Raw genomic sequence first — 71214 nt, 5'->3', positions numbered from 1 at the left:
GAGGGTTTTGGAGGATGCTGAGATTGCAGAAAAATGTGGAATGGGCTTACACACTAAAGAGAGGGTAAAAGAGCAGTGGTGAGGCTCCTTCTGCCTATGTGGTAAAGTGAGCAGCGGAGGTGGGATTGGAATCCGGCTCTACAAGCTCGACAGCTCTCTGCAAGCATCACTAGTCCACATTCTCTGTCCCTAAAAATAAAAACCTCACCAAACAAAAATTAGCCAAGAATTTTGGTTCTGAAATGCTGCCTCCCTGGATCCCCTTTTCTAGGTTCGGTGACCCTTTCAGCAGAGCGCCCTCCTCTCGATGCCCTGCGCATGAGTCCCATTAGATGCTTTCGATGTGCGGCTGTCGGTGCGTCCCAGTGCCCCCCACTCACTGGGAAGCGGGAGATTCCACGGGGGAGTCCCCGCAGTGTTTGCGTACTGAAGACAGCCTGGCCTGTGGGATGGTGCTGGGGGCTCGTTTACCAATCACACTGTCATAGGGGTTCACTTTAGATCACCCTTCCAAAAGATTAAATCCCACTCCTGTCATTTAAAAAAAAGTGCCGACCCCTCTCTTCCCGTTCCTTGGGGTTTGCCTGGGACGGGGAGAAACAACAGGAGGGGAGGGAGGGCTGGACTGCGGAGCAGAGGGAGCGGGGCCTCAGCCCTTCCCTTCCTGCTCCCTCTGCTGAATGAGATTTTATGCACCAGCCCCGTGCGCCAGTGCCAACAGGAGGAGAGCACTGGGGCCAGGGAGGGAGGAAGGACAGTGGTGGATGTGACCCGCTGGCTGACCCTCGGCACTGGCACAGCTGAGGGGTGGTCCCCATCCAAAATGTCTGTCTGTCTGGGAAGGTGGCCCTGGGGGGCATCAGCCGACGGGGCCGTGCAGGAGCACCCCCCCCCCCTCCCGTGCTGGGACAAATGCCCAGCGGCAGGGTGGCTCCCCCTCAGCCTGGTGTCCTGGGGTCACCCCTGGAGGGTGTGGGGGGAGATAGCGAGTGCTGGAAGGTGAGGGGATGCACACCACCATCACCTCTCTATTTCCCCTTCTACCCCCTGCTCATGCACTCAGTGACCCCAATCCAAAACGCTCCCAGGATCAGGAACATTAGAAAACATTTCTTCGTATTCAAAGGGCAGCGGGAGGGAGGAAAAGCAGCAGCTTTCGAGGAAACGAGGGATAAGCAGAGGGGATCCTTAGGAAGGGGAAGGTGGAGATCAGCTGGAGGTCTCTGGCATTACACCAGTTAAGTAAACTGGGCAGACTGGATGGGCCTTGTCTGCCTGCAAGAGCCTCAGAGCCAGCAGCAGCAGAAGGGGCTTGGAGGCCACCCTGATGTCACAGGCTCTTGGCGCCACCTTGTGGCAAAACGGCCCCACAGTAACCGCAGCTCTCAAAGGCTGCCGAGAGCAAACATCTCCGTCTGTTTGCCTATTCATAGTCTTCCCTTATCCGGAAACCTGTTTACAGCAGCCACGCCGCCGAATATCCCGGACACGTTAGCCGGAATCGTTTACGTGGCCAACCTGCTCTCTTAAAGCCTTTCAGTTGAGCCCCTCAAGCCCCCGGTGCTGCAGGCGGTGCCTGGCGAGAGCTGAATCCCTCCAGGAGCCTCCTCCCCATCCTCTGGTAGCTCTGGCTTTTGAACTGATGTAAAGTGTCTCCTCGGGGTGACCTCCCTGACGGAGGGTTTGATTAGCTTACAGAGGGACTGTTACAAGCTGGGCGCACGGCTTTGCCTACGGCTGTGCGCACAACTTTTGTGTGCAAATGTTACGCCCGAGGCAGTGAGGAGTTCCGCTTACAAAAAAAAAAACCGGGCATGTAAAACTGCGCACACCGCTTAGCAGCCCTGGCACGGAAATCTCACGCACGACGAAGGCATCAACCGTTACCCCGCAATGCAGGGAGGAGCGCGGGCTTAACTCAGCCCTGGGTTTCTGTTATCAACCAGTTAGGGGCAGCAGCAGGGCCGGCGCGTCCCGAGAGGCAAACTAGGTGGTCACCTAGGGCGCGGCAAAGAGCGGCCATGTGGGGCCACGAGCACAGCCCGTCCCACTCACGGCCACGAGCAGTGCTTCTGTCTGGGAGTGTGTGCGTGAGTCAGAGGGATTGTGCGTGTACGAGAGAGCAATGGTGTGCGTGAGTCAGAGGGATTGTGCGTGTACGAGAGAGCAATGGTGTGCGTGAGTCAGAGGGATTGTGCGTGTACGAGAGAGCAATGGTGTGTGTGAGTGAGATGGATTGTGCGTGTACGAGAGAGCAATGGTGTGTGTGAGTGAGAGGGATTGCGCGTGTACGAGAGAGCAATGGTGTGTGTGAGTGAGAGGGATTGTGCGTGTACGAGAGAGCAATGGTGTGTGTGAGTGAGAGGGATTGTGCATGTATGAGAGAGCAATGGTGTGAGTGAGAGGGATTGTGCGTGTACGAGAGAGCAATGGTGTTCGTGAGAGACAGGGAGGGAGCCTGTGTAAGGGTGCGAGTGAGAATGAGGCAAGGAAACCTATGTGTGTGGAAGAGAGGGGGCCTGTCTGAGCGAATGAGGTCAGTGCCGGAGCCTGGACCAGGGAGGGGGGCACAGGAGGGTAGGGCGCAAGGAGAAGGTTTGCCTAGGGCACCTAATAGCTTTGCACTGGCCCTGGGCAGCAGGCTGCTAAGATTTGCTGTCCCCCAGGAAGTGGGGGGCGTGAAAGAACCAAAAGGGCCCCAACAGTAGCAAAATCCTAAATCTGCCCCTGGCTATACTCAGGTTTTCTTAACCCTAGGCAGAGGCGGAGGAAAGTTTCCAGCGCGTGCCTAAGTCTATGGGCAGAAGCTGAAATCCTGATTTGCACGCACAAAGCAGGTGTTCTGTGCATAAACACATTGTATGCACGCAAAAAATGCTCTCTGTGCTAGAAACATTTTTGTGCACACAAATCAAATTTGTGTTGCGTTCCTGGCTGCTGTGCAGCCTCCCCTCCACCAGAGGACCCTGAGGAGCCTGGCTCTGAACTACCAACTCATCCTTGGTCCCTGGTCTCTGCCTGCCGACCTCCACCAGCTCTTGCCCCTGGCTGGCCAAGCCCCTCTCTTCCACCTGCACCAGACCCAGATTCAGCATGGAGTTCCCCTGGGCTCCTTAGTCTTCCCAGGCCATTCTCTGTATTTCCTCGTGCCCTCCGGGCCTTCTCACTCTTGCTTCCTTCAGCCTTGTTCCTTGGCCTTGGCCTTCATAAGAACATAAGAAATTGCCATGCTGGGTCAGACCAAGGGTCCATCAAGCCCAGCATCCTGTTTCCAACAGAGGCCAAACCAGGCCACAAGAACCTGGCAATTACCCAAACACTAAGAAGATCCCATGCTACTGATGCAATTAATAGCAGTGGCTATTCCCTAAGTAAACTTGATTAATAGCAGTTAATAGACTTCACCTCCAAGAACTTATCCAAACCTTTTTTTAAACCCAACTACACTAACTGCACTAACCACATCCTCTGGCAACAAATTCCAGAGCTTTATTGTGCATTGAGTGAAAAAGAATTTTCTCCGATTAGTCTTAAATGTGCTACTTGCTAACTTCATGGAATGCCCCCTCATTCTTCTATTATCTGAAAGAGTAAATAACCGAGTCACATCTACCCGTTCTAGACCTCTCATGATCTTAAAGACCTCTATCATATCCCCCCTCAGCCGTCTCTTCTCCAAGCTGAAAAGTCCTAACCTCTTCAGCCTTTCCTCATAGGGGAGCTGTTCCATCCCCTTATCATTTTGGTTGCCCTTCTCTGTACCTTCTCCATCGCAACTATATCTTTTTTGAGATGCGGCGACCAGAATTGTACACAGTATTCAAGGTGCAGTCTCACCATAGAGCGATACAGAGGCATTATGACATTTTCCGTTCTATTAACCATTCCCTTCCTAATAATTCCTAACATTCTCTTTGCTTTTTTGACTGCTGCAGCACACTGAGCCGACGATCTTAAAGTATCATTTTCTTCGGCCTTCTGTTTCCTGATTTCCTTGTATGTCCTGTGGCCCCCGGCCTTCTGTCTTGACAGGTCTCTTGAGACTCGCAGGTCTTTTCTGTTTCCAGGCCTCTATTTCCTTTGCCCCTAGGGGCTCTCCTTGCCAATGCTTCCTTTGGGCATTCGAACTCCATGTTCTTTGTAGTCCTTGTCCTGTTTTGTCCTGTATTGCCCCAGTCCCAGCTCCATCTGTTCCTGTGTTCCAGTTCCAGCCTTACCTGCACCCAGCTCCATCTGTTCCTGTGTTCCAGTTCCACTCTTACCTGCACCCAGCTCCATCTGTTCCTGTGTTCCAGTTCCACTCCTACCTGCACCCAGCTCCATCTGTTCCTGTGTTCCAGTTCCACTCTTACCTGCATCCAGCTCCATCTGTTCCTGTGTTCCAGTTCCACTCCTACCTGCATCCAGCTCCATCTATTCCTGTATTCCAGTTCCACTCTTACCTGCATCCAGCTCCATCTATTCCTGTGTTCCAGTTCCACGCTTACCTGCACCCAGCTCCATCTGTTCCTGTATTCCAGTTCCACTCTTACCTGCATCCAGCTCCATCTATTCCTGTGTTCCAGTTCCACGCTTACCTGCACCCAGCTCCATCTGTTCCTGTATTCCAGTTCCACTCTTACCTGCATCCAGCTCCATCTATTCCTGTGTTCCAGTTCCATGCTTACCTGCACCCAGCTCCATCTGTTCCTGTATTCCAGTTCCACTCTTACCTGCATCCAGCTCCATCTATTCCTGTGTTCCAGTTCCACCCTTACCTGCACCCAGCTCCATCTGTTCCTGTGTTCCAGTTCCACCCTTACCTGCACCCAGCTCCATCTGTTCCTGTATTCCAGCTCCATCTATTCCTGTGTTCCAGTTCCACCCTTACCTGCACCCAGCTCCATCTGTTCCTGTGTTCCAGTTCCACTCTTACCTGCACCCAGCTCCATCTGTTCCTGTATTCCAGTTCCACTCCTACCTGCATCCAGCTCCATCTATTCCTGTATTCCAGTTCCACTCTTACCTGCATCCAGCTCCATCTATTCCTGTGTTCCAGTTCCATGCTTACCTGCACCCAGCTCCATCTGTTCCTGTGTTCCAGTTCCACTCTTACCTGCACCCAGCTCCATCTGTTCCTGTATTCCAGTTCCACTCCTACCTGCATCCAGCTCCATCTATTCCTGTATTCCAGTTCCACTCTTAACTGCATCCAGCTCCATCTATTCCTGTGTTCCAGTTCCATGCTTACCTGCACCCAGCTCCATCTGTTCCTGTATTCCAGTTCCACTCTTACCTGCATCCAGCTCCATCTATTCCTGTGTTCCAGTTCCATGCTTACCTGCACCCAGCTCCATCTGTTCCTGTATTCCAGTTCCACTCTTACCTGCATCCAGCTCCATCTATTCCTGTGTTCCAGTTCCACCCTTACCTGCACCCAGCTCCATCTGTTCCTGTGTTCCAGTTCCACCCTTACCTGCACCCAGCTCCATCTGTTCCTGTGTTCCAGTTCCACCCTTACCTGCACCCAGCTCCATCTGTTCCTGTGTTCCAGTTCCACTCTTACCTGCACCCAGCTCCATCTGTTCCTGTATTCCAGTTCCACTCCTACCTGCATCCAGCTCCATCTATTCCTGTATTCCAGTTCCACTCTTACCTGCATCCAGCTCCATCTATTCCTGTGTTCCAGGTCCATGCTTACCTGCACCCAGCTCCATCTGTTCCTGTATTCCAGTTCCACTCTTACCTGCATCCAGCTCCATCTATTCCTGTGTTCCAGTTCCACGCTTACCTGCACCCAGCTCCATCTGTTCCTGTATTCAAGTTCCACTCTTACCTGCATCCAGCTCCATCTATTCCTGTGTTCCAGTTCCATGCTTACCTGCACCCAGCTCCATCTGTTCCTGTATTCCAGTTCCACTCTTACCTGCATCCAGCTCCATCTATTCCTGTGTTCCAGTTCCACCCTTACCTGCACCCAGCTCCATCTATTCCTGTGTTCCAGTTCCACCCTTACCTGCACCCAGCTCCATCTCTTCCTGTGTTCCAGTTCCACCCTTACCTGCACCCAGCTCCATCTCTTCCTGTGTTCCAGTTCCACCCTTACCTGCACCCAGCTCCATCTGTTCCTGTGTTCCAGTTCCACTCTTACCTGCACCCAGCTCCATCTGTTCCTGTATTCCAGTTCCACTCCTACCTGCATCCAGCTCCATCTATTCCTGTATTCCAGTTCCACTCTTACCTGCATCCAGCTCCATCTATTCCTGTGTTCCAGTTCCATGCTTACCTGCACCCAGCTCCATCTGTTCCTGTATTCCAGTTCCACTCTTATCTGCATCCAGCTCCATCTATTCCTGTGTTCCAGTTCCATGCTTACCTGCACCCAGCTCCATCTGTTCCTGTATTCCAGTTCCACTCTTACCTGCATCCAGCTCCATCTATTCCTGTGTTCCAGTTCCACCCTTACCTGCACCCAGCTCCATCTATTCCTGTGTTCCAGTTCCACCCTTACCTGCACCCAGCTCCATCTGTTCCTGTGTTCCAGTTCCACCCTTACCTGCACCCAGCTCCATCTCTTCCTGTGTTCCAGTTCCACCCTTACCTGCACCCAGCTCCATCTCTTCCTGTGTTCCAGTTCCAGCCTTACCTGCACCCAGCTCCATCTGTTCCTGTGTTCCAGTTCCAGCCTTACCTGCACCCAGCTCCATCTCTTCCTGTGTTCCAGTTCCAGCCTTACCTGCACCCAGCTCCATCTCTTCCTGTGTTCCAGTTCCAGCCTTACCTGCACCCAGCTCCATCTCTTCCTGTGTTCCAGTTCCAGCCTTACCTGCACCCAGCTCCATCTCTTCCTGTGTTCCAGTTCCACCCTTACCTGCATCCAGCTCCATCATGTCCTGTGTTCCAGTTCCACCCTTACCTGCACCCAGCTCCATCTCTTCCTGTGTTCCAGTTCCAGCCTTACCTGCACCCAGCTCCATCTCTTCCTGTGTTCCAGTTCCAGCCTTACCTGCATCCAGCTCCATCATGTCCTGTTTTCCAGTTCCACCGTTACCTGCACCCAGCTCCATCTCTTCCTGTGTTCCAGTTCCACCCTTACCTGCACCCAGCTCCATCTCTTCCTGTGTTCCAGTTCCACCCTTACCTGCATCCAGCTCCATCTGTTCCTGTGTTCCAGTTCCACCCTTACCTGCACCCAGCTCCATCTCTTCCTGTGTTCCAGTTCCACTCTTACCTGCACCCAGCTCCATCTCTTCCTGTGTTCCAGTTCCACCCTTACCTGCATCCAGCTCCATCTGTTCCTGTGTTCCAGTTCCACCCTTACCTGCACCCAACTCCATCTGTTCCTGTGTTCCAGTTCCACCCTTACCTGCACCCAGCTCCATCTGTTCCTGTGTTCCAGTTCCAGCCTTACCTGCACCCAGCTCCATCTCTTCCTGTGTTCCAGTTCCAGCCTTACCTGCACCCAGCTCCATCTCTTCCTGTGTTCCAGTTCCAGCCTTACCTGCACCCAGCTCCATCTCTTCCTGTGTTCCAGTTCCACCCTTACCTGCACCCAGCTCCATCTCTTCCTGTGTTCCAGTTCCAGCCTTACCTGCACCCAGCTCCATCTCTTCCTGTGTTCCAGTTCCACCCTTACCTGCACCCAGCTCCATCATGTCCTGTGTTCCAGTTCCACCCTTACCTGCACCCAGCTCCATCTCTTCCTGTGTTCCAGTTCCAGCCTTACCTGCACCCAGCTCCATCTCTTCCTGTGTTCCAGTTCCAGCCTAACCTGCATCCTGCTCCATCATGTCCTGTGTTCCAGTTCCACCCTTACCTGCACCCAGCTCCATCTCTTCCTGTGTTCCAGTTCCACCCTTACCTGCACCCAGCTCCATCTCTTCCTGTGTTCCAGTTCCACCCTTACCTGCATCCAGCTCCATCTGTTCCTTTGTTCCAGTTCCACCCTTACCTGCACCCAGCTCCATCTCTTCCTGTGTTCCAGTTCCACCCTTACCTGCACCCAGCTCCATCTCTTCCTGTGTTCCAGTTTCACCCTTACCTGCATCCAGCTCCATCTCTTCCTGTGTTCCAGTTCCACCCTTACCTGCACCCAGCTCCATCTCTTCCTGTGTTCCAGTTCCACCCTTACCTGCACCAGCTCCCATCTCTCCTGTGTTCCAGTTCCAGCCTTACCTGCATCCAGCTCCATCATGTCCTGTGTTCCAGTTCCACCCTTACCTGCACCCAGCTCCATCTCTTCCTGTGTTCCAGTTCCACCCTTACCTGCATCCAGCTCCATCATGTCCTGTGTTCCAGTTCTACCCTTACCTGCACCCAGCTCCATCTCTTCCTGTGTTCCAGTTCCACCTTACCTGACATCCAGCTCATCATGTCCTGTGTTTCCAGTTTCCACCCTTACCTGCACCCAGCTCCATCTTTCCTGCTGTTCCAGTTAAACCTTACCTGCCACCCAGCTCCATCTCTTCCTGGTGTTCCAGTTCCACCCTTACCTGCACCCAGCTCCATCTCTTCCTGTGTTCCAGTTCCAGCCCTTACCTGCACCCAGCTCCATCTCTTCCTGTGTTCCAGTTCCAGCCTTACCTGCACCCAGCTCCATCTCTTCCTGTGTTCCAGTTCCAGCCTTACCTGCACCCAGCTCCATCTCTTCCTGTGTTCCAGTTCCACCCTTACCTGCACCCAGCTCCATCTCTTCCTGTGTTCCAGTTCCACCCTTACCTGCACCCAGCTCCATCTCTTCCTGTGTTCCAGTTCCACCCTTACCTGCACCCAGCTCCATCTCTTCCTGTGTTCCACTTCCACCCTTACCTGCATCCAGCTCCATCTCTTCCTGTGTTCCAGCTCCACGCTTACCTGCACCCAGCTCCATCTGCTCCTGTGTTCCAGGTCCACCCTTACCTGCACCCAGCTCCATCTCTTCCTGTGTTCCACTTCCACCCTTACCTGCATCCAGCTCCATCTCTTCCTGTGTTCCAGCTCCACCCTTACCTGCATCCAGCTCCATCTGCTCCTGTGTTCCAGGTCCACCCTTACCTGCATCCAGCTCCATCTGCTCCTGTGTTCCAGGTCCACCCTTACCTGCACCCAGCTCCATCTCTTCCTGTGTTCCAGTTCCACTCCTTCCTGCATGCAGTTCCAGTGTTTGAGCTCCAGTCAGCCTGCATCTCGCTCCAGAGCTCTATTCCAGCTTCACCTTGTCACTGAGCTCCAGCAGTCTGCGCTTCTTCCTGTTCCAGCCTCACCAGACCACCCACACTTAGCTCCAACCTTGCCCTCCTGCGCCACTCCTGCAGGTGGTGTACAACACTACACCCTGGCTGCAGCCCAAACCCACAACAATTTTGTCATGTTTTGTGTGCATAAATCACCTTTCCCCCAGGCATCGGCCTGTGTCGAGCGCACATTTTATCTTGGATCTATGCACCTGGTGCACATTTTTTTAAACCCCCGACGTATCTGCACACCATTAGCTCACTGCACTGGGAGTTAACTGTTTTTGCAGCCTGCGTGTTATGAAGCTGAACGTGTGCCTGTTTCAGTGCAGTTTTAACCCTCTCCTTATTACTTGGGCCCAGATGGGGGTCTACGTTCAAGCTTCCATACGTAAAGAACTTTATAAACCCAAACGTGTATCGGTAGATTTGCTGCCCGAGTCAGATCACACAGAAATCCAGTCCCAGATTTGCCTCCATGGCCTTAGTTATTTATTTCCAGCAGTTCTAGGCGATTGGCAGTCCATACGTGCCCCCACGCACCGTTGCTTCTACCTCCGGGCTGGCCCGGGTTGCGGCAGGATATGCCGCCAGAACACGTGGCATGCCGATTGCCATTCCTTGCCACGGTAAGATGCCGCTGATGATTCCCGCGCAGCACGCCCGCTGTAGGCGTACGCGTGCATCCGCTTCTCCTTCCTTAAAAGGACCGCGGTGGGAAAGTCCCCGTGGCCCCTAGAGATGACGCCATTGATGCTGCCCTATAAAAGGGGCAGCCTTCCAACAGTAGCTTGCCTCTGTAGCAGGTCTGTAGTGCTCGGAGGTGCGAGTTGCCCGGCCTTCCTCATCTGCGCTTCCAGTGGGCCTCATCTCCAGGTCTTCAGTTCTTCTTCGTCTCCTCGTCTGCCCGCCTGTCTTCCTCCTCGCCTTCCTGCCCTGCCTATCTGCCCCGCCTTTCCTTCGGACGGACTCCCGGTATCGCCCATAACCTGCCTCCTGCGTATTCCAAACGCCGCTTGCCAGAGACCCCCCCTGCCTGCCGGCCCAGCAACCTCAGCCGACCTCCCGACCACCTGCAGAGGCCCCCACCTAAGACCCCGTGGGTGGCATAGGCGAAGCTGCAGCTGGACCTCTGCCTCAGTGGGCACCTGCAGGGCTTCTCCTCCTCCTCCTCCTTGCAGGTTGCGCCAAACCCCAGCTCAGCCGAAGGGTCCACGACTCCCATCTCGGACAAAAGTCAGACAGAAGCTCTTTAAAACAAATCTCAACATGGACATTTTAGAAGAGACAAACGCAACCGTTAAGAAACAAATACTTTTTAATTGAGTTCATTTTGATTCGTACGTCACTTAGGGCGAGATTCATTACGGCTTTTCTCCCATTTTGTGTGAATCAGGTACTTAGTGCTATGACTTCTAAGCAATTAAATACAGATCAATTGCTTAGATAAATAGCAAAATTCACAGCGTCACCCAGACAGTCAAACGAAAGCCTTCCCGGAATAAATACGCCGTTAGCGAGGGTTTGACACGTGTCAAGACTGCGGTCGACCGGATCCCGTCAGGTAACGAGCTCCGAACGCCGAAAAATCCCCTCTCCCTCCCTTCAGCGGGACGAGCCACGGCCGAGCCGCAGGCCCACCCAGCAGCCCACGCCGCGATGAACGAAGCGAGACCGCCCAGGATCGAGCAAGGAGCGCTCCCAAACCCAGCAGTTCACGCTGCGGTTTTGTATTTAAGCCGCCAGCGCGGATCAGAAAAAGGCCGGCTCCCTGGCAGGCGTCTGGGGGCGCTCTCAGCGCATCGGCAGGCACCAGTGGGCCCACGCGGGCTGAGCCACAGTAAATCCCAGAGAGGACGTGTCGAGGCTTGCGCAGCAGGTGGAAGCTGAAAGAAGCCGGCTCTTGCCACTGACCTCGCCTGAGGGTTTCAGGGAGACGACCTGAAATGGGGAAAACCGGGACAGGACCAGGCGGTAATCCCGTGCGTTGTTTGGCGGGGAAGGGTTTCTGCCTTAGATGCACCTCTTACACCAACATTAAGTGGTACCGCAAAAAGGGGGGGCCTGGCAGCAGCTGGAGGCTGTCAGAGGTGGGGAAGCTTCGTGGAGGGAGGGAGGGAGGAGGGGACTGGTCCCCGCCTGGTTAAATTCCAGCTGTCAAAGGCTGCGCTGACAGCTGGATGTGGACAGGCTGGGGCCGCTCCTCTCGCCCCGGGCGTGCAGTAGCTTCCTCTTTCGCTTTGCAGGTCCCGAGGAGCTGAGGTGCGGTCTGCAGACCTGGAAGGTAGGGGGGGGGGGGGGCGGCTTCTGTTCCCCGGGGGCCCCCGGTGGGTGATCAGGGCGGGGGTCGGAAGGTTTGCTGTCCTATTTCTGCCTCGGCTTTCCTTCTACTTAAAGGCTTTCCTTTGCTTTTTCTGGGATCACAGGGATATTTCTAAGAGCGCGGAAGCTGCAAGCCCCTGCCTTTCCTGCACGGCTCAGAAAGAGAAGCAACTTTTGCCCGAGGATTTCGTTTCCTGGAAGGGCAAACGTTTCACAGAAGACATTGTGCAAGCAAAACCACAGGGCAAACACCTCCCGGAGACCTAGGTGAGCCGGGGTGGGTGGGGGTCCTCAGGCAGAGCGTTAACCCATTATGTGCAAGGGTCCTTCTTAACATATTTGGGACTTAATGGGATAAAGAATCGGAAAGAGGCACAAAGAAAGCCAGGGATGAAATCTGACAGCACAGCAGAGCCCAAGAGCACCTGAAGCCGGGTGTTAGCTCAGAAAAACCGGGCTGAGGAGAGAGGAAGAAACCTTTTACAAGGAGGCAGATGGCAGTAAAGGGCGGGAACCGGCTTCTCTGCGCGCTTTCTGCACGCCCGTGTAAATGACGGCAGAAAAGGACCACATGGCCCATCCAGTCTGCCCGCACCGCGCAGGTTACCCCCCCCCCCCCCCCCCAAGACCATCAACAGCTTCCTCCAGGCATAACGTGGCCCAGCTAAGACCGGAGACGTTCAGGACACGCCAGGGGACCTTTAGCAGCCTTAATTCGGGCTTCCTGGAGCCCATACCTTCCCCCGTCCCTACCTCCAGGGCTGCTAGGGGGCATTCCATGAAGTTAGCAAGTAGCACATTTAAGACTAATCGGAGAAAATTCTTTTTCACTCAACGCACAATAAAGCTCTGGAATTTGTTGCCAGAGGATGTGGTTAGTGCAGTTAGTGTAACTGGGTTCAAAAAAGGTTTGGATAAGTTCTTGGAGGAGAAGTCCATTAACGGCTATTAATCAAGTTTACTTAGGGAATAGCCACTGCTATTAATTGCATCAGTAGCATGGGATCTTCTTAGTGTTTGGGTACTTGCCAGGTTCATTGTGAAGAATTAAAGGATTGCAGCCTTCATTTGGGTGAACATGAGCTCTACATACATACCTGATCGCTTTGTATAGGCTTACGTTTTGTCATATATGTAATGAATTGTAGGGTTCTCTGCAGGTTAATCATTTGCAAGATACTTTATGTCTCATTTCAGAACCATATGAGTTTACCACAGGATGGCGGGCAATGGAGAACTTTTTCCAGTTATCAAGGACCTGAAAAGTAGGTATTTTTAAATCCCATAAAGATCACACACCTTCACCCCATAGAGTGATTAAGATCTCTGCATGAAAATAAATGTAAGCTAATGGCTTATTAAATTGTTCTTTTTCCTGCCTGGCTAGAGTAAATTAAATTACAAAGGAGATAACCCCTGGCCACTTTCTTCTAAACTCAGGAAATGCCCAATAGTAACTTGATGGAATTCCTTGAAATATTTCTTTTGTCATTTACAGAGGAAGGCAAATGCAAATTGTGCCATTTGAAAGTCAAGGAAGGGTCATTAACACTTTCTTGTGATGGTTATTACCTTCATTTGATGTCAGCAGGGGGGGCCCTTTGGCTGATCAGTGCTGAATTATTTGCTAGGACAACAGTGACACTAAGTGGACAATACTGGAAAAGGAGATACTAGAATTTATTATAATTAGGCCCGATTTAAAAGCCCTATTCTCGTAAATCCAGTGGATGTACGTGCATAGGTGGTCTTACGCACACAGAGCCTATTTTAAAAAGGCCCGGCCACGTGTGTAAAGCCCTGGGATGCGCGTAGGTCCCAGAGCCATAGAAAAGGGGTGGGGCGGTCTGGGGGCGGGGCAGGGTGGGGTCAGAGTCTCCTGTCACAGCGGACATTTGCCGCTGTGCTGGGGGATCGCGTGCCGGTAAGGTGCCGACACGCACAACCTGCGCCTGCCCCGAGGCAGGTGCAAGAGGTAAGATAACTTTTTTTGGGGGGGGGTTAGGATAGGGCTAGGGGGCAGGAAGGTTAGGGGAAGGGGTAGGAAGGATAGATTAGGGGGTAGGGAAGTTCCCTCCCAGGCAGATCCTAAATTGGAGCAGCCTGGGAGGGAACGGGGGAAGGCCGCGGGCCTCGGCACGCTCAAGTTGCACAATTGTGCACCCCCCTTGCGTGTGCCGACCCCTGATTTTATAACATGCGTGCACCGGTGCGCGCATGTTATAAAATCAGGCATCCATGTGTATGTGAGCTCGCAAGTTTATAAAATTTACCCCTTAACCAATTTCATTCAGTCTGTAAAATACTGGTTATATTTGAAATGACAAATGTTAAGCAACACATTACTTATTCCTTCCTTCCCAATAGCTAATAAAAAGCAATGGATTGAATACTAATGAGCCTTTTTAATTAAGTATAAAAGGTTAGGATGCTTTTGTTTAAAGAGAGAAATGGGACGAGATACAGGGATACAGCCATGAGGTGAAAGGCTTATCTCTGGCAGCAGGAACAAGCAGAGCCTTTTATTGTGGGTTTTTTTTAGCAAGACATTCAGTGATGTTTTTTGATACATTTTGTTTTATAATTTTTCCAGTTAGCTTCACCATCCTAAAATAGATGCTGAATGTGGCCAAATATAAAACAGCACCACTTAGTGGATAAGTCCAAATGTATCCAGCTAAGTGGCATTGAATATCGGCCTTTGTGTGTTTATTTTATTTTATGTCAGTTTTCTTTTTTGCTCCAGGTTTTCCTCCCCACGCCTAGGAGATCTTTTAGTTGTGTGGGCATTGCACAACTGAGAGATGGAATTATTTATCTGGCTCCTTCCATAGGTGGGATTTACATAGATAATTCTTGGAATGGAAAAAATAACAATATTAGGTGAATTTTTGGATGAGTGCTTTTCAATATATTTATAAATGATCTGGAAAGGAATACGACGAGTGAGATAATCAAATTTGCAGATGACACAAAATTATTCAGAGTAGTTAAATCACAAGCAGATTGTGATAAATTGCAGGAAGACCTTGTGAGACTGGAAGATTGGGCATCCAAATGGCAGATGAAATTTAATGTGGATAAGTGCAAGGTGTTGCATTTAGGGAAAAATAACCCATGCTGTAGTTTTTTGCTTGAGCGCCGATGGACTGTTTGGTTGTTTCCTCCTTCTTGCTTGCTGGAATAACTTTGTGCTACGTCGCAAAAATATTTGTATTCTTCTGTTAGACTTTACCAGCTTTTAAGGAGCGGGGGAGACCATCTCTCTATTGTTCTTTTATTTTCTTGGCCATCGCCGTGCACGCTATAGGTGCCTATTATGGTGAGGTAGCTTTCCTCTCTCTGATTTATTTCTCTTCTTTCTGGGGGCAGATCTTGGAAATGGGTAGTGTTGGTATCGGTCTGCACGGTAGATAGGATTTTATGACTAAATTCTCCAGACAGGGATGGTTTTTGGGGTTTGGTTAGGTGGCAGTCAGGGCATGCAGAGGAGGAGATGGGGGTTAGGAGAAGAAAGGGGGACTGGAGAGGGAAACAGGAGGGGGAAACAGGAGGGGGGATGATAGAGACAGAAGTTTGGGATAGGGAGAGGGAAAGCATCGACCATTTTGGTTTGGCCGATTAATCTGGAATACGGTTATTGGAGGTGAGGATCCAGGCTGGGGGGGCCCTTGCCTGTGATTTTCCTCAAAGAATACCGAGTCTTGCATTACATTTCAAGCTTCTTATCGGGGATTATGGATAATGGTTCTGTTAAAATTGTTTCCTGGAACATATGCGGTAATACTTCTGCTATTAAACAACAAAAATGTTATCTGCACTAAATAGGAAAAAAGTACACATTGCACTATTACAAGAACCCCCCCCCCCCCCTTAATGATGTTGATGTAGAGCATAGTAGATTGCAGCGCTGGGGGGTAGGCAATGTCTGGTAATCATCTGCATGAAATAGGAAGGCTGGTGTAGCAATTTTGGTGCACGAGACTTGTGCCTTCGCAGTAAAGCAGGTGCATAAGGACCTGGGAGGGCTTTTTCTCATACTGGAAGCTGATTTATTTGGGCAGCCCATCATTCTTTGCAACCTTTGTGCACCCAATAATTATGGTCATGCATTTTTTTCAGGAATTTCACGAAAACTATCTGGATATGATACTGGGGCTATTTTCATTGGGGATGACTTTAATTGTGTCCATGATCCTGCATTAGATAAGTCTGTAGGATCGCCAGGTGCTCAGTTGAATCCTCGGAAAGGAATCCCTTTCATAAATGACCAATTGCAGACACTAGGTGCATGGCGGGTTCTTCACCCATTTGAGTGGGATTATACCCATCTTTCCGGGGCACATATAACTTTTTCTACAATTGATTATTTGTTGGTGCCTCGTTCTTTTTTCTCCAGGGTGTCTGTCTCGGGCATTGATGTAATTGAAATCTTGGATCAATCACCGATGTGGTTGACATTGCAAATGCCAAACACTCAGAGAATCTTGCAATTCCCAATTTATTTGGCGCATGACATTGTCTTTCAGGAATTTCTTAAATGTAAGTGGGACTTATTTCTGGAACATAATCAGGAACGTATTGTGAACCCTTTTGGAAAACTGCAAAGGTAGTGTTACGAAGGAATATAATAGCATTCTCTATTAAGTGGCGGAAAGATATCGATACTGCCTTATTGAGATTGGAGAAGCAACTTAGGGAGCTAAAAGAGATTTGGCAAGTTCAAAAACCAAGGAAATAGGGAACATTATATTACTACACAAACTACCATTAACACTGATACATCACAGGGCGAAAAAAGGGTTTTTTTAAAATTATAAATACAAGATGTTTCATTATGGAGAGAAATGTGGCAAGTTGATGGCAAATTTGATATGATCTAGTGTGGGCCCTAGATATATAGCAATGTTAAGGAATAGCCAGGGGTCTATGTCCAACAGAAATCAGGAAATTCTTGCTATATTAGAATCCTTCTATACAAATCTTTATTCTTCTCAGGAATGTAATCTGCATCAAGCCAGGGAATTCTTAAATAAAATAATTCTCCCCAAATTTAGCTCTGAACACTTGAATAGGATAAATGTGCCATTGTCGCAAACAAAGATACTTAATGGACTCATGCAGGCTAGTTTATGTAAGACCCCAGGACCAGATGGCTTCAAGAGTTGAATGTTATAGAATTTTGGTGGATAAGTTAGTTGATCCCATGAAGTTTATTATGAAGCTCATATTCAAGCAGGGAGATTCCCAATGGCGGCCAATTTAGCTTCGATTATAGTAATCCCTAAACAGGGGAAGGATCCTTCATTTCCTGAGTCTTATCGCCTAATTTTGTTGTTAAATGTGGATATCAAATTATTGGCCAAAATACTGGCTGCTAGGCTTGCTTTACTCCTTCCCAATTCTATTTCAGTCAGCCAGGATGGATTTGTAAGGGGACGATAAGTACTACTAATGTCCGACTTATTTTAGCCTCCTTGGAAATGCTTAGGAGGCATAATAGTCCCTCTCTGCTGATTAGTTTTGATGCAGAGAAAGCATTTGATTGTGTGCAGTGGGAATATTTGTTTTTCATCTTAACAGAAATGGGACTGACTGGTTCCTTTTTACAAAGTCTTAAGATTCTATAGGTCTGCAGAATTTACACTTGGCCGTGGTACTAGACAGGGTTGCCCTCTCTCCCCATTGTTATTTTTACTTTCTCTGGAGGCGTTAATTCAAGTCATACGAGAAACTGAGGGGATTGCGGCTATTCCTTTGGGTTCTGATATTTTCAAGATTGCTGCTTTTGCAGATGATTTATTGGTTTTCATTGCACATCCCAAATCCTCACTGGGTTATTTGAGAGACGTTTTTGACCAATTTGGGAAATTTTAAGGCTTTTAAGTTGAATATCTCCAAGTCTGAGGCTTTGGCTTTTCCAAAAACAATAGGGACCTGGTGGGGAGAAGATTTCCCCTTCACATGGGCTTCTGGCTCTTTTAAGTACTTGGGTATTTATTTGCTAGAGGAATTGAACTTCCTTTATAACATCAATGTCTCTCCGTTGCTAGAATATTTGAAGCTTAAATTCTAACAATGGCAAAATCTACCTCTTTCTTTCGGTTGGACATATAAAATGTACATAAACTGTGATTTTTCCTAGGTGGCTATATGTCCTTCAAACTCTCCCACTTCGACTATTGCAAAAAGATATTAAGAAATTAGATCCTTTGCTATTAAAGTTTCGATGGAAAGGAGCCCTTCCGAATTTGAAAATATATAGTGAAGCCTGCCTGGCCAGAATCCTGAGGGCTTGGTTGTTTTCTGCCTCTTGTTATGTCAATACTAGGACAGAGTCAGCCAAAACCTCCCTTCTCTCGTATATGTTACATGCCGACAGCAGCAAACTGGCTAAAGAAGTTAGGGGAAGAGTTCTAATAGCTCCAGATACGTAGTCTGTGGAAAACATAGTCAAGAGGTTGAAAGATAAAATCATGAGAGGTCTAGAACGGGTAGATGTGAATCGTTTATTTACTCTTTCGCTTTATAGCAAGACTAGGGGGCACTCCATGAAGTTAGCATGGGGCACATTTAAAACTAATCGGAGAAAGTTCTTTTTTACTCAACGCACAATTAAACTCTGGAATTTGTTGCCAGAGGATGTGGTTAGTGCAGTTAGTATAGCTGTGTTTAAAAAAGGATTGGATAAGTTCTTGGAGGAGGAGTCCATTACCTGCTATTAAGTTCACTTAGAGAATAGCCACTGCCATTAGCAATGGTTACATGGAATAGACTTAGTTTTTGGGTACTTGCCAGGTTCTTATGGCCTGGATTGGCCTCTGTTGGAAACAGGATCCTGGGCTTGATGGACCCTTGGTCTGACCTAGTATGGCATGTTCTTATGTACAAATGATGTGCGCACAAAATAGTAGGGATGTGCAATCATTTTTCCCGAATTAGGACATTTCAACAAAATTGCCTAATTCGGAATGTTTCAGGAGAACCGAAAAATAATTGAATTTTTTCCGAAATTTCGGAAAAAATTCATTTTTGAGTTAGCGCGCGCTAACTCCTGTCAGGTTGGTGCGCACTATCGGAAGTTAGCGCGCACTAACTCCTGATATTTCGCATTAACCCTAAAATTGGGGCTCCCGAAAAAAATACCCCGAACCATGGGAAAAACGAAATTTCCACGGGGGGTCCCCGAAACGAAGGCCGACATGAAACTTTTACCCGAAGCACATCTCGACAAAGTAGCACAGATGCAAATACATGCATTTCCAAAACCACAACATAGGCGCGTAAATTGGAGTCCACGAGTGACTGCTCGTGTAAAAAAAAGGGGCGGGTCAGGGGCGTTGGTGGGCGGGGACAACATTTACGTGCAGAAGTTGCTATTTTAAAACCTGCCAAAGCGACACGCGTAAGTCTTTTACGCACGTATATTTACTCCTCCTCAATATCTGGTGCAAATGATCATGAAACTGAACGAGTGAGCGGGCAGGAGGTCTGGGGGCAACGGGAGCACTTCAGGCTGAAGAGATGGACTGGGCAAACTGGTAGAGTAATTGGTAAGACTGGTTGTTTCATTGCCTTTATAAAATTCCCGGCTTAAGCGTGTTAAAAGCATCAAATTTAACGTGAGTAAAATCTACTCGCGTATCCTTTTAAAACTGAAAGTACAAACATGCGGGGAAATCTTTTGCCCTCACCTAGCCAGCTAATTTCCAATTTATTTGGCTACGTAGCGCCTTTCCTGCTACTTAAGACTGACAAATTTGAACTTACCTGGATAAGTAGCGGCATTATATCGGCTAGGCCTACATAGCCAGATGAGTCTGAAAAGTGGTACCATCTAAGTAGTGGTTTTTGGACTTTTCTGGCTACCGGCCACCACTTAGCCGGATAAAACCGGCATTTATCTGGATGTCCGAACTTTCTCGTGGTTTTGCGCACAAATATGTGCTCATATTTCATAACCTGTGCACATCATTTCGGCGCAGGTTATAAAACACAGTAGCACGCATAAGTGGGCGCACGCAAGCAGTTCTGAAAGTTACCCTCTTTGTGAATATTCCAATGGAGGAGCTTCAGACTCGGGAACCTTTAGAAAGAGACTTTTGGGGCACGAGGAGAAGGAAGGAGGTTGAAGACCTCCCAGCCATTCCCTCTCTTTTTAAGTAATTCTTCCCCGCTTTATTTATTTATTCTTACTTTACGGTATAACGGGCTCCTCCAAGGCACGGAGCGGGGTCTGGACTCCTAATCCCGAGAGGATTTTAGGTTGCCCTTTGTAAGTGGCGCTGCTGCCTTGCTCCTGAGGAAATGCGAGTCCTGGCTCTTACATCCGTCCTGGACAGAAAGGGGGATCCTGCACGGGGTCGTGATACCTTAAAGTGGAACAACGGGAGAATTCTCCGAAACTGAGACCGCATGGGCGTCTTCTTCAGCTGCAACGTCAGCTTTGGATCATTCTTCCTCTCTCGTTTATTTCTAGCCACTTTAGATTTTAAAGAGCTGAAAGGAGAAAGGGCTGAGCTTTGTGGTTAGACTGATGGCTGGGAAGCAGCAGACTGGGGCTGAGGTCCTGCGTCTGCCACTGGCACTTGCTGTGACCTTGGGCATTGTCACTTTATCTCCAGGGGCCTCAGCTACTCAATTAGATTGTAAGCTCTACAGGGCAGGGACTCTTTGCAGCTGAATGTAATTTGCTGTGCAGCAGTCTGGTTTAGGGCCGCATGTCAATACAAAATAAATGAAGTAAAACCATCCGGCTTGTGGGTTGGCTGAAGCCCTGGGTAGATCACTTGACGTGGTTCTTATTTCTTCCCATCTAGACACCATTGCCGAGATTCACCGCGAGTACAGAGACAAGAGCCTCCCGGTGACTGATGGCAGCCCCCAGCTGCACAGGCTCTGCGCCAGGCTGGAGCAGCTGCTGCAGGTATGGCAGTGATTCAGATTCACATCACTTCGCTGGCATGACGGTTTCACATGTGCCGAAGCAGGGAGGGGCGAACTATGGCCCGTGGGCCACATCAGGCCCACAAACTGATTATTATTCGGCCCAGCGAATGTTTTATAATTAGCATTAGTTGCATCCTGCGACGTTTGCCGAGGACAGACCTCATCGGCAAAGGCCCGTGCAGTCCTCTCTGCATGACGCTGGGACCCGGCCTTTGCCGATGACGTTGGCACCTGACGGCAGGCAGGCGGTTTTGCACGTGGCCAAACACTTTTTCTCTCCACGAGGCCGGGCGGGCAGATAAGCGTCTGTGCCGCGCAGAATCCTGAATAAACGTGCGATAGGCTTGCTGTAAGGCTCACCTGCATGCCCGCCTTTCCCCTGTATCACTGTTCCGATTGGCTCTTACATTTTCTGTAAGAGCCAATCGCAGCACTTATACGGGGAGAGGAGAGACCTGGTGCGTCGGCGCCTGCGGGGTTAACAAGCCCCACCAGCGAAGAGAGACCCAGTGATTTGGGGGAAACGTTTAAAGTTTTTTTATCCTTATTCTTAATTATTAGGTGATGTTCTGTTTGCCATCTGTTTTGAAATGTGCTTTTTATTAGTACGGTTTCCTCACTGTTATGACTGAGTTATATTTCTTGATTTTGTTTTATGAGGAATGGGGATGTTTCTGTTTTTGCATTAATGCACTGCGTATGAGTTTGGCTTTTAGTGGTTCCCAGCCCACGTTTTTGCCTGCACCTTATTATTTGTACTTTATGGCCTGCATTTATGACTGAAGTGAGGTCTGCGAGCTGGGAAAACTCTTTGGACCTGTTGGGTTGGAGGTTTTTCTGATGTTGGTGGAGGCTGGGGATCCATGATTGAAGGAGCTCCTCGGGTGCTAAAATTGATGGCGCTTAAGCCTGCTGGATACTGAAATGTCCGCAGCAAGTGGTGGGGATTTGATTGCAGTGTCGAGGACCCGCCCCGCCCTCCGGCTCTCGTTGTGCTCGATAACGTGTAATGTGGCCCCTCCCCCGCACAAAAACGTTTGCCCACCCCTGAGCTAAAGTCATAGACAGCCTGATTAAAATAAAAAGGAAGAAAAAGAAGGAAAACATTACAAAGTGATATTAAGCCAAGTAAAGGACCAGTAAAGCAGTAGAGCATCAGGGACACATCTTAGGTTCTGGTGCTGGTCCGGCTTGTCCCTGCTCAGGCTTCATTTCTGGCCTGCTAGCAGGGTACCACAGATTTCCCTGCTGTGGCCTCTGTTTCCGCTCTTGCTGACAGGATAAAGCGGGAAGTTTCCTCTGTCAGCTGTGGGACGCGTGCGTCTTTTACCTTTCTGTATTTTGCATAGCGGAAGAGGAAGTGCCTGCCCTGCTCACTAATGGCAATAAATGCGTTTCCGGGTCACTGTCTGAAAGGGCGTGGTTATATATTCCACTAACATATTCCACTAACCATGGAATATGACTTTCATTGGTTTAATTGCTTTTGTTCTTAACTAGTTCTTAACTGATTTATATTATGTTGATTGTTCTTAAATTGTTCTTAAATGATTTATATTTTTTTTCCACCTTAATTTCATATTGTCTGTAAAGCCTGTTGCTGATTTATTGATTTACTGTAAACCGAGGTGATGTTTCTTACGTGCCGCGGTATATAGAAAATTACTAAATAAATAAATAAATAAAAGTCGCACCGTTCCTACACCTGTCAGCTAAGCCAAATCCTCTCCGTTCAATTCACAATTCTGGGGCCAGTCGCCCAGACTCAGTCTCTTAAGAGCGTAAGAGGTGTTTGCATGGCACCGCACGCTACCAGCAAGCCCCGGGGGAGTCCTAGCTTTTAGCTAGAGCAGTGCGGGCCTGTAAGGGGGAGGGTACCATTCAGACGCAGCCCCTCTCTTTGGGGGGGGGGGTGTCTGGAATGGCCGTCCCCCTCGGGGGGAGTCTGTGAGCAGTCCTGTATGGGTTTGGTGAAGTTACCAGGTAGCTGAGTTGTATTTTTCAGGCCCGGTCGGGGGGAATCGGGTTAACCCTGCCTGTGGAAGCTGACCAGGCTCGGGAGGGTTTCCGGGCTAATCCCTCGGGGTATATTTTCAGGGGTTTTACAATTTCCTTGCTAGGAGGCCCGGTGAAACCCTGTGCACCACCTGGACTCGGGGGTTGGGGATCCCTAGTTTTGGCACCGCTCGGGTTGGAGAAGGCCCGCCCCCTCTACACCTCATCGAGGACGGAGGAGGAGGCGGTGACCCGGTGTCAGGACCCTCCCGGGGGAGGTAATTTGATTTACAAGGGAGGAAAGATCATTTTGAGGCCCAGGCGGAAGTGTTTGGCTGCCCCTTCCCACCTGAAGCTGCTGTTCCCCAGGGATTCCTCCTATCAGGGGTCCAGGTAGAAGGAAACCAAACCAAGGGACTTGACTTAAAGCCGCGAGTTAGAACTTTTCTGACATCTCTGAGGACGCCCACCCGCAGCCTTCGCGCCTGGGGAGAGAGAGAGACTCTCTGTGCCGCCACTGTTTTGTCCCTTTTTACCCTGCCACTCAACAAAAGCGGGTACCTTTCCCACCCGGGGCCTGCACGCCCCCGCTCCCTGGGACCCTGTGAGGGACCCTCCTGCACAGATTGAGAGAAGGAGCTGTAAATCAAGTGGCTCAGCTGTCAGGCTGAGGACGGAATCATTTCTGCCTCATCCAACTCCTTATCTGCCAGTAAACTCTGGTTTGGACACCCCACGGAGTCCGGAAGGGGTTTGTATTGGCACCGATTGCCCTCAGAGGGACTCTGGGATATACAGATCTGCACAACACCCCTAGCACTGGGGGGTCCTGAAAGAAAACTTCCCCCCACCCATAAAGAACTCAAGCCTGTGTCCAACTAGCCAGGGTTCCTGCCCCGAAGAGACAACAGAAATTCTTTCATGGCCCCACCGGGGTGGGGTCACACAGATTTATAATTATAATAATAATAATAATGCAGTATTTTCTATTCCTGAGGCAGGAGCTCTCAGCACTAGGGGCACGGCAAGAATATAAACTCCCCCCTGAGGTCACTCGCGCTTACGGTGGCTGGACACAGGTTTTCTCCATCGTTAAAACCGTCGCTGTCCTAAATTTACAAAGTTATAACATAAGTCTTGCTCGTTTAAAAGAAGAACAATTTTATATGATGCATCATGGTGTTGCCTCGTGGGAAACAGAAATCGGGAGTCTGCATGCAGGCCTGACAGAGCAGACAAGGGACGGGATGCACACAAAGGCATTACCTGATACAATACAAAACACTGTGCACCATACATAAAAATTAATACACAACGAAAACGCAGACTGGCTAAACACAGCCCTTCGCGTACACATCCCCAACAGAAATCTAAGATCAGCCAACAAAGCTCTTCTAACTATTCCATCAGTCAAGACAGCAAGACTAACCCAGGTAAGAGAAAGGGTCTTATCCTTGGCAGGACCCGTACTGTGGAACTCCATGCCCTTGGAGCTAAGGTTACAAAGAGACAGCAAAGCCTTTAGAAAAAATTTAAAAATCCGGCTCTTTAAACAAGCTTTTCAAAAAGAGTGGGGAGAATAGAAGCCAGGGAAGTGCAAGGTACGAACAATTGAACACCCACACACACTACAGCAATCACTGAGTGTGGAGTTTTAAATAGATAAGCTCATCACTAAAGGAGAAGTTACAATTATAAAGTTAGTGTTACACTCAAAACTGATATAGAGAGACCTGGACATGATTTATCACATTTATCAATTAATATTGATTACAAACTATGTTACCGAACCTTATGGCACCTGTGTAAACTGACAGATTTTAGTATCATTACTTTTTATGTGCCTTACTGTAAACCATTGTGACGGTACCCACCTTAACGACGGTATAGAAAAAGATTTAAATACATAAATACATAAATAAATAAACATGATCTCTTTTCAACTACACAACTAACAGCGCAAAAACGGCGGCCACGCATACAACAGGAACTTGCCCTCTCTTGGGCCTTTTTTTTTTCCTCCCCGGATGGGGTTTCGGGTCCTCTCAGCGCGTAATGAGAACGGCGGGAGAGCAGAGAGGAGAAAGCCAGGAAAGCGGAGGCGAGACATGCCAAGCGGGCCCTGGCACGCGGGACGCGCCGTCACGGGAAGACGAGGGAACCTGTGAAGGGGTACAGGCGGGTGGCGGGGCGCAGGCGGGAAGGGTTTGTCACGAGATGCAGAGGCGGAGGTTACAGCGTGGAACCACGGGACAGCTGTGCTGACCAGGAGAGCGCGAGGGGCAGGAGGGAAGGCCGGTCATGGTTAGGGGCAGGTAATTGGGGGACAGGGGCAACTGCAGGACCTTGTTTCTCTCCTTGGGTTCCAGTTAATCGCAGCATGAAATGTCGGCGAGGCAAGATAAATTAGCCTGGCAGTGAGCAGAGGACAGGGAGGGGCTTAGGACAGGGTACCAGAAGCCACACGGGGACATTAGGAGAGCCAAGGGAAGATAGAAGTGGGCCCAGAGCTAAACCTTGAGAGTCACGAAGTGAGAGAGCGAGAGAGTGCACTCTAGAAAAGGTGCATGAGAGCTGCACTCAGGATGGGCTCTCGGGGGTGGGGGGGGGTGCACTATTACCGCTGAAGGCAGACGGGTCGTGCCCGTCTCATCCGCTGACTTCTTTCTTACATTTCGCTCTGTCAGTTTGACCAGAAGGAGAGGAGAAATCTGATTGGGAACCGGAAGGACTACTGGGACTTCTTCTGCCACTCCCTGAGCGAGATGAAAGGTGGACCCGAGGGCATCGCGTTCGTGGGCTCCATCCCCGAGGTAGGAGCTCACACTGGAAGTGCAAAGCCTGCCCCACCCTTGCCATGGTCCCTTGGGTACTGGGCAGTGAAGCCGGTGGGCAGGGTCCCAACATCTGTGCTTAATCCTGATATCTGGAAATGGAAGGTCGATCTGCTTAGGCTTTACGTCTCACCCCCCTCATCCTTTAATCTCTCGCTCCTCGCTTTTTTTCCTTTAACGTACCGGATGCCAGCACTCCTGAGGCTGGGGGCCACATCAGTAGAGAGCACATTGCCTGCCTTCACATAGGGCGCAGGAGGGGGGTCGTCAGAGGTGCGAGGGACACGGACACCCGCAGCCCACCCCCGCCACACCTGCACAGCTCCTCCCCCTCTCACCTCAGAGCCGCGGTGCTCGCCCTGCGGTAACGGCTGCTCCTTACAGAAAATTCAGCGCAAGGCCTGGGAGCCCGCTGGCAGGCTCCGCAGTGGCCCCCATCCCCTCTTCCCACACCAGGCTACTACGGAGACCTGCCCGAGGGGCTGCCGCGGGGCCTGTCAGTGCCGTTCTACAGGATGTACTGCAGTCTGCACCTGTGGCGGGGGCAGGCCCAAATGGCAGTGTGACACCAGCAGCTCTCCGGCCCCCACGAACGTTTACAATGGAAGGCAGTTTCCTACATTGTTTGTCTAAATCCTAGCCTGGGGGTCGGGGGGAAGGGAGGGGCAGTGTAAGCAGGGCACCTGTCCTGGGCTTCATGCCGTAAGGAGTAACATGAGGTTTCCTGTGAGGCCACAGCTGAAGAATCAACACTGGAAGAGAAATTCAGCAGAGGCCAGTTAGACTGATGCACGCTCTCACAACATCCCACACCTTGCATTGCACGCTCTCCCAGCATCCCACCCCTTGCACTTTACGCTCTCACAGCATTCTACGCCTTGCACTTCATGCTCTCACAGCATTCCACCCCTGGCACTGCACGTTCTCACATCATCCCACCCCTTGCACTACACGCTCTCACAGCATCCCACCCCTTTCATCTCATGCTCTCACAGCATCCCACCCCTTTCATCTCATGCTCTCACATCATCCCACCCCTTGCACTGCATGCTCTTACAGCATCCCACCTCTTTCATCTCATGCTCTCACAGCATTCCACCCCTGGCACTGCACGTTCTCACATCATCCCACCCCTTGCACTACACGCTCTCACAGCATCCCACCCCTTTCATCTCATGCTCTCACAGCATCCCACCCCTTTCACCTCATGCTCTCACATCATCCCACCCCTTGCACTGCACGCTCTCACAGCATCCTGCCCCTTTCACCTCACGCTCTCACAGCATCCCACCCCTTGCACTACATGCTCTCACAGCATTCCACTCCTTTCACCTCATGCTCTCACATCATCCCACCCCTTGCACTGCACGCTCTCACAGCACCCCTTTCACCTCATGCTCTCACATCATCCCACCCCTTGCACTGCATGCTCTCACAGCATCCCACCCCTTGCACTACATGCTCTCACAGCATCCCACCCATTTCATCTCATGCTCTCACATCATCCCACCCCTTGCACTACATGCTCTCACAGCATCCCACCCATTTCATCTCATGCTCTCACATCATCCCACCCCTTGCACTGCACGCTCTCACAGCATCCCATCCCTTTCACCTCATGCTCTCACATCATCCCACCCCTTGCACTTTACGCTCTCACAGCATTCTACGCCTTGCACTTCATGCTCTCACAGCATTCCACCCCTGGCACTGCTCGTTCTCACATCATTCCACCCCTTGCACTGCACGCTCTCACAGCATCCTGCCCCTTTCACCTCATGCTCTCACATCATCTCACCCCTTGCACTGCACGCTCTCACAGCATCCCTCCCCTTGTAATGCACGCTCTCACAGTATCCCACCCCTTTCACCTCATACTCTCACATCATCTCACCCTTGCACTGCACGCTCTCACAGCATCCCTCCCCTTGCACTGCCTGCTCTCACAGCATCCCACGCCTTGCACCTCATGCTCTCACAGCATCTCTAATGAATGGCTACTTAACCTGCTTTCCTGAGCACGAAATCCCGAGATTACATGTTTCTGAACATATCGAAGACCATTTCAAAAGGGAGTTACCCCAGAGTAGCAACGCCCAGTAAACTGCACACACAGAATTCCATTTTCAAACCTGTTTGCAGAGTTTTGCCCCCATATGCTCCTCCGTCCACAGAAACAGCAGGGGGGGCACTTTTGTTCCCAAGCTCCTTGTAATTAGTTTTTAAAGAGAAACTAGCCAGGTAGGGAAAATTAGGTACCCAGGTACCAGAGTACGCATGCACCTTGAGCTTCGGCGGGATAGTAAAGCAAACGTTCTCTCCTTATCTTCCAGCTCAGGACTCCCACGGGAAGAGGAAGAGCCTTCATCCGGTACTGTCTGGTTCACCAACAGCTCGCAGATTCCTTGCAGATTTGCTTCATGGAGCCCAAGAAAGCTAGGTACCCCAAGACCTTCTGTATACAGTGTACGGGTCTGTGTGTGTGAGGATTATTCAAGTAGCCCCAAGACCTGCTGTGTGCAGTGTGTGTGCCGGAGATGCCCAGGTACCCAGGGACCTGCTCTGTACAGCCTGTGCATGTGGGTGAATGCTAGGATTATTCAAGTACTTCTGAGACTTGCTGTGTATAATGTGTGTACCAGAGATACCCTAGCTCCCAGAAACTGTGTGTCCAATATGTGTGCCACTTATACAGATACCTTAAGATCTGCGGTGTCCAGTGTATTTTCCAGAAATAAATGAGTACCCCAAGACCTACTGTTTCCAGTGTGTGTGTGCCAGGAATAGTGAGATGCCCCGAGACCTTTCTCTGTACAAGGTACAAGAGACACAGGTATACCATGATATCTGCTGTATATGCTGTGCATAGTGCTTCTGGTGTAGGCAGAATAGATTATGGCAGATAAGGACCATGTGGGTAGATGATCATATACATTCCCCATACTTGATCCAACACCAGCTCCCCCCCTCCATGTCTTCTACCAGCCTCTAAACCCTGTCCTTACCTCTGCCTTCTGTATCTGTCCCAAGCAGGTTTACATTCCATTATAGCACTGGCCTCCGCCACCCTGGCTATTCCAGGCCTTGTCGCCTTCCTCTTTGCTTCTTATAAGTCACAGGCTTAATGCAGCACACACATCCCTTCCCGGGTCTCACCACCAAGTACCCTAGAGCCCTTGCCATCTGAGTGTGCGCTGGAGACGCGCCCCAACCACGCTGGGCACGGCGTCTGCGCAGAACAGATGAAAGGCGGGACCGTGCCGGTGTGTGTGTGTGAAATGAGCCGTGAGCGGAATCGTGGCCCTCTTTTTGTGCTTCAGGGAGTGGTACTATTCGAGGAACCCGTTCCTGACGGAGGGCCTCTGTTCCGGCATCCTCGCACAACTCTACGAGCTGAATACGGTCACCTTCAACCTCTCGCTGAAGAGGACGGATCTGGACGCGGCCTGGCCACTGGTTACAGGGTAAGAGAGCCGATCTTTCTTAAAACACCGCGGCCCGGAGATCCTGGGAGGCCTGCAGAATTCCCCAGAGAAGAGCCTTGTACCTTACCTCCTTCTCCCAGGGATCCTGCAGAAGCCCCGCCAGATCTGCGTTGGGAGCGAAGCAGAAACTGTGGGAGATTCAGAGGCCCCAGGGAGTGGCGCAGGAAACAGGAATTTAACCGGGTGACTTTCGGCCTATATTTTCTCTGGCTAGGTTTACCCGTGGAAGTTTAACTGGATAGCAGTCAATATCGGCCCGAAGCAGCTATGATTAAGCGCTGCCCATGGACCCTCCCCCCACTTGCCCAAATTTTACAAAGGTATATACAATAGAAAAAAACGCAATAGAGAATGCTAAAAATGAATGCAGATTAATAATTTAGAACTGCATATCACTAATAGGCAACGAGATTTGAGATCATCCAACAAGGGTCTCCTTACAATTCCTAATATCAAATCGGCCCACTTATGCGAAAGGGAACGAACCATATCAATCACGGGTCCAAAGCTTTGGAACAAATTACCATTAGACTTGAGAGTGCAACATGATGAGAAACAATTTCGGAAGGATTTAAAGACCTGGTTATTTCGGCAAGCATATACAGAAGAATAGAGGACACAAAAGAATCCATAGGTAATGACAGATTTTGAGAGACTTCAAATATTTCTACTTTCATTTCTTCACTGTTTTTAATCTTTTTTAAAGGTAGCATTTTTATTCCTATTGTTGGTAATTCTATATTTTTAGATTATAGTTTTTAGTTATTTATAATATTATAATATGTATTGTTTCTTTCTTTTAACTATTCTTTTGTTATTATTATATTTGAATTTTGTGAACCGTTGAGACAGATTTTCTCCATTCAACGGTATATAAAACTGCTTAAATAAATAAATAAAAATAAATAAATAAATAGGCCTTAAGTAAATAACAGAGGACATATTATGCTGTGATGACTTAGCAACCAATCAGCATCCCTCGTGCCTGGACTTTGATGCTATGACGACTACACACGGTACCACCACTAACGCAATCGCTATTGTGCTTGATCGTAGGCTGCTTTGAGACCACTCGCGGGGGGAAAAGGCGGCGTATCAACTGTTTGGAAATAAATGGATCCCAATGCATAAAGAACTTAAAGTTACCAGGGTAGAACTGGACAACGAGAGGGGTGAAATGATCCAGGTTTCCGCCACTCTGCGTGACTGCTATGTTGTAAGCCGCGCCGGGTCCTTTTTCGCAGGCTGACGTCCGGAGATGCCCCCATTGTCTAAGCGAGGATTATTGCCTCAGCCCCCTGTAGTCCAGCAATGTTTCTCAAGCTGGGCATGTGGACATTAGTGAGAGGTTACGCGGGTGGCTGGGAGGGAACGATGATCATTTGGATTATTGCAACGTGTTCTGTCATGACGGAGCTTGCTTAAATGTCTCCAGCTGCTCCAGAACACTGCTGCTAAAATGCTTTTTTTTTTTTTGGGGGGGGGGGGGGTGGGCAGAAGAACTGATTGAGAGCTTCTCCACTTCTGCAGAAACTGGAGAGGTTAGCCATTGCTTCCAGGGTCAAATTCCGGATTCTTTCCTTGGCTTTATAAGGCCTGACACAGGGGCTAACCTCGGCATACTGCTCTTCACTTGCTTCCATACAAACCAAGCTGAGTATTTCACTCGCCCACCACAAGATCTGCTGACTGCACCTTCTCTCTCACTGTGATCAGACTAGAATTGATTGGTAGGGCAGCTTTCAGCTCTGCTGCGCCTTCTTCGCAGAATAGTTTTCTGCTAAGTATCAGTATTTTAAGTTTTGTAAGACTCTGAAGGTTCGGTTATTTACTCTGGCCTATGGGGATATGCAATTCTAATGATTAATTTGCATTCTTTTTTAGCATTCTCTATTACTTTTTTTAATATTGTATTCTTAGCTTTATAATTTTGTTATTGTATGCTTTTCTGTGTTTTACAATTACTTTGTTTTTTTACATTAGCTAATGTAATTATGTGAAAATGGTTTTAGTGTATTGATTGTTGTATGTTGTAGTTTATTTCTATATATTTTTTTGTGAACTGCTGTGATGACATAAATAGATTTGTGATACATCAAATGAAATAAATACAAATAATAATTTATTTTTATTTTTTTCAAGTGATTCGTACAAACAGTCCACGCAAAGAATTCTGAACCACGACGGGGAAAACCAAATCTCAGAGGTTTGTTGGTGTTTATTAAAAATATATGCATCACCTCATGCACAGAGCCCTGTGCAGCTTACAAACACAAATATATAATAAAACATATAGCAAGATAAAACAAATCATAGACAATAATAAAATAGCTGTAAACAAGATAAAGTCACAGTAAAACATTACATCTCAAAGAAAAAAATTAAGTAATTTAATTACCTTAAAACAATGCAAAACTATCCATATGCCAGTTTGGAGAGACAGGTTTTAAGCAAAGATACGGCCTAGGACATGTAGTGGTAAGGAATTCCACAATTCTGGTGCAGCCACCCAGAAAACCCCCTTTCTCGGGTCTCATCTAAACGTGTGAGGAGGTATGAAGAAGAGCCTCTGTGAGCAGACAGAAAAGACCTGATAGGAATGTAGATTCTCAAAAGGGCATTAATCCAGTCTTAGTAAATTAAAAACCAAGACTTTTGCAGCTTTGTACATAATGCGCTGCTGAACATCCTCACAGGGGCAATTGTCTTCACGTAGGCCACTGTTTGTAATAATACGAGCAGCAGAGCTCAGGCCCCTTTTACTTTTTTTTTAACGAACCAGATATATTTTGAAGATATGCGGTTAAGTCGGAAGTTATCTGGCCACACAAGGCGGATAACTAAAAATCTAACCAGCTCTATTCAACATAACTAGTTAGGTTTTTAAGTTATCCCGCTACATGAAATGGAGAACTTTAGGCAAACATATTCAGCAGGATGTACAAGTTAGCCGGCTATCTTTAGCAACCTTACTGACTATTGGCCTGCATGTGATTGTGATCTTGATTCTTAGCCTTTTGTGTTTTATTTGTATTATGTAAGTGTGATATTATGGATGTTTTGCTTGTAATGCGCACTGAGCAGATATTTTTCTGGAAGTTTTGGAATTTAAAAATAAATAAAACGAGGTGACCTCTGTGACTCCAGGAGGGGTCCGTGATGCTCAGTGTCTGCCCAGCAGGTGGGCCAGGGTCTGGTTTGCTGCTGAAACAGAAGGAAAATCAGGGGTGGAGTTATGGCACAAGGAGCTCCCATGAGACCATTCAGAAATTAATCAAATGCAGAGTCAAACCCTCAACTACGTTACTTATATTTTTTCACCTTTCCAAAACAACCTCGAGCCTGCGGTGCAGTTACTTGGCTCAGGTTTTTTCCGGTTTTCATATTCAAGGCTCCCAACTTTATACTTCCCCCTGCAGCCTTCCTCTCTTTCTGATAAGATTGCTGCTTGATAACTCCACTTTTGTGCCCTGGCACACCACCACACCACATTTATTTATTTATTGGTTTTATATACCGGTGTTCAGTGTTCTAGCACAACGGTTCACAAAGCATAAAACCTAAAAAGAGAATGCATTACAAATGATAAAATAAAATTATAAATACCACATGCAAAATCAAATAATACATTACAATAAAATGAAAATTTAGTAACAATAATGTGGTAAATAAGCAAAATGGTAAGATTAAAATACTTAAAATACTAACGACTCTGCCACGTTACTCGCCTCTACAACCAAGCACGCTACATCAGCATCACCCAAGCTTTCGTCCAGTGATCTCATTCTCCAGGTCTCATACACATACCTGCCCCTCCAGCATTCATCCAGCCACTCCAGCTATCATCCAGCCTTTCCAGCATTCATCCAGCCTCTCCAGCATTCATCCAGCCACTCCAGCATTCATCCAGCCACTCCAGCTATCATCCAGCCTTTCCAGCATTCATCCAGCCTCTCCAGCATTCATCCAGCCTCTCCAGCACTCCAGCATCCATCCAGCCACTCCAGCTTTCATCCAGCCTCTCCAGCATTCACCCAGCCACTCCAGCACTCCAGCACTCCAGCCACTCCAGCATCCATCCAGCCACTCCAGCTTTCATCCAGCCCCCCCAGCTTTCGACCAACCTCTCCAGCATTCATACAGCCACTCCAGCATTCATCCGGCCACTCCAGCATTCATCCGGCCACTCAGCATTCATCCGCTCCAGCATTCTTCCAGCCTCTCCAATTCATCTCCCCAGCATCCAGCCTCTCCAGCATTCATCTCAGCTAATACCATCTAACACCACTTTCGCTCCTAACAATGCAAACAATGCACCACGGTCTCCCAATACCGATTCTCCATCACAGAACGCTACTCACAGGAAAATCAAACATAATCTACAATCAACGCACCTACAAATCACTTATCCCCATCATGATTACTCCAATCACACAACTTCTAGGATTCACTCTGTTCTCATTGATATTATTTAATGCTCAATCACTATCCAAGAAATCACTAATTTTAATGATCTTCTCCTAGATGCAACCCGGACTTATGTGCTATAACAGAAACGTGGTTTAAATCTACAGATATAGCTTTAATTAATCAACTACCTACTCAACATACGACTTTTCTCAATCCCACGACAGAAAAAAAGGGGTGGGGGCATTCTCTTAGCAGCTAAGAAAGATCTTAGATTCACTCATCACCCAATCAAATCTGACTCGAAATTAGAAACAGGTCTCTTCAAATCAGACTCACTACAAATCCTTCTAATATATGCCCCTCCAGGACTTCTAGAAACGGACCCATCACCCTTCCTAGAATCCTAGCATCTTATCTAAAACCAGACTTCCCAACGATAATCCTAGGAGATTTCAACTTGCACGTTGATAACCCCACACTCTCAACCAGCTGCGAAACCATTCTTACAGCCATGTCTGCAATGGGATTCAAACAAATAATCAATGAACCTACCCACAAGGCAGGTCACACACTGGACCTTATCTTTGTGAACTCAGGTATAACACATTCAGTACATCCCACTTACAAAAAAGTTCCCTGGTCAGACCACTCTTTAATCTCCACCACCTTCTCAATGACCCAAATGAACAATAATCACGCCCCACAACACTCATTTCTCTACAGAAAAGTATGCGCCTCTGATGAACTCAGCAATCATCTAATCACGGAACTTTCACACATGGACTTCACATCACCCAATGCAGCCGTTAACTCCTGGTCCTCCATAACCAGAAACCGTGGCAAACAAACTATGTCCGTGGATAACAAAAAAAGTCAAACAAGGTGCGTCAAAAAGGCAGCCATGGTTTACAAATGAACTTAAAACCTCAAACTCGACCTGCGTCAAAAAGAAAGTAAATGGCGTAAAGCCCCTTCCCCCCTCCACACTCTCTACATACAAACTCGCCCTCCAATCATACAAGAGCTCCACTTTAAAAACAAAAAGGGACTTCTATGCACACAAGATTCATAACATTATATTCGATTCCAAAGCGCTATTCACATTTGTCTCCAATCTAACTCAGGCAAACCCTCCTGACATACCACCTAACCAAGCTCAAACAAAAGCTGATGAGCTGGCACTCTTCTTCAGTAATAAAATCACCAACCTACTAACACAAATAAAGCATAATACCCGGCACACCAACCAGCAATTACATTCTGCATAATAAAGACATCTCCCTCCAATCTCTTGAACTCACCTCCTCCTCAGAGATCCAAACACTTCTTAAGAAATGAAACCCTCATCGCATCCACTAGACCAGATTCCGTCTAAATTACTACTGCTAATCCCGGACACCATAACCAAAACCCTAGCAGACATTATAAACTGCTCATTCATCCAGGGTTTCTACCCAGACGACCTCAAAATAGCATCCATCAAACCGCTACTTAAGAAGCCTAACTTGGACCCCAAAGATCCTAACAACTTCCGTCCAATCTCAAATCTGCCTTTCATTGCCAAGGTGATGGAGAAACTAGTTAACACACAACTAGCAGATTACATAGAAGAACACAAAATTCTCTTCCCCACTCAATTCGGTTTTAGAAAAGCCTCAAGCACCGAATCCCTTCTCATCTCACTGACTGACTACATTATTTTGGGCCTCGATAAAGGACAGGCCTTCCTACTGATCTTATTGGATCTATCGGCAAGCGTTCGATACTGTGAACCATGCCATATTACTAAATCAACTAGCGAACATCGGTATTGCAGGATCAGCACTAACATGGTTCAAAACATTCCTAGAAAACAGAGGTTTCAAAGTTAAAATTCACAACAAAGAATCCTCCAGATACCCATCATCACAAGGAGTTCCTCAGGGTTCCTCTCTCTCACCAACACTTTTCAACTTATACCTTCTCCCGCTTTGCCAACTGCTAAACAAATTGAACCTAAAACACTTCATATTTGCCGACGACGTCCAGATTGTGATCCCTATCAAAGAATCCATCACTAAAGCGCTAGAACTTTGGGAAAATTGCTTTCAAGAAATTAACGAGCTCTTATCCAGCTTAAATCTAATCCTAAACCAATCAAAAAGTGAATTCATTCTAATCTCTCCAGATAACTGCAAAATCACTACAAATCCGCCAGCCAACTTGCAAACCTCAAAAGTAAGAGATTTAGGAGTCTCCATAGACAACAGGCTAAATTTGAAATCGTTTATCAACCAAACAACCAAAGACTGCTTCCACAAACTGCACATATTAAAAAGAATAAAACCCCTATTTCACTTCCATGATTATAGAACAGTGCTCCAAGCAATAATATTTGCGAAAATTGATTACTGCAACTCCATCCTACTAGGCATCCCATCATCACATACTAAACCGCTCCAAATGATACAGAACACCGCAGCAAGAATTCTAACAAACAAAAGAAGAAGAGATCACATTACACCAGTCCTTAAAGACCTACACTGGTTACCAATCCACTACAGAATAATTCATAAATCCCTCACCACAATCTACAAGAATATTCATGGACTGGCTCCACTCCATCTACAAATAGCTCTTAAAAAACATCAGAGAAGCATATAGAGAATATCTACAGGTACCACACAACAATACCACCCAACATATAACATTGAGAGATCGGGCCTTCTCCACAGCAGGTCCCCCAATGTGGAACTCCATCCCCCTAGAACTAAGACAGGAACCATGTCTTCAAACCTTCAGGAAAAGACTGAAAACATGGCTGTTCATGAAAGCATTTCCGGACCCTTAAAGATTCACTACCATCAAATGCAGCATTACTGATCATTTCCTATTAAACTGAAACAGTCTCTATCTACCAATCATTACAATGTTTTACTTCTCGTTAAACTGTTTATCTTTCCTCTAACTCTAATCCCAGTTAGAATGACCCCCGTTTTATTGTAACTTTTTTCTTCCATGCACTTGTTTTACTTTTTAATGTATACTCTTATGTTATTAGTTATTTACGTTATAATGTATTTCTCACCCCTTGTTTTATGTAAACCGACATGATACGAACTCCGTGAATGCCGGTATAGAAAAATACAAATAAATAAATAAAAATAAAAATAAAATAAGGCATAAAAGTATAAAAATTAAAAATGAAAGAATAAAATAAAATAAGACAATAAAATCATGGTAAAGTGCCTCAATATTAATAGTGCTCTCTTGTCCTAAACTTGCTTCCTGAAATTGTTAAATATTCTCTCTATGCCTTCTTAATCCTATTCTTTATCCTGATACGCTTTCATAAAAAGCCATGATTTTCGATCTTTCTTAAAATTATTTTTCAAATTATTTTGTAATCGTAATTCGACAGGTAAACGTTTTCCATAATTTAGGGCCTGCAATAGATCTCGCCCTGGATCTGACCTCACTTAAATGTGCCGTGCGAATTGATGGAATCATTAATAGCCCCTTATTTGTAGATCTTAGGTTATGTTGGGGTGTATGTAAGTGTGCCCCTCCCCATACTGCTGCCTGTTCCCCTAGACGCAGGCAGCTGAGCCATGCCCTCAAGGCATTCAGGGCGCAATAAAACAGATACTGACAGATCTTTGCCAGCTTACAGTGAAAATTTGCACCTCTCAGAGGTAAGAACTACAGAATACAAGAATGCTCTCAGTCTTCAGCTCTGGGTATTTCTACTTCCTGACCTCTCACTGCAGCTCTCTGATGCCACCCATAACATTAGCAGACTTTTTCCCCTGTGCTTTCAGGCTGGTTTTAAAAGGTGACCTTTTTCATTTTATAGTGGAATAATACCGAACACCATGAGATAAATAACCTCCAGAGTCGATATTTCACTATAATCCTCTGTTGGTCATTATGCCTTAAAATTTTTCCATGATAAAACCATTGTTAGTCTATATTTGCCATGCATAGGATTGTTGTGGAGTCTCAGTTTAGTGGACCCTTGGGCCGACCTATCAGAGACTGGGAGAAGATATTCAGTGTCTCTAGTAATCCACAGGTCGGGAGGCAGATGTCAGGCAGAACGTGGATGGTGCTCTTCACCCTGGAAGCCTGTGCTCCCCCGGGAGGAGCCCGTAGGGGCCCGGCCACTGGGACTTAGGCGAGTAGACTGGAGAGCTGGACGGGAACTGGAACCAGACAAGAACAGCGAACAATGCTGTAGCAAGGAACGGGAACTGGAACCAGGCAGAAACTGTAGTAAGACTCAGATACTGGAACCAGGCAGGAACTGTAGCAGGACTCGGGTACTGGAACCAGGCAGGAACTGTAGCAAGACTCGGGTACTGGAACCAGGCAGGAACTGTAGTAAGACTTGGGTACTGGAACCAGGCAGGAACTGCAGCAGGACTCGGGTACTGGAACCAGGCAGGAACTGTAGTAAGACTCGGGTACTGGAACCAGGCAGGAACTGTAGTAGGACTCGGGTACTGGAACCAGGCAGGAACTGTAGCAAGACTCGGGTACTGGAACCAGGCAGGAACTGTAGTAAGACTTGGGTACTGGAACCAGGCAGGAACTGCAGCAGGACTCGGGTACTGGAACCAGGCAGGAACTGTAGTAAGACTCGGGTACTGGAACCAGGCAGGAACTGTAGTAGGACTCGGGTACTGGAACCAGGCAGGAACTGTAGTAAGACTCGGGTACTGGAACCAGGCAGGAACTGTAGTAGGACTCGGATACTGGAACCAGGCAGGAACTGTAGTAAGACTCGGGTACTGGAACCAGGCAGGAACTGTAGCAGGACTCAGGTACTGGAACCAGGCAGGAACTGTAGCAGGACTCGGGTACTGGAACCAGGCAGGAACTGTAGCAAGACTCGGGTACTGGAACCAGGCAGGAACTGCAGCAGGACTCGGGTACTGGAACCAGGCAGGAACTGTAGTAAGACTTGGATACTGGAACCAGGCAGGAACTGTAGCAGGACTCAGGTACTGGAATCAGGCAGGAACTGTAGTAAGACTCGGGTACTGGAACCAGGCAGGAACTGTAGTAAGACTCGGGTACTGGAACCAGGCAGGAACTGTAGCAAGACTTGGATACTGGAACCAGGCAGGAACTGTAGCAAGACTTGGATACTGGAACCAGGCAGGAACTGTAGCAGGACTCAGGTACTGGAACCAGGCAGGAACTGTAGTAAGACTTGGATACTGGAACCAGGCAGGAACTGTAGCAGGACTCAGGTACTGGAATCAGGCAGGAACTGTAGTAAGACTCGGGTACTGGAACCAGGCAGGAACTGTAGTAAGACTCGGGTACTGGAACCAGGCAGGAACTATAGCAGGACTCGGGTACTGGAACCAGGCAGGAACTGTAGTAAGACTCGGGTACTGGAACCAGGCAGGAACTGTAGCAGGACTCGGGTACTGGAACCAGGAACTGTAGCAAGACTCGGGTACTGGAACCAGGCAGGAACTGTAGCAGGACTCGGGTACTGGAACCAGGCAGGAACTGTAGCAAGACTCGGGTACTGGAACCAGGCAGGAACTGTAGTAAGACTCGGGTACTGGAACCAGGCAGGAACTGCAGCAGGACTCGGGTACTGGAACCAGGCAGGAACTGTAGTAAGACTCGGGTACTGGAACCAGGCAGGAACTGTAGTAGGACTCGGGTACTGGAACCAGGCAGGAACTGTAGTAAGACACGGGTACTGGAACCAGGCAGGAACTGTAGTAGGACTCGGATACTGGAACCAGGCAGGAACTGTAGTAAGACTCGGGTACTGGAACCAGGCAGGAACTGTAGCAGGACTCAGGTACTGGAACCAGGCAGGAACTGTAGCAGGACTCGGGTACTGGAACCAGGCAGGAACTGTAGCAAGACTCGGGTACTGGAACCAGGCAGGAACTGCAGCAGGACTCGGGTACTGGAACCAGGCAGGAACTGCGGCAAGACTCGGGTACTGGAACCAGGCAGGAACTGCAGCAAGACTCGGGTACTGGAACCAAGCAGGAACTGTAGCAAGCAAGCAGGATCCAGGCAGGTACTGTAGCAAGCAGGCAGGAACCAAGCAAGTACTGTAGCAAGCAAGCGGGAACCAGGCAGGTACTGTAAGCAAGCAGGAACCAGGCAGCTACCGTAGCAAGCAAGCAGGATCCAGGCAGGTACTGTAGCAAGCAGGCAGGAACCAAGCAAGTACTGTAGCAAGCAAGCAGGAACCAGGCAGCTACTGTAGCAAGCAAGCAGGATCCAGGCAGGTACTTTAGCAAGCAGGCAGGAACCAAGCAAGTACTGTAGCAAGCAAGCAGGATCCAGGCAGGTACTGTAGCAAGCAGGCAGGAACCAAGCAAGTACTGTAGCAAGCAAGCAGGATCCAGGCAGGTACTGTAGCAGGCAGGCAGGAACGGAGCGAGTTCCAAACGACCTACTCCGGGGCACGGAGCAGCTGGGAACCGGATGGTAACCCATTGCAAGGCAAGGACTGAACATCTGCAGCTGACTTATCGAGGCCGCGGTGTCTGATGTCAGGAGTTGGGCGGAGCCACGACTGGCGGGAAATGGCCTAGATAAGTGCCCAAGTAGCGTGCGCGTGTGCCTAGAGGCAGGGCGTCCACGGGAGGCTTCCCGGTGGCACGACCCCCGCGGGGATGCCGCCAAACAGGCCACAAACCAGGCCAGCAGAAGCGGGAACAGGTCCAGGAACACGGAGGTAAGGGTCTGGTCGCGCTGCTCGCGGCCAGAATCGTAACATAGGATAGGAAACACACACACATATTTCTTTAACTTAAGACTGTATGTCTAATACAAGCAAGGAAATAATATGACTGTGTCCATGAAAGCTTGGTTAATCTATATCTAGTCATGTTTGCTAACGTTACCCTATTAATTTTTTAAAATTAAATTTAGAATGAACCCCTACATATCAATGTTGATATAAACAGAAAAACCGTGACAACACAAGAGGAGAAGATTTTAGCCTATGGACACAGTGAGCAGCAAAGCACGAGGGGCCAGAAGACCTCTGAGGCGGCTTCTGGGACTGAACGTATAGAAGCAAGGGCGTATGAAGCTAAAATTTCTTCCTTGGAAAGACAGAACATGGAGCTGATGAATAAACTGGACACCCTGCTGAAGGAAGTGTCTCATCGGAAAGCTGTGGGCCACTGTGGAAGACGTCCAGAAAGTTAGCGATCTGCTGGACAGCTTGGCAGCCAGCGAGAAGAGAGAGATTGAGGTCAAGAGGCGCAACCTAGACCTTCAGGCTCAGATCGATAAACTAGCACGGGACTTGGAAAGCAGCCTCAGAGCTGGACAGGAGCTAAGTACTGCCCTGGAGAGGCGAGACCAAGCTCACTCCGAGGAGCAGGGCAGACTTCGGGAAGAACTGGAAGCCATGAAGGGAAGATGCAGTGAGAAACTGGAGAAGCAATCGGAAAAGGCCTCCGATCTGCTGGATAGCAACGCGTTTCTGAACGAGACTCTAGAGGAATTAGATGCGCTCGTAAATGAACTGAGGCAAAAGATCGCCAGTAAAGAAAATGAAATTATCCAACTGATAGAAACCCATGCCGAAGAGAAAGCGTATTTAGCAGAGATCCACGTGAAGGAGCTTGAAAAGGCGAATGTACAGCAGGGAGAGAACCTGGCACGGGTATGAGAAAAGCGCCAGCAGGACCTGATGGAAGAGCTGCGTGAACTCCAGACAAAGCTGGAGCTTAAAGACGTCGAAATGAATGAAATAATCAGTGAGCATCAGACAACCACGAGGGAGTCAGCTGGGCTAGCAAAGTCTCTGGATGAACTGGAGGAAAGACTGAGGATTCAGGAGGCGGAGAGGAGAACGTTCCAGTTGGAGTGCGAGGCCGCAGAAATGTCAGTGCCAGCAGCTGCAGGCTCAGTGCCAGTCGCTTCAGTCAGAAACTGAACAAAAGGGAAGAGTGGGCAGAGGAACAAGACACTCGCATTGAGTCTCTGGAGTTGGAGGTCATCAAGCTGCGGGTCAACTGAAAAGCAGCTGATGGAGCAAGGCTCGGGCCTCCAGCTTAATGTGGATGGAAAGGAAGCAGAACTCAAGGAGGAGAAAAGGATTCTTGAGGAGCAGCTCAAGCGTACACAGCTGCAAAATGAGAAAACAGCACAGAAGCTAGCAAACTGTCTTTTGGAGAAAGAGGACCTGGAGAAGGAGAAGAATGTACTTTTCGAATCTTCAAAGTCTCGAGAACAAAGCCTTCGATCTGCTGAGCTAGAGGTTGAGGATCTCAATAAGCAACTTCTTGTGTGTCAGGATCAAACTAGGTCCCTCAAAAATGCTGTAGAACACAAGGACCAGGCCCTGCAGGACAAAGAGAAGCATATCAGGATTTTGAAGAAGGAGGCAGAAGACACATCAGTGAAACTAAGGGAGGCGCTTTCTGAAAAGTCAGCCACAGATGCAAGGTTAGCTGAGATGATGACAACAACTGTACACTGGCTAATGAAAAATCTCTAATGAATGTACAAGTGTCTGGAGAAAAGGTTAAGCTGGAAGAGGCTTTGCATGAAGTGAAAAGGCAGCTGACAGCTTCTGAGGAGCAAAGACAGAGGAAGGAAGATGAGATGGTTAAGGTCCTACAGAAGGAAGGACATCTCAGGCAAGCACTGCGACAAGTCTCAAGAGAGAAAGAGACTCTTACGGAGGAGCTGCAGTCCGCTGCCAGTGCCCTCAAAGAAAAGACCCAAGAAGCTGGAATACTTGGGCGTGAAGTAGAGGAATTGAAGATCAATCTGCAAAACGAGAAAGCAGCACTGAGTGAACAACTGGCCATCGTTCAGATTGAGAGAGATGCCCTGGTGCTGCAAAAGAAAGATCTGGAATATACGCATTTGGTTCTAAGTGAGGAACATGCCCAATTAAAGTGCCAGGTGAAAAAAATGGAGCTGGAGAAGCTGAGAGCCGAGAAAAATCGGTGTTGAACTGGAGACCAGAAAGCAACTTTCCCACGGGCAGTCAGAGAAAGAGGCCTTGGAGGAGAAGCTGGCTGAGGGACAATGGAGTTAGGTCAGAAAACAGAGACCAGTCAAAGAAATAGAAAGAATTTGCTTTCTGAGCTCGAGAGTCTTCGGGCAGCAAAAGGTATTCCAGAGGACAAAGATCTGAGGATTAGGAACCTGGAAGGGGAAAATCAAAAGTTGCAGAGCAAGCTGCAAAGAGCAGAGACGCAAAATGATGGAGTTGGCAGATTTGGTGCAGAAACAGAAGGAAGAAGCTGGAAAATTGAAAGAGGTAGGAGATCTGCTATTAATAGTAAGCTCACTCTGTTTCAACCAGCCATTCTGTTTGCTGGCCTCAAGAGACCTTCTTTGGGGAAATGTGTGCTGGCTGAGAGTAGAACCAGCCATCCTCTGTTCTATAGGCACTAATTCAACCAGTTGGCCAAAGTTAAATAGTATTTCTTCACAAAATCAGGAGGGTGAAGGCAAAAACAGAACAGTATCAGGATTAATGAAGGCAGGGGATAAGCACATGAAAGCAAGGATCAAGTCAGAAAATTAAATTGAATCTATAGTACTTCTATGGAAAGAGATGTAGGATAGACAAGATGAGCCTTGCAGGCAACATGTGAATCATATTCTGTATTTCTAGGTAGAAGAAGGTCTTCCGATTAGCTAGGCAGTAGAAGTCGTGTCATCTTGGCTTCTGCTGTGTTCTCTGCTCTTAAGACTAGAGGAACTCATTTCATTAGCACACAAGCCACCCAAGTTTGATTCTTGGCTTGAGTCCACAAGAAGCAGAGTTCCCAACCTTCAGGGGGGGAGGAAGTTACAGACATCACTCAGCATTGAGACCTGTTGGCTTAATGGTAAATACCTAACAGGCTACAGAAGGAGCTGCAGGTTCATTACAGGTTGCATTTAAGAGAAGGGAAGACGGCACTGGAAGCCAGGATGAAAGGTCCATTGTATATCGGCTGTGTGTGAAATGGATTCTGTAAACTTTCCCTTGGCAAATGCTGTGCCTCTTTTCACTGGGCAGGACTGGGTAGATCAGGGAGGATATTTAATGAGATTTCCCAGTAGTTTAGTTTAGTTTATTAAAAATGTATATACCACGTACATCATATGGATATCAAAGCGGTTAACAAGCATAAAAAACATACATAAACAAAAGAACTATAGCAAGGACATTTCATATTACCATATTCTGCTAAGATGACTGTCATGACCCAAAATGGAATAGTCAAATCAGAAGGTGGGGAGGGCCACTGATTCGTTGGCAGGCCTCCCACCCAACCCCTTCTCCATGAACATGTATTAAAAATCTTCATATATGTTTCCTTTGACAGAGCCTGAATGATCAATTAGACAAGGTGAAGACAGAATCTCAGCTAAAGAACCAAATTCTCAGGGCTAAGGAAACTGAACTGAAGGGCCTGGCAGAGCAGCTGAGGAGGTGAGTCCTGCAGAGAGGCCATGCATGATGGCCACCTGATGAGAGACAGATGGTGTGAGCACATGCATGTTTGTTCCCCGATGATAATCAGGCAGGAGAGAGTAAAGAGAGAGAGGTTTGGGAATGCACGAGGACTGCATAATGAGAGACAGGCGGGCTACAGTAATAAGAGAAGCATTGCCTAATGACCTCTTAATGAGTCTCAGATGGGGAGGAATAAGGCGAAAGGTTACGTAGGGAGGCAAGACAAAAACGTCCTCCCCAAATCAGAGAAATTACAAATACCCAGAGGGGATGATCTGCAAGGAAGCAGCGCGTCCTCGTGATTACCGACGAAGGAATGAACATTGGCGTTCCTTGACCTCCTCCTGCTTCTGAGACTATTGCAGGTGAGCCTTTTCATCTCCCCCAAGGTGGTGCCTTCTCCGAGCACTTTCCTTTTCGCCTAGAGCCAGCCTGGACTGTGAGCGCTGCGGGAACGGGCCGGAGAAAGGAGAGCAAGATGGAAAAGAGGACGAGCATAAGTACCTTGAAACGATAGCAGAGCAGAAAGACATGATCCAAAGCTTGAAGGCCCGGGTGTTGGAGCTAGTGAGGTAAGAGGCCCAGCTGGCACTAAGAGCTCGTCTTCCATGGTCCTTTTCGTATGGACAGATTTTAGGCAAATTATAGGACAGAGCATTGTCCGGATTTAAGGTTCCATGGAAAATCCCATGTCTTTAACCTGATATATAGGGTTAAACTTACAGTATATTTCCCAGTTTAAAGGAAGTGCAAACACAAAAGTCCCGGTCCAGAAGATCCTCATTTCCCTCCTCTGTGCTCTGACCTGGTCTGTGTTTCAGTAAACAACGTAATGAACCCAAGAGCAAAATGTAACGCAACGAAAAAACCCAGTGAATTTCACTCTGAATTCTATAGCCGCAGCGATATCTCAAGGAAGCAATATTACTGTATGTCCTGAGCATAAACGAGCACCATAACAATGCCAGACAACTGCTTCAAACTGTCTGGATGACCAGGTCCAAAACAGGACAATGGAAGGTTCAGGAAGACATTTTTTGTTTTCTTTCAATACAAGACTTATCTGGGAAAAGCTTCTGAGGATCGACATTGGTTATCAGTCCAGAGGAGGAGCGATGCGGGCTTGAGTACGCTCCCTCACAAAAACGGCAACACAAATCCCTCCAGTCCCTGGTGCCGCAGCGTTTCGAGAGCACAGCTCTCTGCTTCAGGAGAAGCGGAGACTCCAAAAACAGCCTTCCATTTTTTTTATGCTTGTAAATGAAACGTAATCGAGGGGTAATTCAAAGTTTCAAAGCGAGCAAAACGTACCCTCTGCTCACCTCGCCACTAGGCTCTGACGGTCAGCTCTGTGCGTCAGGGGTAAGACATTTCCACACCCTATAACATCCATAAGCTCAAAGGAAGTGCCATGCTGGGTCATCCCAAGGTCCATCGAGCCCAGCATCCTGTCCTCACCAGGGAGCAGCCAGATCGCAAGCTCCCATCAAATCTCCCAATAGCTGATCTGCGTCTTGCACCTCACTCCAGAGATAAACGCTGGCTTTCCCAGGTTTACCTGACTGTGACTTGTTTTGAATTGTGCTGATTGCTAATTTTCATGGAGAGTCCTCCAGGTGTTAGTGTTTGAAAGGTAAATAAATCTCAATCCTATCCCCTCTCAGTCGTCTCTTCTCCAAGCTCCAGAGCCCTAAGGGCCTGTTTAGCTTTTCTCTACAAGGGAGCTTTCTTTATTTATTTATTTATTTATTATTATTTATAACTTTTATTTACCGACATTCGTGAAGCACATCATGCCGGTTTACAATGAACTCAGTTGGGAGGATACAGAATAACAATGATAACAATATGACATTGAAACAATATGATGTTACTAACGAAAAACAACAAACATCTCCTCCATCTCAATCCATCTCCTTTATCATTTTTGTCATTATACTCTGCACTTTTTCTAATTCTGCTATGTCTTTTTTTTTTTTTTTGAGATGGGGGCAACCAGAACCGTACAATGCTCTGAGCTGCAGTTGCACCATGAATCCATACCGTTGTGACTCCGCTCACAGGAGGGCCCCTGCGAGCAGCCTCGCTCACCTGCCAGCGCTGCCCAGGTGCCACTGCTCTCCGCGGCTGGAGTCACTGCCCCCTGTTTCCACGAGGCGGTGAGATGCTGCCTCTGCCTTCCTGCGCAGCCCGAAGCGCTGCTGTCCCAGATGCCGCCGACGGGGCCCATGACCCTTCGCGGCCTGGAGCGCCAACTACCTCCTCCCTCGCCGCCGACGTCACTGAGGCTGGCATCCCCTCCGCACGCGTGCACGGCCCCTCTTCAAGATTTAAAGGGATTGTGGCCCCTTCTGATGATGTCATTGCCCCAGGCCTTTAAAAGGCCACTTCTCCCTCGTTGCCTCCAGACCTTTGCAAGGTCTTCAGACCCTGTGGTCTTCCATGGATTTCCTGGCCTTCGAGGTCCTCCATGTTCCAGGTCTCTTGTTCCTATTTTCGTCTCCTGAATTCCATAGGTCTCCTGTTCCTGTCTTCGTTGCCATGAGGTCCAAGTCTGGTGCTCCTGTCTTTGTCTTCTGAGTTCTTCATTCTGAGGTCCTCATCCTTGGTTTTTAGAGTCCGAGTTCTTGAGTCCTGTTCCTGGTCTCCCTGAGCTCTTGTTTCCAGCTTTCGCTTTGTCCCTCATCTTATTCCAGAACCTTCAGCCTTGTGCTTGTGATCAGCGTCCTGAGTCCTCAGCCTTCGTTGGTCCTACGCTCAAGTCGTTCCTCAAGCGGGTAATCTGAAAGGGCTTACAGAATGCTGGATGGCTACCCCCAGAGATCATCATGGGCTGCTGGTTTCTCATCAGAGCTGTCCTAGTTTCTGGTTTATTTGCTCTTCTTCCGAGTATTCTTCTTCCAAGTCTTCAGCTCTGCTTGAGCATGCAGACTGTCCCTAGTCTCTCCAGTCTTCAGCCTCAGCCTAGCTTCGTGCCTGTGTGCTCTCACCCACCAGCGGGCATGGATCACAGCCTGCCCGGCGGTTGTGTCAGTCACGTTGCGGCACAGCGGCTTCACGCTCTCGAGTGCCCACTCACAACACATACAAGGGCATCGTGATATTCTCAGTCCAAAGAACTCTTCCATTTGCTTTCGTAGGCATAACCTCTGCTGGAGAATTTTAAAATGCCATCACTCTGGCGTGTCCAGTTCTGCTGTGCCAATGAGCTGTGAAACTGTCCAATACCCCCTAGCACTCTGACAGTCCCATAGGCAGAAGAGATGATTAGTAATCATGGGCCAGATATTGTAAGACTATCATAGCATGATCAACTATTTACCTCCATGTTAAAATCACATCTCAGCCTTTCACTTTGAAGAGAGGAACACAATTTTTCAATAAGAGCTATTTTATATGCTTCTCTATGCCAGAACTCAGTTTTAGGATAATACTTCCAATGTAACGTTATTGTGAACCGTACAGCTATCGTCAGCGGCTGGGAAACCAGCACCCTGCAATGAGGTACGACTCATCTCACCTACCTAAGTGACCCAGCAAGGGAGAAATCCAGAGCAGAAAACCTAACGCATTCAAAATGTCTTTCTCCACTGTCCCCAGCACCTCAAAAAACGTTATAATATCTCCCATGTAAGTATGAAGGTTTCCACAGAGCACATTCTCTCCCTAGAAACATACAAGTGAATTTTCAAATGTGTAACGCATGTGAAGGTAACATTTTTGTAGCTATTTCCAAAAGCCATTTACCCACGTTTAACCCGGGTAAAACCTATTGAGAATTCAATGACACATATTGTAGCAGTTTTCAATAGCCCACTTACATGGGGAAAATGCATTTTAATGCAATGTAAAATCTAATTTTAAACATGTAAAATTCTTTTGAAAATTACCCGCAATGAAATGTGACAGAAGTAAAAGGCCATACGGCCTATCCAGTCTGCCCATCTGACCAACTAATTTAGTTTTACAATTCCCATCACTCTCTCAGAAATCCCCTGTGGTTTATCCCATGCTTTCTTGAGTTTAGATACTGTCTGTCTCCACCACCTCTACTGGGAGGCCGTTCCACCCTCTCTGTAAAGAAATATTTCTAAGATTACTCCTGAGTCTACCCCTTTTCACCCTCATCCTCCTTTCCATTGAAAAAGTCTCACCTCCTGTGTATGGAAACTTCTGAGATATTTGAATGTCTCTATCACATCTCCCCTCTCTCGTCTTTCCTCGCAGGTCTACATGTTTAGATCTTTAAGTCTATCCCCCTATGCTTTAGAACGAAGACCACTGACCATGTTAGTAGCCCCCTCTGGACCAGCTCCATCCTGTTTATATCCTTGTGAAGGTGCAGTCTCCAGAACAGTATTCTGGAGACTGCACCTCATTCTTAGAACGTATTCTAGATGAGGTCTCACCAGGGACCTATACAGGGGCAATGTCACCTCCCTTTTTCTGCTGACCACTCCTCTCCATGTGCAGCCAAGCAGCTTTCTGGCTTTTACTGTCGCTTTATCCACCTGTTTGGCCACATTAAGATCATCAGACACAAACACCCCCAGATCCCGCTCTTCCTTTGTGCTTAGAAGGATTTCACTCCCAATACTTTACCTCTCTCTTGGGTTTTTGCATCCTAAATGCATTACTCTGCATTTTTAGCATTAAATCTTTGCTGCCAGACTCTAGACCATTCCTCGAGCTTTGCTAGATCTCTCCTCATATTTTCCACACCTTTCAGGCTGTCTTTTGATATGATCAGCAAAAAGGCAAACCTACTCCAACAACCCTTCTGCAATGTTGCTCAAGGAAATGTTGGAAATAAGCGGTCCAAGGACCAATCCCTGATGCACACCACTAGTAATATCCCCCTCCTCAGAGAAATCACCATTTACCACTCCCCTTTGTCGCTTCCCACTCAACCAGTTTCTAACCCACTCAGTCTCTCTAGGATCCATACCAAAGGCGCTCGGTCTCCTATGTCAAAGGTCTTCACTGAAATCCGAGTGCTAGCGCTCTCCCTGATCCAACTCTCTCCTGTCACTCAGTCATTGTAAAACCCTGCTGCCCCGGATCTTGCAGACCATTGGATTCCAGAAGCCATATTATCCTCTGTATTAGCAGTGATTCCATCGGTTTGCTCTCCACAGAGGTCAGACTGACCGGCCTGTAGGTCCCAGCCTCCTCCTTACTCCCACTGTTATGAATAAGAACCACATCTGCCCATCTCCAGTCCTCTGGAACTAAAGAAGCATTGAAAGGGTCACCAGCGGAGCTGCTAGAAGCTCTCTAAATTACCTCAGTACCCTCAGGTGCATCCCAGCCGGCCCCGTCGCGTTTTCGTTTTTTAGTTAGCTCCTGACAAACATACTTTTCTGAAGACTGATTGAGGTTTACTTGCTGTCCAATCTTATTTCTCTTTGCTTCATGTGGTGCTGCTCCTGGACTTTCACAGGTCGGTATAAACCAGAAATACAGAATTTGTTAAACAGTTGTGCTTTTTCCCTCATCAGCCTCTGCATATTCCTCCCCTTCACCTCTGAGTCTCACAATGCCACTTTTGCACTTCCTTCTATCACTAACGTATTTGCTGTTTTTCTTCCATTTTGATTTTTGCATTCTCTGACTGCTTTCCAGCTTCTCTCAGCTTTCCCAGATATGACTCCTGTCTTCCTCTTTCTGCGATCTCTTGTACTTTATGAACGTGAACCTTTCCTCCCTTACCTTTTCAGCTGCTTCTTTAGAAAACCATAACGGTCTCTTTCGTCTTCCCTTTATTTATTTAAACTAACAAAATGGGTAATTGCCCTTATATCATCCCCTTTTAGTTTTGCCCACTGCCCCTTCTACTCCCCTGAGATTTTCCCATCCAGCCAACGACCCCTTGAGGTCCTGCCCCCATATTGACCCTCGCCTTTGAATGAACCTTCAGCTCCTGTGCTCTAATACTGACCCACTCCATCCGGTGGTCCACTGGTTCCCACTATAACGTCAGAGATATTGTTACCAGTTGGTAAGCACCAGGTCCAGTATTGGCCCCCTCCCGTGTGGGTTCTGTTAGCGTTGACAGAAACAGTTCCCCTTGCAGAGAATCCAGGATCTCCCGGCTTCTAGAAGATACCGCAGTTGGGACGTCTCGTTCAAGAGAGGTCTTGAACGAGTAGATGTGACTCGGTTATTTTCGCTTTTGAATAATAGAAGGACTAGGGGGCATTCCATGAAGTTAGCAAGTAGCACATTTAAGACTAATCGGAGAAAATTCTTTTTCACTCAACGCACAATAAAGCTCTGGAATTTGTTGCCAGAGGATGTGGTTAGTGCAGTTAGTGTAGCTGTGTTTAAAAAAGGTTTGGATAGGTTCTTGGAGGAGAAGTCTATTAACGGCTATTAATCAAGTTGACTTGCGGAATAGCCACTGCTATTAATTGCATCAGTAGCATGGGATCTTCTTAGTGTTTGGATAATTGCCAGGTTCTTATGGCCTGGATTGGCCACTGTTGGAGACAGGATGCTGGGCTTGATGGACCCTTGGTCTGATCTAGCATGGCATGTTCTTATGTTAACATCCGCCAGCTTGAAATCCCCTAGCAGCTGCACCTCCCCTTTCATCGCAATCCTGCGAATGCCCTCCATTAAATCTCTGTCCATCTCCTCAGTCTGTGATGGAGCTCTGTAGATTACACCAGTATAAATAGATGTTCCATTCCCTCTTTCCAGATTAACCCACAGTGCCTCCTTCTTATCTCATAGGCCCTGCAATGCTGTTACTTTCATGTTATGTGTTATATATTGTGCCAGTCACGGAGAACTGGTAGACAGGAACCTATGACTGGCATATAGTTATATCAGGCTACAATCTATTCGGGAAGGACTGGGCAGGAAGAACAGTATTAAAGCAATAGATTCAAGGGGAAAGCCAGAAAGCTGAAGACACTGGTCCTGGTTATTCTCTGAGACACGTCAGTCTGGAAGGCCAGCAATAAACTCTGACATTAGGGAGAGCCGTACCTTCCCACTCTTTGGCCAACCAAAGTGTGCTCAACCTTATTGGTGGGATTTTCTTCTGCCATACGAGACTAGATGAAGCACCATTCAGGTTCGAAAATACCAGTGCAGGAACAATACAGGGGAACATGCTGAAGCCAATAGAAAAGTTGCATGGAACCCCAGTTTAAAGTTCGTAAAATGTAACCCGTTGCTGAGTCCAAGCCTTTCCCTGGTAACTATGCTTCTTTGAAAATGTCCCAGGCTCAGACAGTGATCTGTGCTGGGTGGGGAACCAGAGCCCCTCTGGGGATGAACGAATGGTGTCCTCGCACCAAGAACAGTTTAGAGGCGAAAGCAAACCCTGGAGCAAAGAGCTGGTGGTTCCGATATGCCAGATTTATTCAAAACAAAATACGGTGGCCTCAATTGTTTCGTCTTCCTCAGGCCTTCCACAGTCAAACAGGCAGACAGTTGCAAAAATTTGTTTTAATAGCACAAAAAAATTCCTCAACACGAATAATTCATTTCTGGCAAAGCCCAGGATAGTTCATCAGCAACAGGTCAGTTACTTACTGAGTTCAGAGGCTGAAATAAATCTGTCAACCTTTATTTCTGTGCAGTCAGTCGGACTAACACGGCGGCCAAAATAATGCGTCTGTTCTTTCTGGCGGCATCCCCACGATTCCTGGATTTGTCAACAGGCACCCAATATGCCTGGGCCTAGGGTGACAAACATTTAAGGGGCAGCAAGCTGGCGAAGATTTGATCTCATCCAGCAGAACCTCTGTCAGGAGGCGGGAGGGGCGAGAGCAGCAGAAGTGCCTAGGGGGTCTCTTCCCAACAGAACCCAGGCCTGAAGCCTGGGAGTAGAGCATTGGATTCACTCCCCACATGAAGCAGAAGATGTCTCCGCTGGTGCCCTCGCTGAGGAATGCGCAACATCCAACAACTCAGAGCCGGGAGGAAAGCAGCCTGAGATACGGTCGTGTTCCCCCCTGCAAGCCTCACCCATGACGCCATTAGGTGTCACCCTACGATATCATCAAGACCTAAAGGTGCAAACCCCAAGTACACAATCTCCTGCTGAAACACAGACAACCTGTTGTTTTCTATAGGTAGAGGTTAAGCACGGGTTAGAGAGAGGTTAATCAGCCATCACTGGGGACCAGCGTTCCATGCGATAATAAATTCATTTTTAAGTACGTTAATCTGGATTGCCCATGAGGTGAACCCTGACAAATTAAATCTGTCCTACGTTTTTGAATAATGGGAGGTAGACTTTACGGAGATCTTGGAATTTTTAACAATTTTTTTAATTCCCAAATATTGAAATCCCTCAGGAGCCACCCTAAACTGGGAGAGGCTTCAGAAGTGGCTGGACTTGGACCAACTGGCAATGCTTTGGCCTGGAGAATTAACTTTTGTTTCCAGACACCACACTGTTATCGCCCAAGAATTCAATCAGAGCACAGGCCGATTTCCCAAGGTCGATGACAGAAATCTGGAGCTTCATCTGCGCACACGGAGATTTTGTGTTCCAAACCTTTACCTTTGATGCTGGACTTTTGTGATGACCGACGGGCCAGAAGGCGCCCAGCCAGGGAGAAAGCAGGGCCATCTAAGTTTGATCCTGTCAAGTTTAAAGAGAGGATTTCCCATGGGACCTTTGAATCTGGGCAATTGATCTGAACAAGAATTAATGTCTGACCTGGCCAAAAAAAATGGGATTTAGGATGTTCCCATGCGGGGGCTGATACAAGCGCAGTCGTTCCGAGAATCCCTGAACAACAACCTCCTGTCCTGTCCCGTAGACTTGAAAGTTGCTGTGCCCTTGCTTTTTTTTTGTTTCCCGTCGTCCCCATGGCCCCCATCTCCTGACGACGCTGCCCTGCTTCTGGAGAACGCTCCGCATGGGCAGAGATAATGTGAAAGAAGCAAGGGCGAGCCGCAGAGGAGGGAGGGACAGGAGCGCACAGCGGAGGAGGGCGGGATCCTCGGGGGAAGGGCAAACACGACAGAGGAGGAGTCACAGAGAGGGGGCGGTCCTTCTCTGCGTATTAACACCCATATAACCCATGGAGAATCCCTTTGATAAACTGCTTACTGTCACTTCTCCATCTCCTCCCCCCTTCTCTTCACCCTTTCCCTCCCCCCCAACCATTCTCTCTTCTCCATTGAATTTTCATGCTCCCTCCCTCCATCCTTTTCTTTCTATTCTCTCCCTTCTCCATTCTACTCCAACCCTCTCTATCTATTGTCGCCCTCTTCTCCTTCTGCTCCCCCATCCCCTTCTCGTCTCCCCCATTCTTTCCCTCTTCATTCACTTCGCTTTCACCCTCCTCTGCCCACGCCTCCTGTGTTTTTTTTCCCTCTCCCTCTCTCCTACCCGTTCATCAGGGAGAAAGATGCGCTGTGGGAAGAAGATGGAGGGCATTGATTCTCTTGACCCAAGCTTGTGTGGGGGTGCAGGAAGGACTTCAAACCCTTTCAGCAGGAAGCACCAGTGCAGGTAATGTTTTCATCCTCCCCTCCCCCCTCCCCCTGCACAAATGCATGCGCAGACGTGCATGTAAATACGAGCATGCAGCCTAAGGCTGGTGACTGGGAAGGCCCTCTGGGCGGAGTTACCCGGATAACGTTCCTCGATATTCAGTGGAATGCAGCTGGTGATTCCATCCGCTGAGTATAGCTGTATGAAGTCAGAGTTATGCAGATAGAGTTATCCGGCACAACCAGACTTACCCGGATAATGCTAAATATTGGGTAACTTGGAACAACTCTGATTTATCAGGTAAGTTTATAGCTGGATTTATTTTTGTTTTATTTTATTTTTAAAAAATCATCTATTCCACATAATCCTATTTATTCAATGTGGATTTGCAGCCATACAATCATAAATATGACAGATATTAAACAATGTTAAAGACAAATGCATAAAACAGTCAAGTAGACTCTTAAACTTCCCGAAAAGCAATCAGCAATGTTCGCTATTCTCCCCTGCAGTATGCATTGTTATAAAGCTCTGCCTTCAACAGCTTTCTAAATCTCAGATAAGCTTGCTTTTGTCACAGTTTTAATGGCAGTTTATTCCACATATTTGGAGCTACGATGGATAATGCCCTTGATCTTATTCCATTGAGTGGATACTCCTGCAAAGAAGAAGTGAGTACTAAACCCTGTGTGGCACAACGTAATGTCCAAATAGGCACCTACTTGATAAACTTATCTGCCAGCCCATGAGATTCCAAATTAATAGCCTTATGAATAATCATATATATCTGAAACTGAACCCTACAAGAAATGGGCAACCAATGCAACTTTAGTAAATAAGGCTCCATGGAAACCGCCCAAGGCAAATTCCCTGTACAGACTCCTGAGTTCATTCCTCCCTGCCAGCAGATGGAGACAGAGAAAAGCTTTGCTGACACTGCATCATAAACCCCAGTGCCCCCTGCAGTTCCTTAGAATTTCTCTGTCTCCAGCAGATGGCAGAGGCTGTGAATCCTGCAGTTCTGCAGCTTGCTAGTTTTTTATAGCGATCTTCCTCCAGGGTTTTTTTTTTTTCTTTTTTGAGAATCCTAGTGGGTTCTGCCATGTCCGGTTGAGGCGGCTGAGCCGGGGATTGGTGCCCTTGTGTGTGCTCAGTCTGTGCACCCGTGGGGTGTAAATCTGCTTGTCCAGATCCCGCCACTTCACGAGGCCGCTCAGGCGGCTGCAAGTTCTATTGGATTCTTTTTGGGGTCCCTTTTGAGACTTTGCCTGTTTCTTTAAGGGCAGTTTGTCTCTTTGGGATAAAGTTACAAAAAAAACCCCAGTATTTGCACCAGACCGAGGTGCTCCCAGTAGCTCTTTGGTGGGAGCCAAATCTGCACAATGAAGCGAGGCCGGTCCACTCCGTCGTTCCTACTATAGGCGGTCAGTTGCGGCGGTTTTACTATGAGTGGACCAAGATCACTCAGGACCAGTGGGCTCTCAGCATGGTAAGAAAGAGTTACGCTTTAGAATTTGCTCGTCCCATGCGAGAACTCTTCCTGATTTTCCCATGCAGCTACCTGGACAAGACGTCTGCAGTTCCAGTGACTCTAAATCGACTATAATAGGAGCTGTGGTGCCGGTTCCCCAGGCAGAGCTCCTCCAGGGGAGATATTCCATTAATTTTCTTGACCCCAAGGCTCTTTCCGGCCGAAACTCGATTTAAAGAAGATCAATGCAGCGCTCAAGGTGTCGCGCTTCAGGATGGAGACCCTGAGATCGGTCATTGCAGCGATTTGCAAATGAGAGTACCTGGCTTCTCTAGATCTCACGGAGGATTATCTGCATATTGCCATTCATCAGGACTCTCAGTGTTTTCTTCGCTTCATGATTCTGGGACAGCATTCCAGTTTCAGGCCCTTCCGCTTGGTCTTGCCACAGCTCCGCAAACTTTCACCAATGTAATGGTGGTGGTGGCAGCATTCCTTCGAAAGGAGGGTATGCTAATGCACCCATATCTGGACGACTGGCTGGTCAGGGCAAAGTCGGAGGTTCTGTGCCGCAAATCTGTTTGTCGAGTGCTCGACGTTCTCCAGTCTCTTGGTTGGGTGGTGAATCTCGCCAAGAGTCAGTTGTCTCTGACGCAGACCTTGGAGTATATGGGGGCTCGGTTCGAAACTCTGGTAGGAAGGGTGTACCTCTCTCAAGACTGGGTCCTGAAACTTCAGACGCAGATTCAGCGATTTTTGCAGTTGCATGTACCCAAGGTCTGGGACTATTTGCAGGTTCTCAGCTCGATGGCCTCCACGCTGGACTTGGTTTCTTGGGCATTTTCCCATATGAGACCACTGCAGACGGCATTGTTGGCTTGCTGGAAGCCAGTGTCAGAGGAGTATCATCTGCAGTTACCTCTCAAGGGCTTCATGAGAGACTCTCTCGTGGTGGCTTCTGACCCCCAACCTTGTTCAAGGTGTGGAACTCGAAGTTCCAGATTGAATGGTGGTCACTACCAATGCCAGTCTCTCTGGATGAGGAGCAGTTTGTCAGTCTCATTTGGTTCAGGGGTCCTGGTCCAAGAGAGAGTCTGAGTGGTCTATCAATCGGCTAGAGACCAGGGCGGTCTGTTTGGCTTTGCGGGAGTTTCTGCCTCTGTTATGGAATCAAGCAGTGCGAGTGCTGTTGGACAATGCGACAACAGTGGCCTATATCAATCGACAGGGTGGAACCAAGAGCCAGGCAGTAGCTTGGGGAGCACAGAAGTTAGTGCTCTGGGCGGAACAAAATCTAGAGCGAATAGCAGCGTCCCACATAGCCAGAGTTGAAAACGTTCAAGTGGACTTCTTGAGCCGGACTTGCTTAGATCCGGGCAAGTGGATGTTATGAGAGACCACGATGCAGCTGATTCAAGATTGTTGGTGATCCCCTCATGTAGACCTAATGGTGACTCGTCAGAATGGCAAGGCATTTTGGTTCTTCAGTCGCTGAAGGCAACATGGGGCCGAAGGGGTCAATGCTTTAGTTTTGCCGTGCCCTCAGGGAGTTCTACGTTATGGTTTTCCCCCCGGGCTACTAATGTGCAAGGTTCTCCATCGCATAGAAAAGCACTGCAGCAAGGTGATTCTGGTGGCCTCTGCATCCGTGGTTTGCGGATCTAGTCAACCTGGCGGTGGATGGGCTGCTTCACTTCGGCCACCTGATGCGTCTCCTTCGACATGGTCCAATATTTTCAGACCAGGCTGTTCACTTTTGTCTAGCAGCATGGCTTTTGAGAGGAGGCATTTGAGAAGGAAAGGTTATCCACAATCGGTTGTCACTACATAGTTACAATCTAGAAGGAAGTCTACTATCCTGTCTTACGTTATAGTATGGAAGGTTTATGAGTCCTGGTGCTCCGTTAAGGGCATATGTCCACTCAGGGCTTTAATCTCTGACAATCTATCTTTCTTGCAAGTTGGCTTCGCCAAGGACTTGTCTCTCATTTCGCTTAAAGTACAGATGGTAGTGCTGGGCTCTGCGTGGCAGAGATTGATGGTTCCCCTATTTCGGCTCATCCAGACGTCATTAGGTTTCTTAAGAGATGATGAATCTGCGGCCTCCGGTTCAGAGGTCCTACCTGTCTTGGAATCTTAATCTCGTCCTTAGAGGTTTGTGTGAAGCTCCCTTTGAACCGCTCCGAAGGACTACATTGAAGGATTTGACTCTTAAAGTGATTTTCTGGTGGCCATCTGTTCGGCTAGGAGGATTTCTGAATTGCAGGCTCTATCTTGCCATGATCCTTTCCTTCAGATTTCGGATGCGGGAGTTTCTTTACGGACAGTACTTTCTTTTTTTATCAAAGGTAGTCTCAGCGTTTCATGTGAATCAGTCAGTGGAGCTTCCGGCCTTTTCTGCCTTAGCAGCATCCGATCCTCATGCGAGGGAGCTCAGATGTTTGGATGTAGGGAGAGCTTTGTTGCGTTACCTTGAGGTTATGAATGACTTTAGGGGGTCCGATCATCTCTTTGTGCTGTGGAGTGGTGCGAACAAAGGCTCCAAGGCTTCTGAAGCCTCTATTGCATGATGGTTGAAGGAGGCTATTTCTTCTGCGTATATCACATGGAGTTGTCCAGTTCCGGAAGGTTTGCGTGCTCATTCGAACCTCATGGGCGGAAGCACAACTTGTTTCTCCACAGGAAATTTGCAGGGCTGCGACTTGGAAGTTGCTGCATACCTTTGCAAGGCACTATCGTCCAGATGTGGGGGATATGGGATATCTCCTTCTTTTGGCGAGAGTGTTTTGTGAGCGGGACTCTCCAGGTCTCATCCTGGGTAAGGGCTTTGATACATCCCATGAGTCTGGACTGATCCAGGTATGTACAGGGAAAGGAAAATTGGTTCTTACCTGTTAATTTTCGTTCCTGTAGTACCACAGATCAGTCCAGAACCTGCCCAATTAGGGAAGGGGAATATTTGGGGGAGAGTCGTCCTCTCAGTTTTAAGATTGTTCTCTGATGCATTCAGTGCTATTGGATTTCCTTTACTTGATCAAAGTTTTTTGCTATTTTCTGCTTTAATATAGATATATACTGAGGAACTGCAAGGGGCATTGGGGTATATGATGCAGTGTCAGTGAAGATTTTTTCTGTCTCCATCTGCTGGCAGGGAGGAATGAATCCAGGAGTCTGGACTGATCAGTGGTACTACAGGAACGAAAATTAGCAGGTAAGAACCAATTTTCCTTTACAAATCATTCTAATAGCAGCATTTTGTAACAACTGAAATGTGTTCAACAAATTGGTAGATAGTCCAATATACTGTAAATAGCATTACAATAGTCCAGATAAGCTTAAAAATAGAGCCTAGACTATCAATCTAAAATCTTCACCTGATAATATCTTTCTCAATGGTCTTAAAACTTTAAGTTTAAAAAAGGCTATCCGAGCTACCTTTTTTTTACCTGTGGTTTTAAAGTCAGGACAGAATCGAAACGTATACCTAAATTACGAGTCTTGTCAGGCACCTCCACCCTATGATTCTCATAGTTAATCACTGTAGAAGATGGAACATTAGATATCCCCATCCATAAAACTGTTGTTTTATCACAATGTAGTAATAATTCATTTGTCATTAAGCAATCTTGAATCCCTTCATACTTTGCTGAAACTGCTCTAAAGGGATTTCTCCTAGCTTCAGACCAGGGATACGTCTGAGGTGGTCAGAGTAGCAGGGTTTTCGAATCCCACAGTTTGTGCAGCTGAGTCCCAAGTTTTGGCGAACAAGCATTTAATTTATGGTCCTCTTTTGTGATGATCCTGGGAAACGAACACTAGGGGGCGCACCATTATTAATAATACATGAGACTAGCTCCTTCCAAGGCAGCACCTCCACCTACTTCATTATTTGGTCCTCTACCAGATATTGGCACTGAATTTCCCTTACTTTTGAAGTAAGGGTGCTGCCTTCTCATCCTTTTAAAGCAGCTTCCATGTAAGACCTGTTTTTAAACAAAAGGAAATCTGAGGGCATTTCTAGAGAGAGAAAGAGACTCATTCTAAAGCTCTCATATCAGTAAACTATTTATACCACTGTAGGACGGTCAACTTGTAACTCAAGGTGAGGATCTGGTGGTGGTCTAGGGTTTGGGGGCCAGTTTTGCATGCACAGTCAGAGGTACGGACAGCACAGTACACACCAGTGAAGATTGGGATGTGATTTGGAGTGAGGAAAGGGATGCAGAGATGAGATTTCTACAATGTTCTCTCGCCCTAGCTTGATGGATACCAAAGTAGGCTGAGAGTACAATGTACAAATCTCATCTCTGCGTCCCTTTCCTCATTCCAAATCACGTCCAGTCTTCACTGATGTGTACTGTGCTGTCCGTACCTCTGACTGTGCATGCAAAACTGGCCCCAAACCCTAGTCCACCACCAAAAGCTCACCTCGAGTTAAGAGTTGACCCTACAACAGTGGAATAAAAAGTTGACTAATATGCGTGCCAGCATAGAGGCTCTCCCTTCTCTCTTTCACTCCACAATCCATACTCCACACTCCACACTGCTCTCCCATTCCCCTCTCCTGCTAAAAACAGGATTGACAATATTTATCCGAAATGCCAGTTCAAACACATCATTATAAGGTGCATTACACTATCACACGCAACAATAAAACCCCCTCATTTTCATAAACTCCTCCCATTTGACTAAATTGTGACAATTTGCATGCGCATCTCACGATCTGAAAAATAACACATGCGTTATCGCAGGTGTTAGGGCTCTAACTCATTTTGATGAACGATCCTGTTTGACTGCAGGCTCGCTAAGGACAAGGAAAAACCTACATGACCTGAATCTAACTCTTTTAGCCACCAATGAAAAGGTGGGAATAAAATAAATGTAACACCACTGTATCTAATGCAAATTTCTGGGACTTCCTGCTCAATCTCACAGCGCAGAAGACAATATCCTCCCCTGTATCTAATGCAGATTTCTCAATCTCACAGCGCAGGAGACAATGTCCTCCCCTGTATCTAATGCAGATTTCTGAATCTCACAGCACAGGAGACAATGTCCTCCCCTGTATCTAATGCAGATTTCTGAATCTCACAGCGCAGGAGACAATGTCCTCCCCTGTATCTAATGCAGATTTCTCAATCTCCCAGGCAGGAGACAATGTCCTCCCCTGTATCTAATGCAGATTTCTCAATCTCCCAGGCAGGAGACAATGTCCTCCCCTGTATCTAATGCAGATTTCTCAATCTCACAGCGCAGGAGACAATGTCCTCCCCTGTATCTAATGCAGATTTCTCAATCTCACAGCGCAGGAGACAATGTCCTCTTCTGTATCTAATGCAGATTTCTCAATCTCACAGCACAGGAGACAATCTTCTCCCCTGTATCTAATGCAGATTTCTCAATCTCACAGCACAGGAGACAATGTTCTCTTCTGTATCTAATGCAGATTTCTGAATCTCACAGCGCAGGAGGCAGTGTCCTCCCCTGTATCTAATGCAGATTCCTCAATCTCACAGCGCAGGAGGCAGTGTCCTCCCCTGTATCTAATGCAGATTTCTCAGTCTCGCAGCGCAGGAGACAATGTCCTCCCCTGTATCTAATGCAGATTTCTGAATCTCACAGCGCAGGAGACAATGTCCTCCCCTGTATCTAATGCAGATTTCTCAATCTCACAGCACAGGAGACAATGTCCTCCCCCGTATCTAATGCAGATTTCTGAATCTCACAGCGCAGGAGACAATGTCCTCCCCTGTATCTAATGCAGATTTCTGAATCTCACAGCGCAGGAGACAATGTCCTCCCTGTATCTAATGCAGATTTCTGAATCTCACAGCGCAGGAGACAATGTCCTCCCCTGTATCTAATGCAGATTTCTCAATCTCACAGCACAGGAGACAATGTCCTCCCCCGTATCTAATGCAGATTTCTGAATCTCACAGCGCAGGAGACAAGGTCCTCCCCTGTATCTAATGCAGATTTCTGAATCTACAGCGCAGGAGACAATGTCCTCCCCTGTATCTAATGCAGATTTCTGAATCTCACAGCACAGGAGACAGTGTCCTCCCTTGTATCTAATGCAGATTTCTGAATCTCACAGCACAGGAGACAATGTCCTCCCCTGTATCTAATGCAGATTTCTGAATCTCACAGCGCAGGAGACAATGTCCTCCCCTGTATCTAATGCAGATTTCTGAATCTCACAGCGCAGGAGACAATGTCCTCCCCTGTATCTAATGCAGATTTCTGAATCTCACAGCGCAGGAGACAATGTCCTCCCCTGTATCTAATACAGATTTCTGAATCTCACAGCGCAGGAGACAATGTCCTCCCCCGTATCTAATGCAGATTTCTGAATCTCACAAAGCAGGAGACAATGTCCTCCCATGTATCTAATGCAGATTTCTCAATCCCACAGCGCAGGGGACAGCATTCTCCACTGCAGGTTTTTGGGAGTCATTGAGTGATAATTTATGGATTCTGCACTGCATTGTGAAGTTATTGTTGATTTGGTAAGTTCAGGTTTAATGGAGCTGAAATCTTTCCTTTCAGACTTTGCAGGAACGCCGTGTGTCAGGCCTGTTCCGTGGATTGCGGAAAGAAAGAGCGATGCTGTATTCCCTGTTATCAGAAGGGAACGACGCAAGTCACCTGATCACGCCGCAGCCTGCCGTCCACAGATCTGGAGGACTCTTTGGGGCTGGCCCTGCCACCGTCATAGCTTGTCACTCGCTGTAACACTGACCCTAGTTCATGTGTAATTCAGTGGAGACCACATCTAATGACTATCCGGTCACTTCTGCCAATGCTGGTGGCCATCCCACATTCACTACACACAAAGGATGTTTCCTGGTCATGGGTTTCAGATAAATACTTTTCTGCCTCTAAACCTACAGCTAGAAGAACTTCATTTTATATGCTGCATCTGGGATAAGCTCTTAGTTTATATATTTTCCCGTATAAGAGTATGTACACGTGCAGGCACAGAACGTGCCACAAGCTGTGCAGTCAGGGCACACATAAGACATGACCATTTTTAAGAATTTGTACGACGTGTTTCCTGCCTGCTCACTGTGAGAAAGTTAGAGGAGGGTGGGGAAGCTGAGGTACCATGGTTCGAAGACAGAAGGAAGATGATAGTGCCAAAGAAGCACTATGAAAGCTGGGGGCAGTTTGAGAATAGTGCCACAAATGCAGTATGAGAGCTGAGAGTGGGGGAGATAGTGCCACACAAACACTAAAGGCTGGGAGTAGGTGAGGACAGCACCACAGAAGCACTATGAGGACTGGAAATAGGTGAGGATAGCGCCACAGAAGCACTATGAGAGCTGGGATTGGGAAAGAATAGCACCACTGAAGCACTATGAGAGCTGGGAATGGGAGAGGATAGCACCACAGAAGCACTATGAGAGCTGGGAGTGGGAGTGGAGAGTGCCACAGAAGCACTATGGGAGTGGGAGAGGATAGCAACACAGAAGCACTATGAGAGCTGGGAGTAGGTGAGGATAGCACCACTGAAGCACTATGAGAGCTGGGAGTAGGGAATATTTGCACCACAGAAGCACTATGAGAGCTGGGAGTAGGTGAGAATAGTACCAGAGAAGAACTATGGGAGTGGGAAAGGATAGCGCCACAGAAGCACTATGAGAGCTGGGAGTTGAAGTGGATAGTACCACAGAAGCACTATGGGAGTGAGAAAGGATAGCACCACAGAAGCACTATGAGAGCTGGGAGTAGATGAGGATAGCACCACAGAAGCACTATGAGAGCTGGGATTGGGAGTGGATAGTGCCACAGAAGCACTATGGGAGTGGGAGAGGATAGCACCACTGAAGCACTATGAAAGCTGGGAGTAGGGAAGCTTTGCACCACAGAAGCACTATGAGGACTGGAAATAGGTGAGGATAGCGCCACAGAAGCACTATGAGAACTGGGATTGAGAAAGAATAGCACCACTGAAGCACTATGAGAGCTGGGAGTAGGGAAAATTTGCACCACAGAAGCACTATGAGAGCTGGGAATGGGAGAAGATAGCACCACAGAAGCACTATGAGAGCTGGGAGTGGGAGTGGATAGTGCCACAGAAGCACTATGGGAGTGGGAGAGGATAGCAACACAGAAGCACTATGAGAGCTGGGAGTAGGTGAGGATAGCGCCACTGAAGCACTATGAGAGCTGGGAGTAGGGAATATTTGCACCACAGAAGCACTATGAGAGCTGGGAGTAGGTGAGAATAGCACCAGAGAAGAACTATGGGAGTGGGAGAGGATAGTGCCACAGAAGCACTATGAGAGCTGGGAGTTGAAGTGGATAGTACCACAGAAGCACTATGGGAGTGGGAAAGGATAGCACCACAGAAGCACTATGAGAGCTGGGAGTAGATGAGGATAGCACCACAAAAGCACTATGGGAGTGGGAGTGGATAGTGCCACAGAAGCACTATGGGAGTGGGAGAGGATAGCACCACTGAAGCACTATGAGCTGGGAGTAGATGAGAATAGCACCATAGAAGCACTATGAGAGCTGGGAGTGGGAGTGGATAGTGCCACAGAAGCACTATGGGAGTGGGAGAGGATAGCACCACTGAAGCACTATGAGAGCTGGGAGTAGGGAAGCTTTGCACCACAGAAGCACTATGAGAGTTGGGAGTAGATGAGGATAGCACCACAGAAGCAGTATGAGAGCTGGGAGTGGATAGTGCCACAGAAGCACTATGGGAGTGGAAGAGGATAGCAACACAGAAGCACTATGAGAGCTGGGAGTAGGTGAGGATAGCACCACAGAAGCACTATGAGAGCTGGGATTTGGAAAGAATAGCGCCACTGAGGCACTATGAGAAGTGGGAGTAGGGAATATTTGCACCACAGAAGCACTATGAGAGCTGGGAGTAGGTGAAGATAGCACCAGAGAAGAATTATGGGCGTGGGAGAGGATAGCGCCACAGAAGCACTATGAGGAGTGGGAGTGGATAGTACCACAAAAGCACTATAGGAGTGGGAGAGGATAGCACCACAGAAGCACTATGAGAGCTGGGAGTAGATGAGGATAGCACCACAGAAGCACTATGAGAGCTGAGAGTAGGTGAGGATAGCGCCACAGAATCACTAGGAGAACAGAGTAGGTGAGGATAGCACCACAGAAACACTATGAGAGCCGAGAGTAGGTGAGGATAGTACCACAGAAGCACTATGAGAACTGGGAGTGGGGAAGGATAGCACCACAGAAGCACTATGAGAACTGGGAGTGGGAGAGGATAGCGCCACAGAAGCATTATGAGAGCTGGGAGTAGGTGAGGATAGCGCCACAGAAGCACTATGAGAGCTGAGAATAGGTGAAGATAGTGCCACAGAAGCGCTATGAGAGCTGGGAGTAGGTGAGGATAGCACTACAGTAGCACTATGAGAGCTGGGAGTGGGAGAGGATAGCACCACAGAAGCACTATGAGAGCTGGGAGTGGATGAGGATAGCACCACAGAAGCACTATGAGAGCTGGGAGTGGGAGAGGATAATGCCACAGAAACACTATGAGAACTGGGAGTGGGGAAGGATAGCGCCACAGAAGCACTATGAGAGCTGAGAGTAGGTGAGGATAGCACCACAGAAATACTATGAGAACTGGGAATGGGGAAGGGTAGTGCCACAGAAGCACTATGAGAGCTGGAAGTGGGAGAAGATAGTGCCACAGAAGCACTATGAGAGCTGGGAGTGGGAGAGGATAACGCCACAGAAACACTATGAGAACTGGGAGTGGGGAAGGATAGCGCCACAGAAGCACTATGAGAGCTTGAGAGTAGGTGAGGATAGCACCACAGAAACACTATAAGAACTGGGAGTGGGGAAGGGTAGTGCCACAGAAGCACTATGAGAGCTGGGAGTGGGAGATGATAGCACCACAGTAGCACGATGAGAGCTGGGAGTGGGGAACAGTAATGCCATACAAGGAAGGAGTAGGAGAGGATAATGATTGAGTCATAAGGCAGCTGTCAGTGGTGGAGAACTCTGAAGGATGAGGCACCCTGGTTTTAACCTCTAATCCTCACACTTTCCATCTGTAGCCCCTTGCTGATTTCCAAGTTCAGTGCACACACGGTACCTGACTGCAACGAGCACCACGCCTGCTGCGCTTCCAAACCCAGGTCGGACTGAGGAACAGGAGGCAGGCTTGGGGTGTGAGCTTGCACAGAGGATATGGAGCTTGCTCAGAGGATATGGAGCTTGCACAGAGGATATGGAGCTTGCACAGAGGATATGCCAAATCAATACCTGATACCAAGGAGCAGGAGCCTCAGAACTGAAACTCATCTGCCAGACGGGCGCTAGAGACCCCCAGATGAGCTGGAGCAGAAGGCCAGTCCCAGGGCAAGCTCTCTCTGACGGGGATTGTGCTACCGTTTCTCACTCCCTTGTACACCTGCTAATAAAGGCTGCATTCCTCTGTCATTGAGAAGTAGCCAGTGCATGCTGTACACGGTATAAGCATCTCTATTTATTCAGCGCCCTGGGTATAAACGGCCTGGTATGAAACATCCACGTGGGCCCTGCAGTTGGACAGAGAGAGGTTAAGTGACTAGTTCAGCGTCGTATCGTACATGACGGGTAGGGGGAATTAAACTGGGATTTCCAGCGTCAAAAGTGCACGTCCGGAGCATCACATGACAGAGCCACCTCAGGAAGGCTTTGAGATTAAAGCCTTGGATGCCAAATTCTGGAAGACTCTGCCCACTGCTCCCTGCTTTCCAGGGGAAGGGGAGGAAGGAAACTGTTTGCCAAACCCCTCTGCCTGTGAGAGCTCTCATCTCAAATCCATCCCTGAGTGTCACAACGTAACCTGCAGTATTACAGGCCCAGGGCACTCCTGGCTCTCTCTAGCTTTACTTTAAACATATAAGCAGTGTTCACACATTGGGTAAATCAGTGCCTCTCAGTGTTATTAGTGCAGTGTACATTTCTATGGTAAATCAGTGCCTCTCAGTGTTATCAGTGCAGTGTACACTTCTATGGTAAATCAGTGCCTCTCAGTGTTATCAGTGCAGTGTTCACACATTGGGTAAATCAGTGCCTCTCAGTGTTATCAGTGCAGTGTACATTTCTATGGTAAATCAGTGCCTCTCAGTGTTATCAGTGCAGTGTACATTTCTATGGTAAATCAGTGCCTCTCAGTGTTATCAGTGCAGTGTTCACACATTGGGTAAATCAGTGCCTCTCAGTGTTATCAGTGCAGTGTACATTTCTATGGTAAATCAGTGCCTCTCAGTGTTATCAGTGCAGTGTTCGCTCGTTTGGTAAATCGGTGCCGCTCAGTGCAGAACATAAGAACACAAGAAATTGCCATGCTGGGTCAGACCAAGGGTCCATCAAGCCCAGCATCCTGCTTCCAACAGAGGCCAAACCAGGCCACAAGAACCTGGCAATTACCCAAAAACTAAGTCTATTCCATGTAACCATTGCTAATGGCAGTGGCTATTCTCTAAGTGAACTTAATAGCAGGTAATGGACTTCTCCTCCAAGAACTTATCCAATCCTTTTTTAAACACAGCTATACTAACTGCACTAACCACATCCTCTGGCAACAAATTCCAGAGTTTAATTGTGCGTTGAGTAAAAAAGAACTTTCTCCGATTAGTTTTAAATGTGCCCCATGCTAACTTCATGGAGTGCCCCCTAGTCTTTCTACTATCCGAAAGAGTAAATAACTGATTCACATCTACCCGTTCTAGACCTCTCATGATTTTAAACACCTCTATCATATCCCCCCTCAGTCGTCTCTTCTCCAAGTTGAAAAGTCCTAACCTCTTCAGCCTTTCCTCATAGGGGAGCTGTTCCATTCCCTTTATCATTTTGGTTGCCCTTCTCTGTACCTTCTCCATCGCAATTATATCTTTTTTGAGATGCGGTGACCAGAATTGTACACAGTATTCAAGGTGCGGTCTCACCATGGAGCGATACAGAGGCATTATGACATTTTCCGCTTTATTAACCATTCCCTTCCTAATAATTCCTAGCATTCTGTTTGCTTTTTTGACTGCTGCAGCACACTGAGCCGACGATTTTAAAGTATTATCCACTATGATGCCTAGATCTTTTTCTTGAGTGGTAGCTCCTAATATGGAACCTAACACTGTGTAACTACAGCAAGGGTTATTTTTCCTATATGCATCACCTTGCACTTGTCCACATTAAATTTCATCTGCCATTTGGATGACCAATCTTCCAGTCTTGCAAGGTCCTTCTGTAATGCATCACAGTCTGCTTGTGATTTAACTACGCTGAATAATTTTGTATCATCCGCAAATTTGATAACCTCACTCGTCGTATTCCTTTCCAGATCATTTATATATATATTGAAAAGCACCGGTCCAAGTACAGATCCCTGAGGCACTCCACTGTTTACCCTTTTCCACAGAGAAAATTGACCATTTAATCCTACTCTCTGTTTCCTGTCTTTTAACCAGTTTGTAATCTCCTTTGGTAAATCAGTGCCTCTCAGTGTTATCAGTGCAGCATGCGCTCCTTCAGTAAATCAGTGCCTCTGTGTTATCATTGCAGTGTGTGCTCCTTTGCAGGCCAATACAGTAAAAAACCCAGGAGAGCGGGCAAGTGCCCGCTCTCCTGTGCGCCCGATACAGTAAAAAAAATTATTTAAATTAAGCCCGGCGGTAAAAAGAGGCACTAGGGACACTAGCGCGTCCCTAGTGCCTCTTTTTGGACAGGTGTCAGTTCTCGAGTCCGCTGACAGCCACGGGTTCGGAAACCGGACGCTGGCAAAATTGAGCGTCTGGTTTTCAACCTGCGAGCTGCCTGCCTATTTCAATTTTTTTTTTTTTTTTACTTTTTTAAACTTTCAGGACCTCCGACTTAATATCGCCATGATATTAAGTCAGAGGGTGCACAGAAAAGCAGTTTTTACTGCTTTTTTGTGCACTTTCCCGGTGCCGGCAGAAATTAGCGCCTACCTTTGGGTAGGTGCTAATTTCTGAAAGTAAAATGTGCGTCTTGGCTGCACATTTTACTTACTGAATCGCGCGGGAATGACTAATAGCGCCCGCAACATGCATTTGCATGTTGCGGGCGCTATTAGGTTCGGGGGGTTTGGACGCGCGTTTTGGATGCACTATTACCCCTTACTGAATAAGGGGCAAAGCTAGAGCGTCCAAAACACGTGTCCAAATGCCGGCTAACAGTGCGCTCCATCGGAGTGCACTGTACTGTATCAGCCCGTTGGTAAATCAGTGCCCAATCCAGGCCACAAGTACCTGCCAAGTCCCCAAACATTATATAGATCTCAAGCTACTATTGCATATTAATTAATAGCAGTTTATGATTTTTCCTCTAGGAACTTATCCAAACCTTTTTTAAACACATTTTCACTAACTACTGTAACCACATCCTCTGGCAATGAATTCTGGAGCTTAACTATGCATTGAGTGAAAAATAATTTTCTTTCATTTGTTTTGAATGAGCTACTTGCTAACTTCATGGATTGCCCCCTGGTCCTTCTATTATCTGAGAGAGTAAATAACTGATTTACATTAACTTGTTTAAGTCCTTTCATGACTTTGTAGACTTCTATCATATCCCCCCTCAGCCATCTCTTCTCCAAACTGAATAGCCCTAATCTCTTTAGCCGTTCCTCATATCAACTGGCTCACATTTATCCACCTTTATTTACTCCTTCAAAAAAATCTAATAGGTTAGTAAGGCAAGACTTTTCTTTATTAAAACCATGTTGATTTTTCTCCCTTAAGCCATGTCTGTCCACATGGCCAGTAAATTTGTTTTTAAGAATAGCTTCTACCATTTTGCTCAGCTCACCATTCTGTAGTTTCCTGGATCACCCCGAACCTCTTTTTAAAAAACCTGTGTCATGCTGGTCACCCTGCAGGCTTCAGGAATTGTGGCTGTTTTAAATGATAAGTTACAGGTTATTAGTAACAGCTTTGCAATGTCATATCTGAGTGTGTGTGTGTGTGTGCGCGCGCGTCCCTGCCTGTTTGTGTTTCTCCGTGCATGTGTGTGAGTGCACCAGCCTCCTTCCTGAGAGTGAAGTTTTGGGGTTTGCTTAAGGTATTGCGCACACACACACACACACACACTGTGAAGCAAGCGGCAGATGGTTAGGAACACTGGTGCAAGAGATTTCACAATGCTGGTGACTCCGAGCTGCTGGTCCTGAGGACGGAGCTGCCGGGATCCCTTCCTGCAGCCACCAGGACGGAAGGCCTCGGAGGAACTGGAAGATTTTTCTTCCCTGGCTCCTCTGAGATGCACCGCGTCCTTTTCGCTGGCTTCATGCACAAGCCAACGACGGCTTTCTACCCAAACCCCTGGACCTGGCGGCGCATCCTCGGGCTCCAGACATTCTTCTTCTTCAGTTGGGAAGTTGTATCCTGAAATAAATGGGGCACTGAGTGAAGCACTATCCAAATATCAGCAAAGGGACACTCGGAATCACAGCACCAGGGCAGCTGGGCTGCCGGCACAATCAGAACCGACCTCAGCATCTTAAGTCTTCATTCACGAGCACCCAGGAGTTCCCTCCCCTCCTAACAGTGACAGTTCCGGAGCCCTGCTTCCCTCTGGAACTCGGATAACGTGGAGCCTAAATCTTTGCAGGGTGAATTTTCCGAGGTTTAGCTGGGATGTCCTTGGTTAAAAAGCAGGCTTTGTGGGTAGACAGCTGAATCTGTGCGAGTGGATGTTCAGCCGCTCTCACACCAGTTGCACTTTTAGCCACCCAGGGCAGGGTGGTGGGGGATGGGGGAGGGTAACATGGCTGGGAGTGAAAGTTACGTGCGTGCATTTATGTTTTAAAAGCCTTTGAGAGGACGTAAGATGAGCACGGGTCTGTGTCGGGTTGAAAAGTTTGCCCATACTTCTGTTGCCGGGCGGCTTATTGAAAATGAACTTTTATCTGTTCCACAAACAAAGAGCAGGGTGGCATGTTAGTTAGTGCCTGCTCTTGGTGCTTTTAAGCCACCTGCAGAGAGCTCACGCGTGGTGCACGATTCTAGCAGGTCCCTCTGCTGGAGGTGGAGGACATGTTTCTCCATATGCCCAATAAGTCTGCCCCAGTAATTGCTTTCATCATTTAGCAGGGCAACAAGATCAGTTTCATTGGTCTGTTTGTTTCCCGGATCTCCCCTGGAGCCCATTTTAATAATCGGTGTTACCTCCATTCCTTAGGAACTGTGGCTGATTTGAATGACAGTAACAGATTACCAGTAATATTTGAGTTCCTTCAAAATCCTGGGGTGGATACCATCAGGTCCCGATGATTTGCTATTATTTAGTTTGTTATTTGCTCTAGCAGCTCTTCCACACTCGCATCGATTGGCTTCAGTTTCTGTGAGTCATCATTAAACAAAGAACGTCTCTGGTGTGGGCAAACTGCCAACATCTTCTGCAGGAAAGATTCGTTTTTGCCAGGACCTTATCTTGCCCGAGTGCCCCTTTCCCCTCCTTTGTCATAGGGAGGGCAATTTTCAGAGCCGTTTACCCTGGTAAAGTGGCCGGTGTGAAAATGACTCTCCTTGGACTGGCTAGAAGTAGGCGTGAACTTTTAGTGGGATTGTGAGAAGGCAGCCCCGAAGGTGTGTTTAGGTCATGGACGGAAAACAGCACATGCAGAAAACGCAGCAGAAAACGCAGGAACAAATGTATGTGGGACGTTTTGACCTGCGTATCTTGCACGCCATTTTGAAAGGAAAACTATATGGGTGGTTTGCCTTTTAAAATGTATCATAAGGTGTGCAGGGCGGGGGCAGATTCAACGTACCCACAATACATTTGCTGCAACATGGGCTACTTGAAAAGTGCTCCCCTAATGATTCTTCGTTGTTCTCCCAGCTGCTGTCATTCCAAGTCAGAGAGGGGGGGAACCGTTTCAGCAAAGAACTTTTGAATAAAGTATTGCAGTTCTGGGAACCGCATGCAAAATGTTTCCAAATCAAGACATGCAAATCAGCCTATCTTGGCGCAGCCAGACCCCATGAGCTGTAGCACCGAGCAGCGCGGTGTAACCCCTTCCTTCCCTTATACCCACAGACACCATCCCTGCTGCCATGATAAATCAGACCAGTTTCCCGGCTAGAATTTAGCCCTATAAAAAGGGGGCATACTGGGGAGGAGCAGAGTTAGCCACATAAGTTAACCGGTTACCTTCTCCAGTTAACTCTGCTTGGGCCGTGGGGCTGTCCTAAATGTAGCCGGTTAGACTTTAAGATAGCCGGGTATGTTCAGCGGCGCGACCCTGCTAGTATAACCAGCTAACTAGCACAGCTGCACCACAGCTGAATCCGTTACTTAACAAGGGACAGAGGAAATGGTCAAGTTGCTGACTGAGGGGCCTATGTAATGAGCTGAACCTCAGGTCACAGATACTTAATGCATATCCTAAACAATGTCTTAACTCCCGATGCAGTAAGATCAACTAGGAGTTAAAAATTGCACATAACCCAAAGATATGCACAAAAAAAAAATGCTTAGACCATAAAAAAAACTTCATTTCTACAGGTAAACCATGTTTTCTGCAGATATAAGTTGAGTTTTATGCACAGGAAACATGCTTTGTGTGTAAAATCCCGACTGCAGGTCCTGGCACCAGAACGCCCGCTTTCGCCACAGATTAACATTACCCTGGAAACCTTA

General features: G+C 47.8%; 2 protein-coding genes across 5 annotated transcripts; both read left to right on the top strand.

Moving 5' to 3' along the window:
* Positions 1 to 11078: 11078 nt before the first annotated feature.
* LOC115093407 (FYVE and coiled-coil domain-containing protein 1-like) lies at positions 11079 to 40388 on the top strand. 4 transcript variants are annotated; one of them, XM_029605101.1, is made up of 9 exons: positions 11079 to 11165; positions 11618 to 11780; positions 12711 to 12778; positions 20333 to 20439; positions 25145 to 25270; positions 27625 to 27731; positions 28612 to 28755; positions 30919 to 30982; positions 40087 to 40388. In XM_029605101.1, the coding sequence occupies exons 3-9, from the start codon at positions 12733 to 12735 to the stop codon at positions 40366 to 40368; spliced, it is 876 nt and encodes a 291-aa protein (XP_029460961.1). In that variant the 5' UTR covers positions 11079 to 11165; positions 11618 to 11780; positions 12711 to 12732; the 3' UTR covers positions 40369 to 40388. The 4 variants fall into 4 exon arrangements, with proteins under 4 accessions (XP_029460961.1, XP_029460959.1, XP_029460962.1 ...); XM_029605099.1 differs by lacking the exon at positions 11079 to 11165 and adding an exon at positions 11358 to 11475; XM_029605100.1 differs by lacking the exon at positions 11079 to 11165 and adding an exon at positions 11433 to 11453.
* Positions 40389 to 41676: 1288 nt separating this feature from the next.
* On the top strand, positions 41677 to 61471 carry LOC115093409 (RUN and FYVE domain-containing protein 4-like). The gene is made up of 5 exons (XM_029605103.1): positions 41677 to 42442; positions 43503 to 43609; positions 44059 to 44205; positions 53006 to 53117; positions 61120 to 61471. The coding sequence occupies exons 1-4, from the start codon at positions 42383 to 42385 to the stop codon at positions 53043 to 53045; spliced, it is 354 nt and encodes a 117-aa protein (XP_029460963.1). The 5' UTR covers positions 41677 to 42382; the 3' UTR covers positions 53046 to 53117; positions 61120 to 61471.
* Positions 61472 to 71214: the final 9743 nt, after the last annotated feature.

The sequence above is a fragment of the Rhinatrema bivittatum genome, chromosome 6 (assembly GCF_901001135.1).
Source record: "Rhinatrema bivittatum chromosome 6, aRhiBiv1.1, whole genome shotgun sequence".
Classification (NCBI taxonomy): Eukaryota; Metazoa; Chordata; class Amphibia; order Gymnophiona; family Rhinatrematidae; genus Rhinatrema; species Rhinatrema bivittatum.
The sequence above is the reverse complement of the archived record's forward strand: the minus strand, read 5'-3'. Positions and strand labels throughout refer to the sequence as shown.

Bases quoted from the DNA above. Each gene is read 5' to 3' on its own strand.
- LOC115093407 (XM_029605101.1), top strand. From the start codon at position 12,733: ATGGCGGGCAATGGAGAACTTTTTCCAGTTATCAAGGACCTGAAAA. The intron at 28,756-30,918 runs GTAAGAGAGCCG...ATTTTTTTCAAG, and splicing joins GCCTGGCCACTGGTTACAGG to TGATTCGTACAAACAGTCCA. The intron at 30,983-40,086 runs GTTTGTTGGTGT...AATTAAATTTAG, and splicing joins GGGAAAACCAAATCTCAGAG to AATGAACCCCTACATATCAA.
- LOC115093409 (XM_029605103.1), top strand. From the start codon at position 42,383: ATGATGGAGTTGGCAGATTTGGTGCAGAAACAGAAGGAAGAAGCTGGA. The intron at 43,610-44,058 runs GTGAGTCCTGCA...CTTTTCGCCTAG, and splicing joins CTGGCAGAGCAGCTGAGGAG to AGCCAGCCTGGACTGTGAGC. The intron at 44,206-53,005 runs GTAAGAGGCCCA...CCCGTTCATCAG, and splicing joins CGGGTGTTGGAGCTAGTGAG to GGAGAAAGATGCGCTGTGGG.